Source organism: Brassica napus, chromosome C7, assembly GCF_020379485.1.
Source record: "Brassica napus cultivar Da-Ae chromosome C7, Da-Ae, whole genome shotgun sequence".
Classification (NCBI taxonomy): Eukaryota; Viridiplantae; Streptophyta; class Magnoliopsida; order Brassicales; family Brassicaceae; genus Brassica; species Brassica napus.
The window spans coordinates 18,955,372-19,026,532 of NC_063450.1; the positions used below are offsets into that span (position 1 = coordinate 18,955,372).

A 71,161-nucleotide genomic window follows, 5' to 3' on the forward strand; every position below is an offset into this window, starting at 1 on the left:
GGATATCCATCAAAACACTGGCCACATAGCGTACTTTTTCTTAGACATCAGCTGCCTTATCTGCATCGAATATATCAGCTTGTTCAAGATGAAACACTTTAGCGCTTCCAGTTAGAAAAGTTTACCAAAACAAGAGTCTTTAATTTTCTTGATCTCGACAGTGCCATCTAACGCGTCTTATACTGCCAAGGGCAAGCTGATTTTCAGTGAATGTTAAGTTGTTTTCAAGGGAATCGATCAGTATCAAACATACGTTATGGTAGTTCCTTGTCTCAACCTTCTTTACACGGACCACCTGCACATAGGAACAAGCCGACATAGGCATCGATAGGGTCAGAGATCAACATCTAAGACTACATAACCGAGTAAATTATGGTCGAAATCGACTTGCGATTAGCGCCAACAATTTTCGTAACCAATTCTTCAAAAATACAAATTGGTATTGGCAGATGGTGTCAACGTTGTCCATGACTCCATTTATTGAAAAGGGACCTCAATATATGTTAATAAACCCACACCGGCCAATTTAAACAATATAAACTAAAGTTTCAGATTTAGCAACTTGATCGGTACCTTGTCTTTTGTCTAAAATTAGATCGGTCCTACGCTGAAGCCCATAAAGCAATGCCCTTACGGATTATGATTTATTAATTTGTTAGGAGCACCATGTACAATGTGTTTTCTTTGGTGTATTGAATGAATAAAACACCCTTAAAATCATTGGATGAGTAAAACACAATTAAAATCATCCACACACTTTCAAATGGAGTATATCTTTAAATAAATCAACAAATGTTGTCAAGTAATCATAACTAAACTCTTTTCTGTGTCAAATGCATCTTATGGCTCAACATTTTTGATGAAGTTGTTCAACATACAATAACATAAGAAAAAAAAATTCAAACCAGTCAACTTCTTATGTTTCTCAAAAAGTGTTGAACAACAAAAATCTTTAATGACATCATTAGATCTCATCATTTTAAATGTGAAGTATAAGTTTTTATATCTCCTAATTAATTAAAACATTTTACCCACTTTTTATAGTTCTATGAAACCCGAATATGAAAACACACAAAACATAAACAAAAGTCTTCGCAATATTAAAAGTGAAGGCGTTAACAAACATTTCACTGAATGTTATAATTTTTAAGTACTAACTAGCGATAACCTAATGTGATGTTCATCAAACAATGACCACATAGCTTATTTTTCCATATACATTAGCTGCCTTATTTTCATCAAATGTATTAGTTTGCTTGATATCAAATATGAGACTCCCGTTATATCTATCACCAAATGCTATCACAATAATTACAACAATTCTATTTCTTGTTCCAAATGCATTTTCCTGCTTATAAAATTTAGTTGAAGTTGTTAAACACACAACATAAGAATTTTTTTTTACACCATTCAACTTCTCATGTTTCTCAACAAGTGTTGAAATAAAACAAAAACATTTAAAGACATCATTAGTTATCATTATTTTAAATGTGAAGTGTAAATTGTAATATCTATTAATTAACATTATTGTTTGGCCACATTTTATAGGTCTATAAAATTTAAAAGTGAAGAACAAATAAACTATAACAAAATATTTCTAATATTAAAAGCTAAAGGACTCAACAAACCTTTGACTAAGTTTTAAATTACTAATAATACACACAAAACTAGTAATACATAGAAAATAATTTGAAGGTAAGAGAATTACCCACATAATACATGTAAAATTTTTAAGTTAAGTTTTCGCAACCTTAAGAAGAAATTTTATGACAAAAATATTTCACATACGCATATGTTACACATTTAAAATTATAATTGTAAAAAGCGATAAAAAAAAATATGGTAGTTAACATTTGTTTTCAAACTTACTATTTAAAACAATAATGAAAGTAAACTATGATGAAATGCTTTTTTGTAATTTATATAACAACAAATGTTAATGTTATAAATACATTATATTATTTTCAATATGTTACTATACACATATACATATAAATATTTTCTTTTGGAACTCTAAGAGTTTAACATGTAAGTAATGTAAAATATCTTTTTCCATTTACAAAATATTTATTATATTTAGTTTGGTTTAAATTAATAATCTATTATTCCCTAAAAACTTTCTTATAACATTTTTCTATATAATCGTAATACCAAATTTGCATATACACATAAATAAAACACACCATTAAAATCATCCACACACTTTCAAACTTGAGTCTCTCTTTACATAAATCAACAAATGCTATCACAATAATCATAGTTTAAAATCTATCTTATCAGCTGGTTTCCACATACATTTTCTTTTAAAGTAATGTGAGACCTTTTATAAGTAATTTTTTATGGTTTTAAAACCATAAACATTAATCCAAACACTTTTAAATTTGAATCTCTCTTTGGATAAACCAAAAATATCATTGCAAAAATAAAACCTAGGTCATTTCCTAAACCAAATGCATCTTCTTCAACATAAAAGTTTACTAAAGTTGTTATACACAAAATAACATAAGAAAAACACAGATAAACTATTTAACTTTTCATGTTTCTCAACAAATGTTGGAAGGTCAACATAAAACAAATCTCAAGATTAATTTTGAAAATTGTAATATCTATTAATCCAAGCTATATGCATACATTTTATAAGCATATGAAACATAAAAGTGAAAAAGACATATAACATGAAAAATATCCGTAATATTAAAATTCAAAGAGTCAAATGATTTTTCAATTAGTATTTTTGAATATTATTAGCATATGCGACTGACCAATATATGCAAAGAATGTTTGTAAACAAAAAATTTCTAATGAAAATATGTAAAATTTTCAAATTTAGTTTCTACAACATTATACAGTATAAAAACATGAGAAAAAAAATCCTAGCATGCCTTGTGCTAAAAAATAAAAAATAAAATTTATTGTTGTAATATAAAAGATTCTTCTAAAGAAAGAAAATATTAAGTAAATAATTGTTGTCTGGAAAATCACTATTTTAGATGATAGCAAAGGGAGAGAATGTTGAATTTTTTGTTGTAAATTTTACGATAACACATTAATCAATGATGAAAATATATTTTCTTACTTGTTCCTATAAAAATATAAGTTATTCTGTTACGTTTGTGTTAACATTAATATTTTACACACAAACTCTATTTTGTATCTATTTCTCATTCAAAACTTTTATATATCATTTGGTAGAAAATGAAATATTTCTTTTGAACTAATATTTGAATAATTAATAATACACGAGTTAGAAAAAAATTCAAAACCTCATGAACTAAGCGATAATTTGGATCGAATGTTTTTTTATCCGCCAATCTTAAGAAACCATAAATGGGGTCAGTTTCATTTATCATTTGCTAACATGGATGAAAAATAGAACGTCTTTTTATCTTAGATTTAATACAATGTTGTTTCAAATATTTAGTTAAAAGGTAAATTATGTAGTTGAGATAGCTTGAACCATGGTGGTAAGAGATTCATGCATAGTCGTCAACCATTGGATAAATTAAGTGCTGGGTTAATACAATATATTTTAAATTATGTATAATATAATATAAAATATATTTGACTGTTTTCAATGAATTTTGTTTCTAACTCATTTCTTACTTTTAATTTTCTTAAGCATATCCAAATTAGACGGTAATCAAAACATGTGTCCCTTGAAATGGCAAGAGAGTAAATCTATTTTTTCTTCCATTAATATCATACCAATCAAACCTTTAAAATCTGTTTGTGATGATCTATTTAAGAAGATTTAACCAAACAAGATTTAAAATGATTGTAGTTGGAGTACTTAAACAACAATCATATAAAATAAAGTTTTGAACTCTAAATAATTGACTAAACTCTAATTACAAACAAAGGAAGTTCCATCTAATTACAAACAAACACATGATGAGTTGGCAAAAAATTCTGGATTCCAAGATCCAACATGAACCAAAAACTAGAATTTGTATTTGATTTGAAACATAAACGTACTTGAATAGATCATGTAGGGTCAAATCCGAACCCAAATGGACAACCAGAAAATCTAAAAATCGGAAAAACCTAATGCAAAAATCTGAATTAGTATTCAATATAATATTTTTAACTTAAATAAGTAATTCAAATACTCAATTTATGCTTATTTTGATATTATATCTAAACATAAGTATTTAAACTTAAATAAATACCCAAATTTCTTTTTCATTTTATTTGGACATGACATCTAAACATATACGAACACAAACCAAAATAACCTGTAATTAAAACAAGAATGGTTACAAAATGGTTTTAACATGTATTAAAAATTATATCTGAACCCAATGTGTTATTACTAACTCATCCCTATCCGTACTTAGAAAACACATGAATAAGACCTACAAGTCTTACCCTAACCCAACAATCCGTTCCAAACAGATACCCAAAGGCCCGTGTTAAACTTGTAACAATGCAAACATTGCACTATAATATGAAAAATTCTAGATATATTATATATGAAAATGATGATCATTAAACATTGTTGAAAAGTATAAAACAACTGGATATATGGGTAGATTATAAACATATTAAGCTGAGAAACAATGAGTAGAACAACAAAAAAAACATAAGAAAATTAGGGGAAAATTTTGATCTCACTAGTAAAAGTATCTTCATCAGACGACAGCCTAGGTCAAACAACATGCTAAAATAAACAAAAAGACCTCCATAGTACCTTGAAAATACAAGGCTGCATCTTATAAGATTGCATTTCATTTTTATCTTGAAAATACTCTTTTTAATTCATCACAAAAATTTGATTGATGTTACATGCATAATATTTAGTAAAATTTCATATAGTTTATACAAATATTCTCAGTTTCCAACCAATGAAATTCACAATGTTGGTGCATCTTACCTTTTTGTGAAAGAAAACCATTATGCTTAAATTGTATAAAATGTACAACTCATAAACTCACGGTGGTTTTGGTTTGATTTTTTTCTGTCTATATTCATTGTTTTTTTGGTTGTTTTGGTTAAATTGTATAAAATGTACAACTCATGGTTGTTTTGGTTTGATTTTTAAGTATGGGTGTTTAGTTTGCGTTTTGACATTTTTGGTTTTTTTTTCATTTTCTGAGATATATGATCCGTTTGGATACTTAAAAAATTTATTTCAGTTTTTGCTCGTGATTTTGCTTTTGGTAGAGTTAAATATCAATGTGAAAACTGGCTAATACTCGAAAAGAATTTGAATTCAATTCAATTATGGTTTCTAATAAGTTCAGATAATTCAGATAAAAGTACTTGATAATTTGAGTTTTTGAGATAAAATATCGAGTAAATCATGTTTTAGATAAAATATCAGGTAATTGAGATAGTTAAAATTCAAATAAGAAATATTCGGGCAATCATGATTTAAGGATAATTCGATTATAAATAGAATTTTAGAATATTCGGTTATTTCAAAACCAAATATAATTAATATTTTGGGTATATAAAAAATATTCTTAAATTTTAGGTATTTACACAGTTATAAGTTTGATTTCGATTCAGTTTTGGCTCTCAAGTTGGTTTTTATTCGGTTTTGGTTTTTAAGATATAGAAAGACATGAATCAATCATATACTTCATTCGTTTCATATTAAGTATCGTTGTAGTGAAATTTTTTTGTTACAAAATAAATGTCGTTTTCGACTTTCAATGCAAAATTTATTAATTTTATTTAACAATTTATTTTTCTATTAGTTGAAATATGATTATGTGTATAGGTAATTGTGTTTTTATATAGAAAATATACAAAATTAATTATTTTCTTAATATGTAAACCTACTAAAACTATAGTTAGATCGAAACATATGGAGTATTTGTGAATATTATTTAGGTTTTGACTTTTTTTTTTATTTTAGTTGGGTTTTCTATTTAAATGCCCATGACGTGGCTAGTTCCTTCAATTTATATTATCCATTAACCAAACCGGAAATTAACAGAACCGAAGTTTTTTTGTTGGATTTAGTTCGGCAACATTTTCCAAACCCCGGTTTTCTATCTGTAGCAAATGACGGAGAGATTCTTCCCGACGAAACCAAGCTCCGGCGGCGGCGGGAATCACCGGCGAGATAACCTCACCCTCCTCTCCGGCCCCACAACCTCGTAACTTTCTTCCCATCCTTTTTCCTCATGATTTGTATCTGTCTCTCTCTCTCTCTCTCCATGTTTCATCGTTCTCTCTCAACCACAGAGGCAAAACCTCTCTGCTGTTCCAATTCGCAATCAATTTAGCGACTGCTTCTCACGTCGTCTTCATCTGCCACCGCAAAAGAATCGAATCCAACCCTCCCTTTCTCTCTCAGGGACTCGACCCTTCCTCCGATGCATTCAATCGAATTCAAATGAAGTAAGAAACAACCCAATTTGAAAAAACTAAATTCACTTACTTAGCTTTGATTTGATTTTGGTAATGGAAAGGTATGTGGATGATGATGAAGGACTGAGGAACTACTTCGCTGCGTTTCATCTTCATCTTCATCTCCCTGCTGCTGTTGTAATCGATGACTTTGGTGACTACTTCACCCAATCGTAAAGCTCATCATCTCTCACTCTGTTTCAAGAAACACGCTTTACAATGAGTTAACTAAGCCACATTCTTCTTCTTCGAGCAGGAACTCGAGGACTTTAATGAACTCACGTGCTAGAGACATGGCCATGGTGCGGACTCTTGCTCTATGCCACAATGCTGTTGTTCATGCCAAGTGAGTCCAGCTTTTGCTTCCGAGACCAGTTCTTTTTTGTTCAAACTAATGTATGCGCTTTGAAACGGTATCTGTTTCAGCAAGAAAGCTACTTGCGAGCTTGTCTTATCCGAGACCAGTTCTGGAGACTCCCCAAGGTCTTTGTTCATCTACAAACGATGGATCCCATCCATCTTTACAATAAAAGGTTCTGTTTTGTTTTCTATCCTCGAAGCAACATTTAACTCCAGAGTTTGTTAACAACCCATTGAATGTGTGATGAAGGTCATGGTGATGGATCGTTTCTCTTGAGAAGTCATGGTTCATCCGAGAAAAGCGCCAAGTATTCCATCGCGCTGCAATATCTCATCTTGGAGGAGCTTGTTGATTGATGAAACAGTTAGTTTTTGTGTGTTTTGGATATGTCAAAAAAGGAAACAGTACAAGTTGTGTTAATAACATATTTGCCCTTCTTTTTTTTGTAGTTTAATAACTTTTTTATGAAAAATTTAGGATTATATAGTTAGGTTTTAGGTCTTTCTAACTTGTTGGTTGGTCTGGCTTGCTGAAGTAGTTATTGAAACACAGTCTCTCTATGGAGTGGGGAAACCTTCCAGGGGAGATGATAAGAGGAGATTTTCTCATGGGTTCCAGCTAAATCACTGTCACGATTTCAATCAACATCGAAACATTGGCAGGCTCTACTGAAATCTGAGAGCTTTGCTAAGAAACACTCTGCTAATAATGCGCCAGATGAAGATCCTCTTAGTATCATGTTGATTGATTACAGGGTATTCTTAGTGAGGATCAATCTCCATGATGATCCTCCATCTGTTAAGGTAGCATATCAATTCAACCTCAAAGACCCTGATCATAAATCTTCACAAGTCGCCGCTATACGCAAGGTGTTTCACTGTGACGGATTATTGCTATGCACCACAAAGGACAAGAGACTTGTGGTTTGGAATCCATGTTCAGGGGAAACCAAGTGGGTTAAACCCGGAGATAGGTACAAGAAACACGACTACTATGCTCTTGGTTCTTCTTGTAAGCAATACAAAATCTTGAGGGTGGATAGTCAAAAGATTCTACCAATCAAGAATAAGTATGAGATTTATGACTGAACCTCTGATTCCTGGAGAGTTCTTGGTGCAACTACTGATTGGTTTTTAGCAAAATATCGTCGTGGTGGCATATCTTTCAAGGGAAATACTTATTGGGTTGCTACATGGAGTCATACTGATTTCTTACTTAGTTTTGATTTTTCAACAGAGATGTTTCAAAGTCTATCCCTTCCTCATCCTTACTCGCATAGTATATCTGCTTTATCTGTGGTTGCAGAAAATAAACTTTGCCTGTTAGGCACTTCACGCATATATTATTCATCAAGAGATTTACATGTATCAGAGACAACTTGTTGGGTGGGAAATAGTCTCGGATCAATTATGTCGTGGAGCGAGTTGCTAACAGTGAAAGACCATAGCGAGGTTAATCTCAATGGGTTGAGTTTCGTAGCCGACGAGCAGAGCAAAACTTTAGTGTATTGCAACCAGTCCCCGAAGAACAACAAGATCGTGCACATTGTGAGAGGAGATACATACGTAAAGGTGGATCCTCTTGATCGAAGCTCTACAATCAGACCATCATCATCTTCCTCACTTCTTCTCAACTATGTTCCAAGTTTGGTCCAAATAAAACAAGGAAAGAGCGCATGTGATTTGTAACTTGTCTTTTCATTGTTGTAATTGTTTTTATTAGGGAACTTATTAGGAAGAAACCCTTCCTTATGATATAATAAGATGTTTTACTCCTTTTTAATACACAAAAGGGGGGGGGTATGGATTTTGGGTGAGCAATAAATTAAAAAAAAAAACATTTTCAAATGAAGGAGAGATCTGTCCCATACATGTTGTAGTTTAGACACGGTACACCTTCATAACCTGATGGATGTTGGCCCGACAGATCGGACATTCCGATGCATGGGATTTGATCTGGGTCAAGCAAGACATGCAACCTGCGACATGTCCACACGGGACACAAATCCCATCAGATGGAGCATCCATACATATCAAGCATTGTCCAGAGCTCCCTCCGTCTTCTGTATTTCCACCACCAACTGAAGCCGATGGAGTAGTTGAACCGCTTAATGGGTAATGCATTGGACCTTCCTCTACCGCTTCTGTATCATAATCTGCCAATGGAGGAGCAGATGGTAGTACTGTCTGGACAACGACCGGGGGACGCACTGGCTGTATATATTTTGATTTTCATGAGAGTTTCATTATATAAAGCAAAGAAGGAAGAAATGAAACAGTTCAATGGCTGTTTGTTGTTTTTGACATTTACCTGTGGGATTCCTTTGCATGCATCACAAAACCACTTCAGCTGTTGCCTGCCCTCTTCTATCGAAGGTGCGAGTTTAAGACTTTTTTCTGTTAAAAAAAAAAAGAGAAGAAAACACTCACATGTTTTGAATTCACAAAAACAGAGTTTTAATAATTCAAGAGCAGATAATAAAACAGAGACACTTTCTAAGCAAGCTGTAGATTTTTTTTTGATACAAACTAGGAATAGTTGTCAGCAACTTAACAGTATAATTTTTTAAAAAAACATAACAGCATATAATTTACTCCCAACTACTGAGGCCTACGCCTCCACGCAGACTCGGTATAAAATTCAATCAACATTGAACAAAATTTAGAGGTTTGCATGTAAAAAACATATAAATGTATAAGGGTTATTATTACTTTTGGTGTTATCATTATCAACAATGGTCACTGAAGTATTAGGGTGCATCTCCTCTGGTTCTTTTAAGTGTGGATTCCTCAAAGCCATCACCACCCGTGGCTGTGCATCCTGATGACATCATACCAGTTTCATTAACCAGATAAACCAAAATATGCATGAGTTAAGCACATTACATCTTGTTCTCTGAATTGTTATTATATAATGATCATCGTCGTACCTTCAGACTAGCATACACAACCAGCTCAAATTTGTAAGGCTTAGGGTAAATTGAGCTAGTTGGTATGATGACAACCCATCTGCAAATCAAAGAAGATTCATATATAGTCTTCTGGGTAAAGTCGAAATCTTTAGAAAAGGGTTAAGTTCAACGAGTGAGAGTACTCACACTCTTCTTGAAAGAAGCTGAGGAGCAAATACACCAAGAAGAGAAGGACCGTAAAATTCACGCATCCAACCAGAGAACACGCATATGTGATTCTTCAGAACAATCATATCCTTCAAAAGTTAGTTATAAGGAGTGAAAAAGAAGAATAAGGTATTACAAAACAATACCTCAATGGCACGTACGACCTTGGTGTACTTATAGTATCTAGCTTGTTGAAGTGGTGTCTGACAATCATAATTTACTGCCGGAAAAAAAGAAGAGATTATTACATACGAGATGAGATAAAGATCAGTATACCTAACGTAGACACCAAAGTCACATTCAGTTAAGTAGAGAGCATCCAATTTAGTAAGGATTTTTATAATTTTTTTTTTACAAATTTAGGACTATATAAATCATTTCTTAAATTCTGGGGTCTCTTAAATTCTGGGGTCCATACGCGAATGTCTCACTTGCCTATGTTTAGGACCGCCTTTGGTAGTAAGAGAGGAGAAACACTTACCACCATTTGAAAGAAGTAATTTAACAGTCTTCTCGAGACCTCTTCTTGCAGCATGGTACAGAGGAGTCGCGTCACGGGGAGCTGATACCGACAAGAAGAGTAAAAGACATGACCAAATTAGCTGAAATACATTACAGAACTCCAACTTGTCTCTCTGATCGTAAGCATCGATCTCTCTAATATTGAATTAGCTCAGTTACTTTCTCACTTGAAACAAGAAAGATGTAATAGTCAAATTTAAGAAAAGTCTTTCTTTAATAAAAAAGAATCTGAAAAATACCAGGAGGATGGGAATTAACATTGGCGCCCAGCTCGATCAAGGTTTGTGCAACATCATATAGCTTAGACTTCTTGCAAGCCAAGATCAAAGGCGTGTTTCCTTCTTTATCCATCCACTGCGATGATATCGAAACACATGTAAATCAAAACACGACTAGTGTCCTGTAAAACCCTTAAATTCAGAGAAATATAAAAGGAGAAACCTCGAGGTTTGCACCCTCTAGACAAAGAGCTCGAATCCCTTCTACGTTGCCGGACCTCACATGGTTAAACATTAATTTCTCTTTCGATTGCATTTGTCCCATCTTTCTCGTCGATCAGAGAAAATGTTTTGTTTATGTTTACTTCCTTAGCAAATAAGAGTTCTGAGATGGCCTGGTCAAATTCAGACCAAGAAGAAGACTTCACTCTGAAAAGTCAAAACAACTCCCTATATTTTAGAAACTTTCAAACCTATTTGTACGTTGATTATGTTTGTTATCACTGAACTCTGACAGAAGGTTCGATTTCGTGGCTAATTACGAATGTTAAACACATTTCATTTTCCGGGCTTACATCAGCTCTCGCTCTAATCTCTGAATCTAGGTCAATTTTTGAGATATGAATTTTAATTTTTCTAAAAGACGCGTAAAACACTAGAATTTTCGGCTCCCAACTGAATACATCCGGCCTCTTACGTTCGTTCTGTTGATTTTGAATCTTACTATAGTATTCTATCAGATATTTTATTTTAATCATTGACTTGGAGAAACTTGAATGAAATGCAACACATCATCACATTTGTGGTCTCTACCTTTAGTTTTTTTTTTCTTTTCTTATGTTGTTTTTTAAAAGCGTGGGCTTTTGTTATTACTCCATCATTATGAATCGATCTTCGATGATGTCGTGATTCCTCTTCCTGTAACGTCTTTCCGTTCCTATATATCAAGATCGTCTGCGGTTCTGAGAATCTAAGAGAGGTTTTCGAAATCTTAAAGGTAGGGGAGGTTTTCGAGTCTCTGGCGATCCCTCTGATGAAGCTGGTATGGTTGAAAACTTTGGAGATGGAGAGCGAAGGGAGACTCTCCAGTTTCATCTTCAATACTGTAAGTCATTCAAACACCTTCCCCGGTAGAATCATGCGTCTATTCTGATCGTACTGTATTTTTCACCAGTAAAAACATCATCATATGGATACTGCCACAAAATGGCGCCAGGTCTGGTGATCTGAACAATCAAATCCGCCGTTCAAAGGTAATACACATCACGATTCTTAGAACAATCTAATCCTTTGCTACTTTTGTTTGCTTTGTGCGTCATTGATATAGATTTGAACGAGCTAACCATGGTTCTCATGTTATAAAGACTCTTGCTTTCTAACTTAAGACTCATGTTCCTCTGTTATGGTTTCTTTTTGTGCAGTTCCTTGTCGGAAGACAAACACTTGATTTAGATTTTACAAGTTCAATTTTGTATATATAAAAACTTAGTTTTGTCTGAGAAAAATGATCTTCTACTGCTGATCAAATCTCTATGTATGTTTGGTTTTGTGTTTGGTCAACTTTCTCTTCTTGTCTCTGTTTTTTTTTTCCTGCAGCAATCTGCAATGTTTTGTAGTCTAACTAAAACGTTTCGCTTTGCAGAATAAAACCTGCCCCATGATTGATTGATTCTTTGATCTTTATATGTTTCTACCATACCAACAAGATGGCTATCTCTCTCCATCAAAACCTCAGACAAGCTCACGGAGTTTCACCAGAGCTTTGGCATTAGCATAAGAATTATGTTAGGTGACTTAATTCGAGTGGCTACTCATCCTCATGCTCTTCATCAACTCCATCTTCTCCTACGTGATCACAAGATTCGCAGATCACTCCGAGCTCCAATCTCCATCTCTGATGTGCTCTCAACAACAAATCCGCCAAGGAATAGGTTTACTTCCACTTTGGGTGAGAGTCTTGTGTATGATAAAGAAGAAGCTAGAGAGCTGTTTGTTTAGGATCTCCGTTTGTTATTGTTCTACTTCTACCATCGGCGTACTTGTCTAATATGTATTTGATGATTATCTAAACCCATTTCTGAGTACACTACCTTTTGGATAATCTCATATGATAACTTGATTATCTCATTGAGTGCTTCATCCCAAGCTTCTAAACATATAGAAGCCTGTAATAACCCACAAGAAAAGTATTAAGTTAAGGTAACTAACTCCTTTAGTCTCAATGGCATTATGTATGGTTATAAATGGAAGTAGATTTTACTTTGTAGAGCATTATCACACCATTCTACGATCAAGCTGCTGAGACAGTTCTCCCACTGCACGTCTTCAAGAGAAGACAACTCCTCCAAACCCATGGACTTGAACTACACCAGCACTCTCATTTCTCTTAAGATCATCACCAAGATTTATATGATTCATATCATCCTTATTGAACGAGCTAATGTGTAGCTGGATGACGCTAACAGAGGTTCATATGACAAGGATCCATGTGGCTGAATGGTGTAGCTTTGATGCAACTATTTTACACATGAAAAAAAAAAACATGAGAATGAGTTTATTTCCAAGCTCAAGAGATAAGCTATTAGGTTAAAGAAACAACGTAGCAAATATTTTACAGCTTCATGGTCAATTCTGTGGTACATGAGCTTCGTTCTTGGTCCACAAGTCTTTCGATAAGCTGCCACGATATGAGCTACACCGAAAACCGCTGTTGATTTGTTACCGTTTTATTCTTCCTTAATAGAAAAAATAAGTTTAGATATTATTTTAAACTATATACATATTTAGGAAAATTTTTGTTTTAAATGTTGAGTCAGTTACTAAATATTCTTGTGGCATAAAAACAATATTTTAAGGGAATATTCATTTTTTTAAATGTAATAAATCGACATGACTGCTCTAAATATTCTTGAATGTCGTTTAGTAATTTTAAACAATTTGTTGCTTAGTTTAACCAAATAATATTAATACTAATTCAAGGGAATGTGAAAAAAAAGTCTCTAAATTGATAGGTAAACTTGTATTTATTTGGGGTTTAAGGTCTGTTTTTTGCATGGTAAACGATATATTATATTGAGGCAACACTTATAGTTATGTTTTCAGGGTTTGGGGATTGTTTTGCAAGGTATATATATATATCAATTGTTATTCAAATAACTTGCGATGATATCATAAAATGTTTTCAACGACATCTTAAGCAATGGTTATATATACCCATTTTAAATAAATATATTTTCATTATATATACCCATTTTAAATAAATATATATTCAGGTTAATTAAGTGGTTGTATATGATTATTTAAGGAAATGGATGAAAATCGTTTGGCAGATATAAATAATTTCCATAAATTTTTATTTTAAGCTAAAAGCAGTGGTAGTGGCAGTGCTGTAAATGTTTTTTTTTTTAAATAATGGGACCTCCAAAAATGTCTTCTAGACCGTACGATTATATAATATGACCGAAAGCTAGATCCTCCAGTCAATTATCATTATCAGAGACAATTCAGAATTACATATCTTGCAAGTTGACCACGAACTCTTCACTATCGTTTCTTTAATTGACTAACAAACCCAACATTTTTACATGCCAAATATATTATTATTTGTCTGCAACAATATATTTCATTTTCAACCCGTTAGAATTCATAAAAACAGGTGTAAGTTTCCAGATTTCACACCAGTATAATTTTCAAAAAATAATTTATTTGAGAACAAAAATTAAACGAAATAAAAAAAAATAAAATTTGGAAGAATGACCATTGTTGCAAAAAAACAAATATCAAATAAACACCACCGAATATACCACTCTGCTTTAATAACGAAAATGGTTCACAAAACCAAAACAACAAACTCAAACACATACAAATCTTGAGAAATCAAAGACCAAACAAAAGTACATCAGCATTTCAACACATTTATATAAACGAAAAAACGTCAACGATCCCGCGCAAGCGCGGGTACAACGCATCTAGTAATATAAAACTAAACGGTCTCTCTATAATTTTTTTTTTTTTTTTTTTTTTTCTTTATCCATCTTTAACTTTTTTTTTTTTTAATTCACCCAATGGGAATTGGAAAGTACACGTCACTGCCGGAGAAAAACCGGAAACCCAAAGAAACGATACTCAAACAAGAACAGAGAGACAAAGCACAACACAAGACCTAGGAGCATAAAGCCCCACTCCGACGAACACGATTGGTTAGCAAATCCGATGTCACCGTAACTTCACGGCGGCCAGTGTGTTCAGAACCAGCCGATGATCCATCAACGGTTCCTCTTCAGAGCTAGAGCCAACCTCGGAGGGATCCCGCGGCCCCGAGCGCCGGAATCTACAGGAGAACCGACTCTTGAACTTTTCTCCGCCAAGCTCTGTCGCTGCCTCGCCGTCGCACACCTCTTCAAGCACCACGCACAAACCCTAATTCCACCGGCCAAGAGAAGCTTCTGCATCTAAGAGGGAAGGTTCCGGAGAACCGCCATCTCCAGAACAAGCTCGTCGACAACAAAAGCCCCCACAGCAACGGCGTTGAAAGAAAGACCCTAGCCTGGATGGTTAACTTGCGGAAATCCAGAGAGCCTCCACCGTCCTCTAGCAGAGATCTACCACCAGCTTCCGACGAAACACCAAGCCACAGCTTCAACGTAGAGGGCCACCGCGACAGTGACCTAAACACCGCGGAGGAGAGAAAGGTTGTGCCTCCTTCAGTTCGTCACTTTCCTTTTGTTAGGCGCAAGTTCCGACGAACGAAAAAGTAAAGGGGGGGGGGGGAGCATCCTTGGAAGACCGACGAGACGCCGGAAGGTCGGAGCTCCTCCCAGATCTGGATCTAGAATTTAGAAAACAGAGAGAGAGAAGCGCGTGTCTTTACTCGCCGCTTAAAGGCCGCGGACTGTAATACATATATTTCTATCTATAAATATTTGGTTTTCACTTACACAATATCCTATAACATAACTGTTTTATGTTTTTTCCTACTCATTTACAATCCAAATTAAAAGAAGTCACCAAAGACAATCAAGCAAGTTATAAAAACTATATGATCCTAGATATTACAATCCTATTTCCAAAACTTTTCATATCTTTGCATAAGGCAATACAAGTTACCAACATTCCGTTTCAGAATTTTTAAGAAACAAACCTCAGATATACTTCATTTTGTATCTATAACTGGTACATGTGAAAAAAAGAAACACAACCATAACTTACACACATGGTTAATCTGCTTCTGCCTCATTGTCCTTCTCAGAGACTGATGGATCAGACGGTGGTTCAGATGGTGGTGAAGGAGCGATAGATGAATCAGAAGCCACTGGACTTGATGATGAATTTGGACTATACCACTTGAGCAACCTATCTTTGTTTTTAGTCCACCAATCTTCTGCTTGATGTTCGTCAAATCTCTTTTTACTACAAAACAAAAAGTTTTCAGACATGATTTATAAAATCCATACATAACACAAGTAAATGTTACCTGAATCTAACTCGTCGGAAGATCTTGTTTCCATTCATATCTACCGCAAAAGTCACATAAACGCCAGGTTCAAACTGTTCTTTACTTTCCTTTCCACCTGTTCTTGATGACGATGAAGAAGAAGATTCTGTTGGTACTGGCTTTGATGAATTCGATGTCTCGGATATACTTTTCGATGATACTTGTTCATCAATCTTTTGATCTTGTGTGTTTCCAGTAGGAGATGTTTCTTGCTGATCAAGTATCGAAGTTGTAAGTAAAGATGTTTCTGTTACTTCGTTTGCATTTAGATAAACTTCAGCTTGAGAATTAATGGACTCAAAAGCTTCACTCTCTGATACTTCAGGTGGTAATTTCTCCTTCAAACCTTTCAACTAAAAATAGAAAAAAAAAACAGTTATAAGATATGTTGCAAGAAAAAAGTTTTTTTAGTACAAAAAATATGAACCAAACCTGTTCTGCAACAGATTTTAGGGCTTCTGTTGCTGATTTATGTTTAGAAGATTGCTTAGCAGCTAATTCAAAAGCTTCTTTAGCTGCTTTTTGGAATCTTTGTATCTCAGTTCCTTGATTATTGCATTTCTGTTTCAAATTCTTAACCTAAAAGTTGAAGGCATATGAGTTAGCTTCATTATAATATAATTGGTAACACGGAACAAGAAATAAAGATACCTGACTCTGTAGTTTTGTCATTTCTTGGTTCATAACTTCATTAGTCTTCTTTAAACTATCAATAACGCTCCTAGAAAATCCAGAAGTCCGTGGAGGGCTCGATCTTCTTGCGTAAGGAGAAGAGGATCTTGCAGGTAAAGGCGATGAGGATCTAGCAGGTGGAGGCGATGACATTGGTCCAACTAGTAGACGAGCTGGAACAGCAGCAGGAGCAACAGCAGGTTTTAAAGCATTCTGAATCGCGGTTAGTGATGCCGGGAATGCAATGTCTTTAAGTTGTTGGAGAGAAGGAACTTGCGAGGCACGGACACTAGAAGCATCAGGTCTAACTCCAAGCCTTGACGTCTTGCCTGATTCTGTATTATTTCCCGTCGAGAGGACTTTCGATGACCTAGTTGTTCCTTTATCTATTCTTACCGAACCATCCATTGATCGTCCAGGGGTTGCAACACTAGTCCTATTTCCATTAGATATATAACCAGATTCAGCGGCTTTAAGTTTGCTGTAACACGCATCGCACACGCGATGTGGTTTCCCTGGTGTTGGAGCCAATGCTGCTTTCAAAGCCTTCTTTGAACTACAAGCATGGCAATGGACTAAACCACAGTTATAGCAGTTATGTCTCTTGCGGGTAAACCCAAAAGCTTGGCGACATCCGGAGCAGATTGACTGATCTGCTCCGGATACCCATTTATGAATACATATACTTGATGTGAAGTTTGAGCCGCAAGATAAGCTCTTCACATGCCGGTCTCTCAAGGCTTCAACTAAAGTTGGTGTTCTTCTATCATCTGTATCACCATGTCCTAATCTTCCATTAGCACCTTTCCCCCATGTGAATACTTCACTTCTTGATGTTAAAACCGCCACATGGTGATCCCCACAAGCTATTTCTTCCACAAATTCTCCCACTAATCGGTCTTGCACCAAACAAGGTAACTTACCACCAGAGATTGAGTTACCTAGCTGACCATGTGAAGTCCCACCCATTGTGAAAACATGTCCTGAGGTTGTGAGTGCGACGGTAAATGTATGCCCACACGCGATCTGATGAAAGTTGTAGTCAATAAGTGAAGAGACACACGTGGGTAGCAAGTAAGTCTCTTTGTTCCCATGCCCTAACCTGTTTTTCTCACCATCACCCCAAGTAAACAACTTCCTTGATGACATACTTGTACCGGTCTGTCCCATAACCTCGACGATGGCCACGGTATGCCAAATGTTACAAGCAACTTTCACTGTTTTCAAACCGTTTAAAGACTGTACTTCCTTAGGACACGAAACGCTTTCTCTGTTTCCATGTCCTAAAACTCCAAACGCACCATCACCAAATGTGAATAGCTTCCCGTTTGCAGTGGCCAGAGCTGAATGCCAAGTGCCACACGCAACAGAAAGCACCTGAAGACCTTCTAAAGGACCAGAGACTCGTTTTGGTATCCAATGACTAATATCACTACCATGTCCTAAAAGCCCAACATTATGGATTCCATCTCCCCACGAAAACAAGTCTCCAGAGGTTGATACAACACAAGTGTGGTATTCTCCACAAGCAACAAAGTCTATGTTGGTTAGAGCAAGAAACTCAACTAGTTTCGGACGACTAATGTCTACTTGAATACCATGTCCAAGCCTACCTCCAGCTTCTTCTCCCCAAGTAAACACTTCTCCTTGTCTTGTCACAAGCGCAACGTGCCTCACACCGCAAACAATCTGGTGAACATCAAGAACAACGTTTGATTCCAAGGGTCTTGGAGTTAACACATCTGTTTTCACTGTCTCTTTGGTAATAGTCCCATCTGGTAGTATCCCATCGCTCCAAACCTCACCCCAAACGTAAACATCACCTAATGATTCGATATCATCTGGACCAGAACCTCCACTTGAACAGCTTGGCGTGCTTGAGACACTGATCCGGAAACCATCAGTACTTGGTCTTAACATGTTTCCACGTTCATATCCAACATCTGAGCCTAGATCAATTGATGTTCTACCTCGTGGTATGTTGTTTGGAAAAACGTCTATTGATTGACGACCAGTGGAGAAGTAGTCACTGTCGTTTATCTGAGAAATAATACAATTAACTCATATGGATTAAACTTTAGTTGTACGTAAGTATAAACCTGGTGCATATATATGGTCAAAACTTGAGGGAAAACATTTTAAAAGGCTTTTTTTTTCTACGTTAGGTAACAAAAAATACATGCACACTTAAAACAGGGTATCTAAAAACGTTTCACCATATTAAAAAAAAGTATAAAAGTTAAAGAACATATATATACCTCAGGTATCTCACTTCTTGCGCGTCTATTACGACTTCTTTCAATTAAATACTTAAGGCCAGCAAACCAAATCTCTGTCTCAGCTTTGTCTTTACAGATCTACCAAAAAAATACATATGTGACTTTCAATTTTATAATCCAAGTTGAAGAAAGCTAATTAAAGTGGTCTCTTTACTAACCAAATCAAGCGACCTTTCTCTGTTATTGAATAAAAGTGAAAACGATAAGTGGTCTTTCTCTGGACGTAAAAATCTCTTAAAAACGGGCTGCTCATAAAAACTTGTTAGTAACACACAAGAGGCTGCTTTTATTTATTAAAAGATTAAATAACTAGGTTAAACTCACAGTTCTTTGTCCAGGGACAATTCGAGAAACTTCAGATAACTTCAAACCTTTTTCTTCTCCATGCGAAAACCAAATCAACGATTTTTCATCCTATCATCAACATTAATATAGTTAGTATAATCCACTAGAAAACGAAAACATTGCATGTATTTGTTTGAAGTAGTATACCGGTGATAGCCTGAATGCACGGAATTTAGGTTTCCCTTTTCGACTGTACTTGACTAATTGAGTTCCCTTTTTCAAAACGATAAGTGCCTGTAACAATGTTAATGGAAACGTGAATTATAAAGAGAGTGATTAACTGGCCTAGAAGACAAAAAAAATGCAAACTTAATGGGAGGTCTCATTATCATAATTTGTCGGCTGAATCTACATATACCTGATAGAATTATTGGTTTTAGAATTGTCGATTTTATAATTCTCATAATTTGTAACAGAATTAAAAATCAATGTTAAAAATGGAGGTCCATTTTAGAAATTAACAACATGGAACCTTTATTACAGAAAAATAAATAAACAGATAACAAAACTCCTCCCTTTTCCAAATCAAGAAGGTTTTCTTCATAGTACACAAAAATGGCAAACATATATAACAATGTCTCTTATGTAACAGTAATGTTTAAACGTAACAATGTTTCCTTCAAAGAAAGGAAGAAAGTAAGAAACAAACTTGGTCGATGTCACGCTCGTGATAGACATAACTAGCAGGATCTGCCATTCCATCTGAGAAACCCGAAAGAACAACGTCGGATAAACTCAAGAAGCATCAAGTGTTGTAATTCACCTGTCTTCATAGATGCATCTGTCTTCAACTCTCATCCAAATTCTCTTTAGACTATCAAAAACTTATCAGAATATATTTGAACAATTTTAGTCTGAAATATTGGTATGAGGAAATGTGTGAATGGTATAATGGAAAGAAAATGTTCTTTTGGGGGACGATCGCCATTTTAGGAATGTTTGAAGCTACCATACAATTAGCCTTAGACTTTGGCGCTTTTCCCTTCTCTCTTACCACGTCTCTCTGCTTTTTATTTTAATTCTTTTACAAAAAATTATGATTTAAATTTATCTTAAAATAGGCATTTTAATAATCAAGGGTTGTTAACGTTACTTGACGCTGTGAGAAAGAAGTACGTGTTTAACTGTAAGAATTAGACTAATTGAATTTGACATCATAGAATGTAGTTTGCAAGTCGTACGATGCAACATGCACTTAAGCGTCTGGTTTAAAAAAAAAATGCACTTAAACGTAGGTAATATTTGAATTAAATAGTATAATGTTTTTTTGGGTGCACAGGGAGAGAAGTTGCTTTTAGAAAAGGAAGTTATTTATTTTTTCTCAAACTTTTATGAGCAATTTCTCAAAGTTGTTTCAGCTAAGAAACATGCCGAAAGTTGGTTTGCTTCATAAATAAATCGAGAAAGTTGTACTTTTTGGTCAGAATCCCAGCTTGGCCATCCAAAAGAAGCGAAGACAACTCCACTTTCTATTCCCTTCTTTGTCCCAAAGCAATGTCATCAAGAATTTTAGTTTCTCACAGAAATGTAGTATAACGGTTACATATCCAGTTCCCATTAGTACAAATCTTAGTTATAATATTAACCTATCTTTAATATGTTCTGCATCCTTCTATATAAAAGCCTAATATTTCCTCAATAGCCATTGGCGATTTCTCCCAACACATCTTTCTTAGCAAGAAAGGAAAAGTTAAGAAGATATTATTTTGTTTTATTTTATCAATGGCTCTTTTGTGTGTTAGCAAGAAGAAAATTGTGGTGAAGCGGGCATGGAAGAGGTTCACACACAAGCTCAGATCCAAATTTAGAGACATCAAGATTGCTGCATCGGTCAGAGATTCGACTTCTCGTCTCCTCCGTGTCATCAGTCACCATCTCATCGTGCCTTTCAGGACAAGGTACCTTCAAAACACTATCCCTCGAATTCATTTCAACAGAGGATATAGTCACAATCATAGCCACTTCCTAGAATTTTTCTCTCATCCTTTTGGCAAAAGAAAGTGTCGTAGAAGGCATAGTGAGAGCATTTACAAACAAATCTACCAATACGAAGGCCAACGATGGAGGCAGGGGGAGACCAAGAGTGATGAGAAAGTTGTGGGGCGAAAAAAGGAAAAAGAAGAAGAGGAGGGGCCGCAGGAGATTGTTGATTCGATGGAAGATGCTTGGATGAGAGTGGTGGCTGCATCGCCGCACCTTAGGGTGGATGAAAAAGCCGACCAATTCATCAATAAGTTTAGAGAGGCGATGAGACTGGATAAGGAGAGATCTTTACTTGAATTCCAAGAAAGGTTAATTCGAAGTGCTTGATTTTATTGATTCTTTATTCTTCTTCTTTTTTTTTTCCTTACTTGTGCTTTTTAAAGGTTGCTTCACGGATGGATTTGCATAAATTTTACGCTTTAGGATTGAAAAATATATTTGGAAAAAAAAATCCTTACTGGACTTTAGCTAAACTTGGAACATATATAATTAAGAAGAACTGAGTAAGATGATCTGCATATAAAATCTCCAACATGATCGATTTGCATGAGTTATTTTCTCACACAATGTGTAAGATTTTTTTTGTGTATTGAGTACCGATAGCAACACCCAACAACTATGTTCTGCTCGTTGGCCGAGAATCTCAACCCTTACTTATAATTCTTAAGATCGACTTTCTGTGTTAGGAACTTGCTCCATGATATGAACTAGTTTTCACCTATACACGTGAATCTACTAAGCATGTTTCAGAAGTTAACAGACAATGTTTCTCTTCCCGAACTACTTGTAACGAGGAAACCAACCATACAATGAAATGATGAGAAAAAGTCAGACTGTGAACTTGAAATCTCTGTTGACAAATAATAACTTATTAAGAAATCTTGATGAGTCGGTCGTAACGATCGACCAATCCAATAAATATTTCCCTTCACGGTTATAGGCCATGACAACTTGGTGGTAAGGACCAATTGCTGATAAGTACCAATGCCTAACTATTAAAAGTTTTAAATATACAAATAACACAAAATTATAATCTATATCCTTAATCTAACAAATTAAACAAACAAATTAAACCAACAAATTCTAAACTAACAAATTTATAAAATTATGTAAAAACATTTTTAAACATTTTTAAACATTTTAATTTTATTTTTTTAATAAAAATATATATAAATAGAAAAGGAACTTTTGGAATATGATACTATTTTTAAATTATAAAAGTTTGCAAAATTTTAAAAATAAAAATCTTTAGTAAACATTGTTCATAATAAAATATTTCTAAATATGAAATATGAAAACATTTTTATAAATTGAAAATGTTTATAAAACATTTATAAATATGTAAGAATATAATAAAAGTTTTGAATAATGTTTTAAAATAACATAATTACTTTAAAATTCAAAAATTAGTTTTATATATGAACTTTTTTTTTAATATTTCACAAACACAAAAATATTTAAATTAAGAAATCCTTAAGTTAACATCTATTCTATTAAAACATGAACATGACCTATTGATATAGGTGTGGTCCAACTATTTTAATACAATTATTAAAACTTCTTATTAATTATTTAAGAGAAACATTATACAAAGAAAAACATAAATATAACTGAAAAACATAAATATAAAAATTAAATTTCTAAAAAAATATAAAACAAAATATATACCCGCCTTTTAAAGGCAGGTAAAAATCTAGTTCAATCTTAAAACTAATTAATATCAAAATTCTAAAATCCTAAAACTAACATCAAGCGGTTGGTTCTTTTGCATATGCGGTTCTACAGGGGTGGAACCGTGGAAGTTTTTTCCTCATTTGGTTGTTTTTGATGAATTGACATCAGGATACAAAAGATATTCTGCAGTGTGTTCACGTATACACTACTTCTTCTTCTTCTTCAATGTGAAACAAGAACCAACTAGCCACTATTTATCAGCATTTCACACATTGTAGTGAACTCAGTCATCACCATACATAAAATTATGGCTCCAATCAACCTAGAAACTCTAGGATCTATTGCACGTCCGGGGAATTTCTTTCCGGCCCCCATCATGTCCCCCTATGTGATCACCTGCCCTGGTATGTTCGACATCCAATTCCAGATGCGGTCCGTCCATGCGGTGTCTTATGATCGTTTCTCACCAAGACTGGCGTGACTCGATCTTACCGGTGCCTGTAACATCAAACTCACCCGTACGCCGGTACGCGGTCAACGCCTGGCCCCGATCATGTGCCCCTATCTGATCATCTCTGATTACCACTATCATGTTCTTGTCATCTATATCTTCGAAATCATGGCATGATTTCAAACCGTGCAGTAATGGGTTATTTATTAAATGAGCAAGATAGGATCCAAGCTTCCAAATATGCTCATTACATGAGGAGAAATATATAATTTTAATCAATTCATTTTTTTATTTGCTCTTCCTTTTTCTTCTTCTCCATAGTTTTTATCTTCTTTGTCAATTTTTTTTACAGTTCGTCGGTGTGTACCAACAAAAATAATGTATATTTGTGACTTTTGTTTTCATGTTCGCTTTTCTGTTTTCTTCAAATAAATACGTACCCTATAGAAGATAAGTATACATCTTAGCAATAATGATAACTAATATCTTGTAATTATCTATATTCATATTACCCTTAGGGTTAGGAGTCTCTACGCTATGTATATATATGTGACCTTGTACATGAATAACGACAACAGTTTACGATCTAGTTTATACCCATTAATTCTATTAGTGTGATTTCAAACTAAAGATGTCACTGGAGTATACTGATGCTTCAGAACTTCATTCTTCAAAAAATGGAAAATCAGAGAAACGTTTGCAAATGAGGTAACAATAAGTACATTCGACTCTATTATACAAAAAATTAGATACTTACAGCTCAGTTTTTTACGGCTTATACTTAGAAAGCTAAGTACGTCAATAAACTATTTTTATAATTTTGGAACCTAATAGACTGTTTGCATGTTTCGGTGATGATTATATAGAAATGAGTAAACAGGTGACTGAGTGATGGAGCATCAATTCAAATCTTATGCAAATGGGAAGAGTCGATAAAAAACACTAAAGGCAGATAAGGTTAAATCTGAAGATTAACCATATGCAAAATGAGAAGGTGAATAGGAAAGTTCGACGACGTTTCCAATTTTTTTTTTGAGGCACTGTGTAACCAAAGAAATGCTGTCTGGATAAAGGTAATTGATTCTGTAAACTCGGTAGTTCTATCCTTGCTTCTTTTTCAAAACCGCGATTCAAATTTGTATTACGTAATATCTTTAAGTTGCATTGATCTTCATTGTAGGAAATTGTGGTATTATAATGTATTTAGTATTTATGGAGATGTTTACGATGACTTGGCGATTTATGATTACCAAGTTTATTTTTTCAACGTTGGTAATTTTCTTGACCAAAGGTTTAAAAAAATAAATTGGTGACTTCTTGAGTTTTAGTTACAAGTCATCAATAATTTTACTCTTTGAACCCTTTTGGTCAAAATGTCTATGAACCCAATACTTTTTATTATCAAAATTCTAATAAATAATTTTTTGAAACTAATTGGTTTATGTGGACCATGTTTATTGATTTGATGGATTAGTTTTTATTTCCACTATTAGTTTAAATTTCCCTATTTTTATATACTGTAGATTCAAAGATGAAGGTGGTGTTAATACATTTTTAACCCAAAACATGAAGTGTTATTACATGTTAAGAAATTAAAATTAGATGTTAGTTTTTATATAAGAAAATAAGGTACGGGACGAATACTAGTAAAAACTAAATTCTAAACCAAGTAAATAAATATTAGACCAAAGAAAACCCAAGTAAATAGAAAATATTACCATTAATCCTCTTAATTTAGAAATATAAATATTTGTTTTGATATTTTCAAATTATTCTATACTTTTGTAAACCAAATAGTTGTTTTAGACTCAGCAGAGTAGACGCAACGAACACAAACGATGTTCTACTCTGTTCTATACCTTTGTATAGACGCTGAAATTAGCGCTGTGACAATATTTAAAATGACTGCTGAAAATGATATTAATTGCATCTACTCTGCTGCGTCTAAAACAGCCCTGTTCTTTGCATAGACGCTGAAATTAGCGCCAGCGACGATATTTCAAACGTCCAACTGAAAATACATTAGCTGGAATTGGTCGCAGCGATCATTTAAAAAGTATGACATACTTTGGATCGCCGGATTTAATAGCGTCTTATCATTTTTGAAAATCCGGTGCCGTGTTAGACGCTAGCGATCATTTTCTCTCTCATCTGTGTTTTGTTTTTCCGTGGTCTGTATCGATTTTAGATTACCGGACGCTGACGCAGCGTCATCTTTCCGAACAGGGCTATTACATTTTTGCCACTAGATGTAACCATTTGGAAACTAAATATATTAATCAATATGAATATTTAAAATCTTTATATATCCAATTTATAAGCATGTTTCACTTTAATTTCTGCTTTTCTTTATTTTTCTTTTGTTTGTATATACACTTTCTGTTTCATGGGTTTCTTATATTAAGAATAATAAATGCATCTCACTAAAGCATTATTTTATCTGCTTTTTTAGCATTTGGATTATTATTAAAATGTTTATAATTTCTTAAGTTACTTTCTCTAATAATTTGCTAGCTAGTTAATTACAACTTCTTCTTTTCCGCCATAGGTTAACTTGAAAACTAAATTAGAATGCCGGGTATTGCTATATATTAGAGCACTTTAATAATACATTTTAATCGTTGTTTTTCGCATGACATTCAATATTTTCAGTTAATTATTTTATTACTCCAATTAGCTAACCACTCAATCAGAGTAATATTTTCAAAAAACGCAACCTCTAATTAATAAACTAACCAGATCACATGAAAAGTTAAAGACTTTTCTTAGCTTTAATTTTCACCATTTCACTTTGCTATTCAAATATGTCAGCTAATTAGAGCCCAGCTAATAGATCTTGTTCCCCTCCAGTTCTCGCCAAAACATCGAACCAAAAGTCCATCTCACTGTCGAAAACCATCTCATTCTCAACTGGGCCTAACTGCTGAAACTCTTGTTGTATCTCGTCAAAACCAGCCACGTCAAGATTCAGTGCGTAGTTGCTTTCATCCTGGCTATAAAGCGCCTCATTCCAGAAGCTCTCGTCGATATCTGCTCCAAAAATTTCGAAAGAAGAACAATCTTGATCCGCAATATTGATGTCTCCCGATTTATTATCCATCTTAGCCTCGTTGTTATGGCCTTCGTGGCTCATGAGTGTCACCGAAGAAACCGCATCACTCGTTGATGGTGATGCCGACAACAAGCTTTCAAAAGAAGGGTTTGATGAATTTAAGAACTCCAATTCGCGTCCAGTACTGTTCAATTTCGTCGGTACAGATTGAGATTTAGGTTTAGTAGCCTTCTTCGTATTGCTTGTCTTAGGTTTAGCGAGTTGATAATCTTCAAGTCTTTTCTTCAAGTGAGTGTGCCATACGTTCTTGATCTCATTATCCGTTCTTCCTGGCAATTTTGCTGCAATCGCTGACCATCTAGAGACAATACCAAAAGAGAAAAAGAATGTCAATACAAAATTACCAGAGAGCAGATTATCATATAGTTAACTTTATACAATAGTGGACCAAGACATGTTTCTTGTGATGATTATAGTACATGTTAGGTGTACGTAGAACGTATACAGGACATAGACATGCGTATAATTTATATGTAAAAGTAGAAGAGTGCAAAGTAATACCTATTGCCAAGGATTTGGTGCAAGCTAATGATAGCATCCTCCTCTTCTTTGGTGAAATTGCCTCTTTTAATATCAGGTTTTAAATAGTTCATCCACCTAAGTCTACAGCTTTTCCCACATCTCAAAAGACCTGTAATTAATAGTTACTATCAATGTTAAGAAATTTAATTTTCATATTTAGGAAATTGAACTATATGTAAAATATGTAAATTTTAGTTTGTTCATACCAGCTTGCTTAGGGAGGGCTCGCCAGTTACTGTGACCATGTTTGTGGATAAAAGAGATCAAGATTTGATCTTCTTCAGGCGTCCATGGGCCTCTGTTCAACCCCATCTTCTCACAGCATGGAACTCTTCCCATCTTCCGATGATGTTTTTGATTGCTGGTGAGTACGATCAAGATAGATTGTGCTGATCAAATTTTTTTGAGCTATGTGATCAAATGTTGTTGATGAGCCTGAGAATGAGTGACTTAAGGTTTTGAGTATTTATACTGAATTTGTCTAAAGGCATGTGTGAGAATTCAAAAGCATTTGGTAGGCTTCCCGGAAGGAGGAGATGAGAGAGGGGTTTTTGGGTTATTGGCACCATAGTCAAAAAGTATGTTGTACATATATATTATATTGCATGTTGGATTGAATGATATGATTTTAGAGACTACAAAGATACTAATAAACAAAAAATGGTATGCGTTAATATAAAATGTGCGTAGAGTGGTGATGGTGAGATATGTGGTGCAAGTGTTACTTCAGAGGTTTACCAAAAAAAAAGTGTTACTTGAGAGTAAAAAAGAGTCGTCGGGTAGACGCATGAAGTGCATTACAATAACCCCACACGTACATTTTTGTAGAAAATCAACGTTTGCGATTATTTTACGACAAAACAAAAATCAACGTTGTGTGGATTATATGTTGACCGAAAAACACTTGTATTTTGACTGCTTGTAAGTATTCTTCGTAGTTTCTTTAATTTTCTTATCAAAATTAAACTTCTTTAATCTGTAGTGAAAAACCATATTTATCTTGGTACTAATCTGGTTTAGGTTTACCACGTCCATTTTTAGTAATTATAATGTATATATTACATGGTTCAACAAATTGGTCCTCCTACGCAGCAGCTCATCAGTCCTAGCTGAAATTAATTTTTTTAAAATTTGATTTATAAAAATTAGTTTAAATCAATGTAAATTAATTTAAATCTGTTAAATTAAGAAATGATGTTAGTATATGTTCACAAGTTTTTTTTATTTTATTTTGTATACCTAAATTTTATAATTCATCAAAATTATTTTATAATTAAAATCAAACACTAAAATATTTTATATAAATATAAAATATTTGCATAATAATCAATAATCTGTTAACACATCTGGCTCCTAGTAATCTAACTAGTCATTATTCCTCTATAAAACGTCTAATTACTGTTTATGAATTTCTTGAACATTGATGTATTATGATATCATGTCCTTGTTTATAAAAGGCTATACTTGCATTTAGTTATTCGCTGGTTCTTTTAATTAATTGAAACGTCATGGCATGTTTTTTTCAATATTTACCATATGATACATCAACCACCTAAAATTTGTAATCGTACGTAAGGTATAAAAATTAGTTTGAAGTATTTTTATCTTTGATATTTAATTGGGAATATTAAAAAAAAAATATGAATACATATGCCTAAACTTGCCCGTTGTCGTGTATAAAAATTAAAAAGAGTTAAATTAATAGATGATGTTTATACATAATGCCTCGGTAAGTTCCGAGCCCATTTGTTTGGATTCTAACTATCTATATATATAAAGTTGATTTTTTTCTTTTTTATGACAAGTGACATGAGGTTTTTGCGACGCATGTCATCCATGTATTTTTTTTATATTTTAGATCCTTATTCTTTTAGATTATTGCAATTTGGCCAAATACTTTATAATTGTGCACTATCTAATCATTTTTGCACTAACTATTATCGTATGAAGTTAGATAATTTATTTTATTGTTTACTAAAATTCAATATGAATAAATAAATAAAATAATTGAAATAAAATTTACATATTTAATTTATTCATAACTAAAAATAACATAATTTTTGTTTCTTTATTATTTTTTACAATTTTCTATTATTTAATCTACAAATTATATATTTATTTAACTATTAAAAATATAAAATGAACAAACTAACAAAAAAAAATTAGAGTGCAATACATAATCAAAACATAAAACTTCCATAATCACAAAGAAAAAAAATACCATAGTAATACTAACTCAATAAAAGTTTGGAGCTGAAAAAGATTAACAAAAAAGACTAATCTTTCTCATCTTACCATGAAATGTCTTGGCTAGAACAAACAGATGTCAGAAAAAAGTAAAAAGATAAAATATGAGATAAAGCAATCTTCGGAACACAAAGGATCGCGATCAAGAACCAGCGCAAAAAACCAAAAAAGCGGGCCAGAGAAAAAATAATCATCGGAAGAACAAAGTCACCACAAAACAAAAAGACGTTTGTCTAAAGCACCAACAGCACAACCACCAGCTAATAGATAAGAAATACCTCACAAACTAAACAAATACATACAAGGCGCCCATGACAGCGAAGAACCACGAAACTCTGAATAGAAGAAACCAAAGCTTCAAAAGACTAGCCCCGCACACCTACACCAAGGGATGCATGAGAAGAATATAAACACCCTGAGTGTGGGAGAATGGAAGCCAACCACCGAGAAACCAAAGCTTAAGCTTGAGATTATAAACAACCTCCAAAGCGCACAAAGCATACACAGAGAAAAACACTATCCAAACTTGGAGTAGCAAATATGGCGAAAGGGAGAGCCACCAGATACGTGATCCGCGATGAAAGGTCCAACGAGACGAGAGAACAAAGATATTAAAAGAGACAAAATTAAATCAACGAACCGTGGAACCATCCTCGAGTTATGAAAAAAGAACATAGAAATCAGATCACCAAAAACAGATTTTGAAAACCAAGACGAGTAAAGACTATCGATGGCAAACCAGCGACGAGGAAAACAACATCAATGACAACCAAACTCTGACCCAATCCAATGAGATGTAGTTTCTAACCTTAGCCAAAATCGAAAAAAAAACCGACCAATATTGACTGAGATAACATACAACGCCGCAAGAAACAACCACACAACATGGAACTAATATTCCTGATCTATAACAAATATCAGATAATCTAACAGAAAAAGAAGGTGAGGAAAAAAAGAGCACGGAGATGAGTCTTTTCCCAGTGATGGTGAGAAGCACTTCACACCGGAGAGGTAAAGGAAATACATAAATGGTGACGACTCAAGGTCAAAATATGGGGGAAAGTGCTAAAAACATCTAAAAAGAGTAATGTTCAAAAATGTGAAAAACTAAAATACAATTTGACGCTGTTAATCTTAGAATCAAACAAATGCTTAAAAAAAAAGTTATTGAAATTCAATATGTTTTACATCAGAAACTCATTTCACCACTAACAAGTAGTATTATACATACAACAACACATTATTAAAAGACAAACACATAATATATTAACTTATTAGCTACTACTACGTAACATAATAAAACATCAAATAATGCTATTCACAATAAATACTGACCGCATAATCACATCATCTAAAAATCATATTTAAGAACAATAAATCAATATTCCGCGCGAAGCGCGCACACCCTCAGTTTTAATTGTTATTGTTGACAAAAAAAATTAATAGTAATTAGAAATTATCTTTAACATTATTTTTACTTTCAAATATGTTATTATAAATTTTGCCAACATCATACTGTTATTTGAAAACAATCATCTTTAAAAATATAAGTTTTCTTCGGTTAATACTATCTCCTTGAATGTAAACCATATATATAAATAAAACAAAATAAAATATCTGACCGGGAGAGGCTCATGTGATGCAAGCTGACTAACGCGCTTCCATACACTTTAATTTCCATCTTTCTATTGCTGTTTGTTTTTGTTCAAAGTTTATGGGTCAACGAAATAGGCTTACGACAGGTTTCAACATATATATCAATTGTCACTATGGAATTAAACTTTCTCTTTTCTTACCGAACTAAATAAAGTTTAGAAAAATACATACTGATGGATGGGTTAACAGTTATTTAGTTCTCTCTGGTCGTACTAACTGAATAAGTAAGAATAAGATTAACTACGGAGCAACGAAACATTTTAATAGACTTATTTAGCAAAACAGAAAACAAACAAACATTGAAACAGATTTACTTTAACTCATTACAAGCTGGAAAGAAAAAAAAAACAAAAAAAAATTCTCCATATTTAATCTTATGCATTAGTATTCATTAATTCTGCATGGCTAATCACATAATTAATTACATGCAATTATAGATCATATTATAAAACAAAGTAAATATAATCCCAGGATTTCATTTGTAAAAGTAAGAGCTGACTTTCAAATAATGATAAGTCAACTTCATAAATTTCATTAGTCAAAAAAAAAAAAAAAAACTTCATAAATTTCAGAGTGATCGGTGCTAAATTCCAAGATGTAAAATGATATTACATGCAGCATACAATATGTTTTAATAATCAAATCAAATATAAAATTCAACAGAAATATATTTATTGGGATCTGTAACGCGTTTAAAATAGAACCGTAATGAATAGTAAAGTCCTGTCCCCAAAATACTCGCGGATGTTATAAGCAGCAAGACCATTATTCCACTAGTTTCCCACTTTTATACTCATTCTTTTAATGATATATTTTGATCCCGGAACCACGCTAACCCCGGGCTACTGAGTAACCAAAAAATCGGAGAGTACTAAAAAATTACGCGGAGCCTAGTTTTAAATATAATTTAATATATTTATAATATATTTAGCTAATTTTAAATATGATGATACAAGTTCTTAGACATAATTATATAATTTTTTATATATAATTTTAAAAAATCTCTTTTTGATTCGTAAATGGTGGGTTTGATACGAAAAAAATCCCTAAATATAGTATGTATGTGTTTGTTTTGGGTTTGATAGCTAATTATAATTATTTAGTAATGAATAATTACACAAAATCTATCAATAATGAGTAAAAAATAATCAACCGTGTTTTAACTTACACGGACGAAAAAAAACTTAGGCGGTCAACGCGAGATTAGGCGGGAATTAGACTGTCAACGCGGAAATTTGGCGGTCTTATGCGGATTAACGCTTGGCTACACCGATTTGGGCATAATCGCCTCGGTTAACATCCGCACAGCGCCTAGACGGCCGCGTTTTCGAACATGGATTTTGACAGAACACTGATTGGATTCCTATTTGATACGGGTTTCTTTCTCTTACGAGTCAATAATGAATTTAGTGCGTAACAGACCTTGTTAAATTAAGCATATAAAATAAATATATGTTCACACACAGTAGAATAAGCCTAAGAATGGGAAGCATATAGTAGATGGTTCTCATGCTTAGTGGAGGAACCACATCAAAATTCTCCATTCAACAAAATTTTACAATTTAATTAAAAAGATGAATAAAACACAAGCAGTTTAATTTCTTTTTGGTCTTTTATAAAAAAAGTGGATGAACCACTAATGTTTCTACACACTTGCTAATGGAGTGTTTCATCCACTTTTGTATATATAACAGTTTTTTTTATATATCAATGAATTTTATTTCTTCCTCATATATAATAAAACTATATTTATGTGACATGTAAATTCTATTTATATTCGTTTTATGTTAAATATTATTTTATTTAAGTACATCATTGGATTTGTATAATGTACACCATAGTATATATATATATATATAATGTATTTTTATTTTACACCATACTTTATTTTTAAATAATGTGTTATTCTTTTTTTTGGAAAACTTTTGAATATTAAAAATTATTGAGTTAATTAATATGAAACTCAAAAATATGTACCAAAAATATAATTATATTTTTTCAATCATTCAAGTAGAAAATTATTTTTAATGTTCAAAAATAATTATATAATTATATATTTATTTGAATTAATTTTATTATATTCTAATAAAAATATTATTATATTTATATATGAAATTTTCTAAGAATATTATATTTTAGGAAAAGTAGATAGTTTGAACTAGTTATAACAATATATTGTATTTATTTATAATATTAAATAAATTCAAAACAACTATTTTAAAATAGTTAAATATAATTACAAAGTAAATAATAATTTAATTATTTTAAATTTGATTTTGAATTGATTTTACACCGCTTTTTATCAAAATATAATTATTTTAAAATATCTAAAATTAGATACATATTTAATTTTAAAACTAAAATAATAATATATGTTTAAATAATTTTATATTATATTTGATTTTTTTTTATTTCTCATCTATAAAGTATTTTTAGAATAACACCTTTAATTATGAAAATAAATAGTATTGATTTTTATATAAATTAATTTAAATTTGTACAGTACTTTAGACCACTTTTTATACATTTTCACCATTCAAACATATGTTTTGAACCGCTAGACCCGCTTGGTCCACACTTGAACCGCTCAATCCGCTTGATCCACTCTTATTCCACTCAATCCGCTTGATCCACTCTTGTTCCGCTCAATCCGCTAAATCCGCAACACTTGATCCGCTTTCTCCATTCGGGGCCTAAGACAAATCTTAGAGTTCAAAATGCATCAGATATTTTTATATTTTTTGGTCCCTTCCTAAGTTTTTTTTTTTTTTCAAAATTCAGACTGATTTGATGATATATTTTTTGGTGTTTGTTACATGTTTTTGCTTCCGATGATATATATAATATGAATTTGAATCTAAGTAGCAATTGAACGACGAATTAATGCAAAACACTATGCTATATGATTTTTTTTGTAACAATATGCTATATGATTTCGTATAGCTGTTATTCTTTGATTTTATTATATTAAAAATGATCATATTATTATTCAGACCAATCGAAGTTAATCTATTTTACTTTGACGTCAAATTTAATTTGACTTTTTTTTATATGTCCTATCTAATGGCAGTATGTGCTCCGAATGTACCGAATTACAAGATGAATCTACATCAATCAAAGAAAAGCTGAACCCAGTTACCCGGTCTCATTAAGTGTGGAGCTGGACATACGACAAGCATAGAAATAAGGGATATTCAGCATACGGATCACACAGCTCACATACTAGAGACGGCCAACAGATTTAGCTGTCTCAGGTTATACGCTGTCACATGCTGACGTAAGAGGAACACTAGATTAAACATTTGTATATAAACAGATTTAGTGTAAACGTTTTAGGTAGCCGAAATAATAAGAAAGTTGAAGTTTTTCACCATTGTTTTGAGCTCTTATTCTCTGTTCTTTATGGTATTAGAACCATGGAAAGACAAGAAATGCTTTCCACTCCATCTCTGAGTATATCTCAGTGTGTCACTCTATAACTCTCATCCACAAACTATCTTCTATGAAAAACTCAATTAGAGTCCTTTCTATCCATTCAGTCGCTCTCTCGATTCATTAATGGCAGCTCAACTCGTCCTTCTTCGAGTACTTCTGTTCAAAATGGAGATGAAGTTACTGAGCAAGCCAATCCGTAGTTTGTCAAGTGGATAAGGAAGGATCAGTTGGTAATGGCGTGGCTTTTTGGACCTGTTTCCGAAGAAGCTCTTCGTGCTGTCTATGGGCTTCACTATGCTTAAGAAGTTTGGTTCACTCTTGGGAAGAAGTACAACAGAGTATCAGCCACTCGGAAACTCAGTCTACAATGCAAGTTGCAAGGTATGTTTAAGGTCAAAAGTCTATGTCAGCGTACCTGAGTGATGTCAAGAGCTTGTGTGATCAGTTAGACTCTATATGATGTCCTTTATCTGAGAAAGAAGTTATCTATGGTACTTTATCTGGTATTGGAAAAAAATATTTATCTATGAGGATTTTGTATTCAAGTTAACTTTGACGATAAGCTCCAATAGTACAACAATCCGCCTGAGACTAGCCCACATCTAGCTTTCCATGCTGGATGCGGTTACTCAAACCGTGGTAGAGGAGGAAACAACAACAGAGGAGGTTACAGAGGTCGCGGTTCCTACCGTATTCGGGGAAGAGGCTTCACTCAACAGTTCTCAGGAGGATCCGGTTCTGGTGGAAACACAAGACCTACATGCCAGATTCGTGGTCGATATGGACACTCTGCAACGCGTTGTTACAACAGATTCGATCAAGACTATGACAGCTATGAGAATGTTCATAATACACTCACTACCATGAAGCTTTCAGATCAGGAACAACACTCTAGTCAAGACTAGTATCCTGACTCAGCCGTAACAGCTCACATCACGAACACTGAAACACAGTTGAAGTCAGCTATACCGTATGTAGGTAATGATCAGGTGATAGTCGAAAATGGAGATTACTTGCGTATCACTCATGTTAGTTCGATAGCCTTACATACACCACAAGGTATCTTACCTCTTGATGATGTATTAGTTTGTCCTGGAATAAAAAAGTCTTTGTTATCTGTTTCCAAGCTGACATCATATTATCCGTGTGAGATTTCATTTGATTCTGCTTCTATCTATGTTAAGGACAAGGGAACAAACAGAGTGATAGCTCAAGGAACAAGGCATAAGGAGCTCTACGTGTTGAAGGATACAAGATTTCAAGCTTACTACTCTTCAAGACAGCAAGCTACAAGTGATGGGATTTGGCATCAAAGACTAAGTCATCCCCACAAGGATATTCTTCACCTTTTAGTCAAAAATAATGCTATTGTTTTCAATAAAAGAGAAACTCAGATGTTTGTGATGCTTGTCAACTTGAGAAAAGTTGCAAATTCCCATTTTTATCTTCAGAAATTGTTGCTACTAGACCTTTAGAACGAGCTCACTGTGATTTGTGGGGTCCAAGCACGGTTGTAGCAGCTTAGGGTCTTAAACACTATGTGGTTTTCATCGAAAATTACTCATGGTTCACTTGGTTCAATCCACTTAAGCTGAAATCTGAGTTTTTCTGTGTCTTCAAACGGTTCATACACTGGTTGAGAATAAATTTCAACATCGTATTAAGCAGTTTCAGGCGGATGGAGGGAATGAATTTGTTAACAATCCGTTTCTCAGCCATCTCTCAGAATGTGGCATCAAACATTTTCTATCATGCCCTCATACACCGCAACAAAACAGTATCTCAGAGAGAAAGCATGTACATCTAGCGGAGCTAGGCATTACAATGATGTATCACCGAAAAATGCCTCAACATCTTTTGGTTGACGCCTTTTTTACAGCCAACTTTCTTGCCAACTTACTGTCGTCCTCTGTTCTTGATAATAACAAGAGTCCTTGTGAACAATATTTTGGCAAGGCTCTGCTGTATACCTCACTGAGGGTGTTTGGATGCAAATGTTTTCCATATCTCAGGCCATACATGAAAGATAAGCTTGGTCTTAAATCTCTACTTTGTGTCTTCCTCGATTATAATGAAAAATATACGGGATACATATGCTTTCATCCTCCAACTGGCAAGGTTTATATATAGCGTCATGTCTTGTTTGAAGAGAAAAGCTTTTCGTTTTCAATCATATACAACGGCTAGTCGAAGTTACCTCTACTTAATGTGTGGCGACTGACATCTATCCAACAAGATAGATTTGTCTGTATGAACGATAAAGAAACATATGTATACATGGAGGACTTTGAGACGATATCGGCAACCTCAAGAAGCTATAGCGCCTCACTCACCTCATCCACTGTCTCCACCGAATGGAGAATGAGAGAATGAACAATTGTCTCAGTCAACTTATAATGGAGAGAGTGATGAAGGTGATGCAGTTGATCAACAGCCTCAACAGGCAGTACTTCCTCTTGCTCCTCATACTATAATTACAAGAGCGAGATCATACATCATTAAACTCAATCCTAAGTATGCTCTCTTCACTGTCAAGTCTGGTTACCTTATGCCAAATTCAGTTAAATAAAAAAGGTGGAATGGAGCAACGAATGTTGAAATAAAAAAAATGGAAGAAACAAATATTTGTGAGCTGGTTCCACCAGCAGATGATCAGAATCCTCTTGGTTGTAGATAGATATACAAAGAGAATCTGAACGCAGATGCAAATCCATTGAAGCTTAAAGCTCGATTAGTAGCAAAAGGAAACGACAAGAAGAGGGAGTTGAATTCATTGGAAGCTTTAGTCCTGTTGATAGGACAACAACAATTCGGACAGTGCTACATGTAGCGGTGACAAAAGGTTGACAAATAAAACAACTAGAAGTTTACAATTCGGACAGTGCTACAAGAGCCAGTATATATGTTACAGCCTCCTGGTTTTCAAGACCCTACACGGCTAAACTATGTATGCAAGTTGAAGAAATTGATTTACGGCTTAAAGCAATCACCACGTGTTTGGTTTGACAAATTTAGTTCGTTCTGCCTGAATTTGGCTTTGAATGTAGCTTTCAGGATCCATCTCTGTTCATCTTTCATCAAGGCTCAGATGTGATTTACCTTCTTCTCTACATTGATGACATGATCCTGACTGGTAACAAAAATGATCTGATCCAGAAGCTGTTACATAGTCTGAACAATGTGTTTCGAATGAAAGTTATGGGTGATGTACACTACTTTTTTGGAATTCAGGTTCATCACACACATGATGGTCTCTTCCTCAACCAATCCAAGTACGCTCAGGATCTCCTAGTTGCTGCAGGCATGCAAGATTGTGCAATCATGCCAACTCCACTACCTATCAAGCTTGACAACTTGCATGGTCAAGATGAGTTCTTCTCGGAACCATCTTACTTTAGGAGTTTGGCTGGGAATTCAGTATTTGACATTCACGCATCCTGATCTATAGTTCTCTGTCAACTACATATGTTAAAGATGTATCAACCAAGTGTTTCAGACTTTAATGTTCTAAAACGCATATTGAGATATGTTAAAGGTACAAAAAAAAAGGGTAGCGGGATCAAGAAGAAGACAGATTCCATGTTGGTTTGTTATAGTGATAGTGATTGGGCTGGATGCAAAGCGACTTTAAATAAAAAGGGTGGAATGGAGCAACGAATGTTGAAATCGAAAATATGGAATAAACAAAAATTTGTGACCTGGTTCCACCAGCAGATGATCATAATCCTCTTGGTTGTAGATGGATATACAAAGAGAAGCTAAACGCAGATGGAACTCTTTAGAAGCTTAAAGCTCGATTAGTAGCAAAAGGAAACGAACAAGAAGAGGGAGTTGAATTCATTGGAACCTTCAGTCTCGTTGATAGGACAGCAACAATTCGGACAGTGCTACATGTACCGGTGACAAAAGGTTGGCAAATAAAACAACTAGACGTTTACAATTCGGAAAGTGCTATAAGAGCTAGTATATTTGTTACAGCCTCCTGGTTTGAAGACCCGACACGGCTAAACTATGTATGCAAGTTGAAGAAAGCGATTTACGTCTTAAATTAATCACCACGTGTTTTATTTGACAAATTCAGTTCATTCTGCTTGAACTTGGCTTTGACTGTAGCTTTCAAGATCCATCTCTGTTCATCTTTCATCAAGGCTCAGATGTGATTTAACTTCTTCTCTACATTGATGTCATGATCCTGACTAGTAACAAAAATGATCTGATCCAGAAGCTGTTACATAGTCTGAACAATGTGTTTCGAATGAAAGATATGGGTGATGTACACTACTTTTTGGGAATTCAGGTTCATCACACACATGTTGGTCTCTTCCTCAACCAATCTAAGTACGCTCAGGATCTCCTAGTTGCTGCAGGCATGCAAGATTGTGCAATCATGCCAACTCCACTACCTATCAAGCTTGACAACTTGCATGGTCAAGATGAGTTCTTCTCGGAACCATCTTACTTTAGGAATTTGGCTGGGAATTCAGTATTTGACACTCACGCGTCCTGATCTGTAGTTCTCTATCAACTACATATGTCAAAGATGCATCAACCAAGTGTTTCAGACTTTAATCTTCTGAAACGTATATTGAGATATGTGAAAGGTACAACAAAAATGGGTAGTGGAATCAAGAAGAAGACAGATTCCACGTAGGTTTGTTATAGTGATATTGATTAGGCTGGATGCAAAGATACAAGGAGGTCTATGGGTGGTTTCTGCACTTTTCTTGGCCAAACCATTAATTCTTGGTCGGCTAAACGTCATGTTACCGTCTCCAAATCGTCAACAGAGACATAGTATCGAATCATGTCTCTGGCCGCTTCGGAAGTTTCTTGGTTGCAGAATCTTTTGAAGACAATAGGACTGCAACAATGAAAGATGCCTCTTTTTTTATGCGACAATCTCTCAGCGGTGTGTCTGTCGGTAAACTCCATGTTTCATAAACAAACCAAACACTTTGAAATCGACTTTCACTATGTCAGGGAGAGAGTGCGATGAAGCTTTTGTATATAAACAAAGTTTGTGTAGACGTTGTAGGCAGCCGAAGTAATAGAAAAGTTGAAGCTTTTCACTATTGTTTTGAGCTCTTCTTCTCTGTTCTTGACTACCCGGTCGTATAACGCATTTAGTGCTACAAAGTAGATTAGCCTGAAATCGTACAAATCTAATTTGACTTTATTGCATCTACATGACGATATACAATTGAGCTTCACTATCGTTTATATTTTACACACCTACGCTAACGACTTCCAACTCCTATTTTTGCACAGCTGCAACATTATTATAAACTATTAGAATACGAGTTCGGGTGATATCTACAACTTACTTAAATTAACCGTGACTAAATTACATCTATAGAAAGTTAGTTCCCAATTATGATCAATGATATGAAATTATTAAACTGCAACTCTTTGAACTTATCTTAGTGATGGTATTGCTACTTGTATCATATTATGGACATCAAAAGTTTGGTAAATTAGCAGACGATCAATAGACTTATACTCCCAGAATTTAGCCCCAGATTATGTGAACTTAATTAGTTTTTGAAGACTTTGTATTAGTCTATTAGAAAATTAATACCTCATCCACGGGAGACTGGACAAAGACTAGAACTAGATTTGGTTGAATGCATGCATGTGTGTGTACAAAATGTCCAAGATTCTTTTCATCGTAATGACTATGAATTGAGCTACTATACTTCCGCGTTCTTGTTTACCGTAATTTCTGTCAATATTTTGATTTTTTGCAATACGTAAGGTTCACACTTGACAGTTCTTGAATTGACAAATTGGTTTGAAGTTTCAACCATCGTTTTAATTCGAGATAATCGTCTCAACTAGATTTTTTTTTTATTTATGCAAGTGCGAAGACATTTTATGACAATTTGACTATATCCATAGTACAAATGGATTATGGATAGAAATTGAATCATCCATATTGGATGTGTTCGAACGATTGTTACATCTTATTGTTTGTATGGATTTCAAAATATTTACATCTATAATTCGAGTGTAAACAGAAATATTTAAGGTCATAATACAACTGTTAAATAATATAATACATGATGAATTTTATTTTATGAATTATTTTCTTTAAAATATAAAGAGTAAAATAATTACTCGTGTTGGAGTTTTCGTACTACTGCTTATTTTTAATATTTTTTGTGAAACTTTTGAAAATGGGTGCAACATAAAGATTTTTCGGAAAATTATTCATCCTATTATTATTTTCGCCTAAGTACACTTAACTACAGTGACAACCACATACGTAGAGACCTGACGTAAAGATACTAATACTTTGAAATATTATACAGTCGAACCTCTATAAATTAATACCCAATAAATTAATAATCTCTATAAATTAATAAATTTTGCCGGTCACAATTTGGACTGGATCAAAATTTGACACAAATCAACAAAATAATAAAATAATAATATTTTAAAAAATTCTATGTAAATACATGGTTCAATTAAAATTATAAATTAATAATTTGTATGTATACATATTTTATATAAGTAAAAACTTATTATTATATTGTTTATTTTATATTCACATAAATTATCTTTATATTTTCTTAACACTTAATATATTTATGATGAGATTTAGTAATATTATATCTAAAACCATATTTAAGTTCTATGCAATATATATTATATACACCAAATAATATAATAAAATTAATATAAATGTCAAATTTCAAAAAATAACAATTAATGTCTATGCACTAAAATCAAATATTTTCTTATTTTAGAGTAAATATATCTTAAAATAATAAATCTATATAAGGAAACTTTTATAAATTAATAGCTATGTAAATTAATAAAATTTAAAAGTCCCAATATTATTAATTTAAAGAGGTTCTACTGTGAATGTTTGAAACTTTACCACTTGTCGACCACCCCCAAACTGGTTTTATTGAATTTCTTCTATTCCTCAACTAAAATTAAGAAAGAAAAAGGGGGCAATAATTGCTATCTAATGTCTTTCATTATTTGTATCCACTACAGCCATGTTTATTTCGTTTACTACTTAGAAATTTAAAATAATTATAACAAGTAGAAGTAGTGGTTACTGCATCTTATACATGATTAGTCTGAACTCTACTACATATAAAGAATTAAGAGATGATCATTTCTCTTAATTAAGCCAATATGTTTAACATCGTTTTCAATTTGCCTAAAAAAAGCGGTAGAAAATGGTACATCTTTTGTAAACAGTATACCCAAAACAAATATGATTCGTATAGGGGCTCATATGTTTGCCACAAAACCAAACTTTCTAATCATTATAGAACAAATGTAAACAAATGGTATATTTAGTACAATTGTAACAAATAACAGTATACCATATAACAGTACATCCCCTATATATTATTTTGGAGGATCATTTATAAAAATGTAACCTTTTATTTTGTATTAATTACATTTCAATTTTGCTGAATTGTGAACACCTTATGTATCTACATTGTTTACGTAGCAGTTTTACAATTAATTCGGATATATAAACTGTAGATCAACATTTTATTCTTTAATGATAATGACAGAGATCCCATGGATATTTTGCAATTGGCATAAACAGAGTCATGACCACAAGCTCAGGTTGCATCAGATAAAAATATAACACAAGGTTCCACTACAAAAGATGACGAAAATGAAATATTCGTCACACGAAAAGAAAAATGGTGTCTCACAGAAAAATCTTGGAAGGAAAATGCAGCTTTTTAGGACAGAATTGGTATACTATACTGGAGATTTTTTGAAAGATTGATGGGAATTCATAATACACGACCACCTCTCACAACTATGCATTCGGAACTGGAATCCCTTATTTGGGTAATGGAATGTATAATAAATTTCAGACAATATCAGATAACTTTTGTGACAAGTTGTTCTATAGTGGTGAAAATGGTTTCTGAACAAGAAGAATGTCTTCTTTCTCAACATACTTGGAAGAGTTTTGATGATTCAAGAAAGACCCAGCACAAAAAAAGTTTAAAAATTAATTAAAATTTTATTTAGTTACAAAAAAAAAAAAAAAAACTCAGCACTTTTGGGCTCATACATATACCTCAGACTCAATATACAACGACATATAGTCTTGCACGCAGTGTGCTAATTCAGCCAACTCCAATCATTCATATAGACACAAAGTCACTAGTCTGGTTAACAAAATCTTAATTGAGTACGTTTATTTTGATGACAAAAAACTGCATCACGTGCACGCTAAAATATTTATAAAGTATTAGTTAAATAAAGAAGTTGTTTAAATATTTATACCAATTCAATTAGAGAAATGTCCTATGATAACCTTAAAAAAATTATAACAAATATAGCACATTAGGGTTAAAATGACCAAAATAAGTTTCAAGAAAGTGGTTAAAAAAAAAAAATCAAACTTAATAAAGTTTTTTTCAAAAATAAATAAACCTTTTATCATTTATTTATATATATATTCATATTTATAATCTATAGAGTAAGTGTATATTTCTCATTTACTTTTTTAATGAAACATATTTTAGTCATTTTCCTCCTTGTATGTTTTTTTGGTCAAAAAATCTTCTTATGGTCTTTTGGAAAAAAATTCCATTTAACTATGATACATATTTTTAAAATTAAAATATTTATAAATTTAATATGGCATATAATTTAATTTAAATGATATTAAATAGATATATAATTTTCTTGTATATTATATAAAAAATAATAATCCGTTATTCACAAAATTTTGAATGTGGATTATAGTAATTTTTTTTTTTTAATATAACATATAGGAAAATTTGGAATTTTTATTATATAGTTAATGTAATTATTTAATTTATTTTAACAATAGGAATATACAAAACTGAGAAAGAACAAACAAACTATATTCAAATATTTATTATTTAACATCATTAACTATCATATATCAATTATATAACATTATGTAATTTCGTAGATTTTATTTAAAGAAGAAGAAATTGTTTTGGTAGATTATTAATTAGTTTTACGGTTAGTTTGATGAAAACTATAGTACAATAAAAACTCTATAAATTAATAAACATTATAAATAAAAAACTTATCTCATCTCAAGTTAGATCGATACAAAATATGACACAAACAGATAAAATAATAAGATATTAATTTAAAAAAACAAATGTAAATTTATGGTCTCATAAAATTATAAATTAATAATTTATATTTATATACATTTTATTTAAGTATAAATAAACTATTATATTTTTTATTTTATATTCACATTGGAATTATCTTTATATTTTCTTAACTCTACTATATTTTAATGATATTTAGTAAAATAATATTTATGAAACCTATTTAATATATACCAAATAATATAATAAAAATAATATGAATGTCGAATTTCAAAATTGTAATTAATGTATATACACTAAAATTAAATATTTTTCTTGTTTTATAAAAAAAATCTTTTTAAGTAAAAAATCTAAAATGAAATTTTTAATATCTTAATAAAATTTCATAATCCCAACATTATTAATTTATAGAGTTTTAACTGTGTATTTTATGTTTTAGATCAAAAGTTAATTATATTGATTATAGTTATTCTAGTGTTTAAAACTATTTTCATTAAAATTTTAAAAATTATTTTATTGATGACACATCGTCATAAAATATGTTACAATATTTCTGAACTACTAATTTAGGCTCAGTTTGACTATTTATTCGAGACAAACATTGGTAACGTAACTATTGGTTGGTTGCAGGTTCCCCCTAGGTGGTGAAGCGAAGAAAAACTCTGGTTATCACTCTCTTTATAATTCACGTTCTTTTGCAAAAAAAAAAAAAAAACGTTGGTAACATAATAAATTTTACTTCATGACCGGATAAGAGTTTTATAATAATACATTCCGCTAAGACTTATTTTATCTTACATAACTATAATTTACTATTCTAAAATGTATTATTTTATGTAAAGACACGATGATTGAGGTAGTAGTAGCCCCCAGGAGTTTTACTTTTTTCAAACCAATCCATTTGTTATCAGGAAACAGCAAATGATTTCTCAGAATTTGGTACGAATTTTCCACTGCTTTAAATAACTTGAGATGTACATTTTCGCAAGACTCCTTACTTTTGTTTATAACAAACTTTTGATATAATAAGCGTTTCATCTTGAACATGTACGGTGGCGGCTATACGATCTTAGTGACAGATTACTGGTGTCAATCTACGCAAAAACAAAGAAAATTAATTACTTTTTTCAGACTTTAATTAATTACTTGTTTGCTTCACAAACAAAGAATTTTGATTGTGCTCTATCATTTTAAAAGGTTTTATTCAGTAGTACTGCTTTTTCACAATTCAATAGTACTGCTTAATAGTATCATTTAATCATAGATAATAAAATTTAGTGTGGTTTTAATGTTTAGTGTCTAAACAGTAAAAATGTGAATAGTCGGGATGAGTTGTGTACCTGTTCTATGAACTCAAGTTGTTGTTTGTTTTCTTTTTATAATTGAACCTACTGATGTGAAATCTTGTTTATTTGAATATTCAAAAATAGTTCATGCAATGTAAAATGATGATTTTTAAATTACATATTATTTTCATTATGTAATATTTTGTCAAAGAGGAAAAATGTAAATATTATTTTTGTAAAACATCTAAGCGTAATTTTAAAATTCAGATCTATCCAAAATAGTATATTAAAAATATAAACGAATATACAAAGTCTATAGTCAATAAAAGTTCACGACTTAGCATTTCGACCACAAGAAAAAATTGGGTGCAAACGTGGGGAGGGGGGGGGAGTCTCCACATTCATCATTACGTAGTAATATTCATCTCTTGAAAATCAACAAGCTTCGGAAAAGTTTCAGAAGAAGTACAAACAGATAACATTAGAACTTACGAGAAAATAATGGAAATCTCGAGGAAACTACAAGAACGAGGAATTGTACTAGCAACAGAAGAGTCAGAATATATGGCATACATCAGGGGGTCTTAATACCAAATTTTATCATATTTCAATGAAATAACACCGTGCTCACAATAGGATAGTGGGTTATTTGATGAAGATGGTCACTGGATAAGATAGAAAAAAGAGTAGAAAAAGTTGCACTGAATTATTTGATGAACTATTTAGTGCCACTTTTCCCTCGGGATTTGAAAGTTTTCTGGATGAGATCAAACCAACCATCACTTATCAAATGAATTAGAGGTTGATCAGGACTGCGACGGAGGATAGTTAGACAAGATTTGTTTATGATACACCCAGAGAAAGCTCATGGGCCGGATGGAATGACAAAACTGTTCTTCCAACACTATTGTATTATAAAGAAGGACATGCTTGATATGGTCAATAATTTCTTGATCTCAAGGGAAGATGGATACAAGGTTAAACATTACAAACATTTGTTTGATTCCTAAAACAGAGAGACTTGCAAGGATGATGGAGCTAAGGCCGATAAATTTCTGTAATGTATGATACAAGATCATTTCTAAGGTGTTATGCCATAGGTTGAATGCATGACTTCCCACACTTATATCGAAATCGGCCTTTATGGCTGGAAAATTGATCTCATACAATATCTTCAAAGCTCAGGAGATGTTTCATGTGTTAAGGACTAATAAATCATACCAAAACAAGTTTATGGCCATAAAAACCATAAAAATGGATAAGAATGAAGCGTATGATTGGGCTGAATGAACCTTTATTTAGGCTTTACTTCACAAAATGGGGTTGGATCTTCAATGGATCCAACCAGGGGCGGACCCACGTACAAATGGGGTGTGGCACGTGCCACATGCTCCAGAATATAATTTTTTTTAAGTAAACAAGTACACATTGAACGCCTTGGCTCTTTCGGCTAGTTCATGCCTTCGGTGCCCCACCCCTCCGCGTTCGAGTGTCCCCTTATCACCTTCTATACTCCTTTTTTTTTAATTTTTTAAAACACTTTTAATCACTCACAAATATTTTTCTTTTTTACCTTTGGTTTTGTGGTACCTAATATATTTTTTCTTTTTATAATTGTTTTTCTTTTCTTTTTTTTTTAGTATTAGTTTCTTCAAAAAAATATAATCTATTTACAATTTAGTCAAACAATTATTTTTATCAAGTTTTTTAAACAATTACACCAAAATAAAACAATTTTAATTCATCACAAAATATTCTTCCCTTTGTTTTTATGTCACCTAAACTGTTTTTCCTTCTTTACCTTTGTTTTATTCTTTCAAATTTTTAAAACATTTTAATCACTTTGTCACGAAATAATTTGGGGAAATTACATGTTTACCACTTTCATGCTACCACTTTTCATTTTTACCACCGCTAAAGGAACATTTTCAAAAATACATTCTTCATTATGTAATCATAAGGATGAAGGAGGCCGGGGTCTACAGACCTCACGGATTTCAGTATGGCAATGCTTGGAAAGCAATTTTTGGCGTTTGATTGAGAAACCGAATGCCTTTTCTCAAGTTTTTAAAGGACGATACTTCAGGAATGCATCACACCTTGAACCGGTTAGATCATACTCACTGTCATATGGCTGGTGCAGTATTGTCTCTACTAGATCTCTGGTTAGCAAAAAACTAATCAAAAGGGTGGGATCAGGATTATCTATTTCAGTATAAAATGATCTTTGGTTCCCAACCACTCGGCCGAGACCAGCAAACAGAAATCAACACAACATTTACATTGATCTTATAGTGGATTCTCTCATCAATGCAAATTCGCGAACATGGAATTTACAAGCAATTCGGTCTTTGGTGGATATCCAGGATGTGAAGATTATAGAAAGTATACCATTGAACCAGACTCAGGTAGTTTACAGAGATGGATGGAATTTCACCAATAATGGGAAATACACGTGAAATCTGAATATCAAGTGGAACGAGTTTATCCCGACAAAAAGAAAAAAACGCTGCCAATGTATGGACCTACGGTCTTTCCCCTAAAGACTTTTTGTTGGAAGGTACGACGCCCACCAAAAATAAGCACTTTTATGGCAAATAGTGTCTGGATGTATAGCGGTTAAGAAAAACTTACGAGCAAGAGGGATTCAAGGTGATATACATTTTCCCAGATGTGAAGCAACCGAAGAATTAATAAACCATGTGTTTTTGAATGTCCACCAACGATTCAAGTTTGGGCACTCTCAGGGATCACATCAAATCCATATATTTTCCCTACCCAATCAGTTTTCGAAAATATGGATTATATGCACATGAGAGTTTCCCCGCATGTGGAAGATCATCAATTTGCATAGATTTTATGGTACTTTTGGAAAGGACGAAACAACAAAGCTTGTAGTAACATGGATGTTGATCCCAAAGATACTCTCAAAATGGCAGAAACATAATCATTAATTTGGGCTGAGGCACAAGCGTCACTCACACAAAGGGCCGCCCAAAATAGGGCGGTAGAGGTGAAAGGAAGTTTTCACAGCTCAAAACTCATTCATATACCCCGAACGCAGACAGCCTCACATACAATGCCAGGAAAAAGCCATCGTTTATCGTTCGTAGGGATGCAAAGTTACCAGTTTGGTTTGCAGAATCGTCATAAATCTGTTCATGTTGATGATGACACAAAAAACACTATAGTATAATAATTTCATTTTAAAGATAAGCATATTATATCTGGTCTCTGATGTTATTGTTTGAATGTGTATAAGTAGTTCAAACTTCGTTAGTTTTAAGGAAAGAAACTTGGATATGGATAGCTCTTTTGTTGTTATGTAACATGTTGTACAATTTGGATGTTTTTGGTTTGTTGCACTGCATGTCTGTGCTTTTGTTTTTAAGTAAACAAACTACATTTTGATCCGTGCAACCGTGTGGGTATTTGTTTCAGTTTTATATACATAAATATTTTTTTACATTGTTAATATTATATATATTTTTAATGTTAATTATATATTTAAATGTTATATGGCTATTTCAAATAAAATAATTTTATAGTTTCAATGTTGTGATCTAATTAATTGTTTCAAATCGTCACATGTATTTTTCACTTCTTGTTATATATTTATCCTACTAAATTTGTGATTGATTATTAAACAAATTAAAATATGGATCCAAAAAATATATCTAAAAATATTTTATATTTAATATTTGCTAGATTATGACCTGTAATTCAAAGTGATGGATTACCTTTAGCAATTTTTTTTATGTTTGTTCATTTTAGATAATAAATTATATAGAGATATATATAAGTTTAAGATAATTAAAATTTTATACATATATTATATAGTTTACTAATGTTAACCCATTCTACCAACATATTATATTTTGTAGCACAAAATTTTATATTTTTAAAAATAAAATACATCAACTTATCAATTTAATTTAATTTGATATATTATAACTGTAAAATAGATAAAACAGGATAATATTTTTATTTTATTAAATTTATAAACGGTAACTTAATATATATATCTATGTGTGTGTGTGTGTGTGTGTGTGTGTGTGTGTGTGTTTGTATGTATAATACTATTTCATTACTAATTACAAAATTATTGAAAATATTAATATAACTTTTTTGAAAATTAAGATCTTGTTATAATCTGTTACAGAAGATTTATAGATTTTTTAAATAATTATATTTAAAATGAAAATATATTAAAACATAATTAAGGTAGTTAAAAAGATTATATATTATTAGCATTAAAGAAATACATTTAATAAAATGTCTAAATGATGGTCCAAATAAAAAATTCACATATGAAAGAAATCATGACTTCTATTTTAATAGAATATATATTAGATTTTAATCCATGCTTCAAAAGCGCGAAATTTTCCGGTTAATAAAAATACGATATGAATTAGTGTTTTAATTATGATGTCCATTATCAAGTCATAAAACTGTATTATATCAAAGAATAAATTTTTTTGTTTGTTTAAATTATATAATTTTATCAATTATTTTATTTGAGATCTTGTGTGTACAGTTTTATGCTACACTATCATCTTTATATTTTGTGTGCATTTTATAAAAGTTACATGCGTTAGGTTTGTGAAACATCAGATTTACTTTGTATATTTAATATTAATTTAATAGTATATATTTGTTGATTTTTAATAGTTTTATCCGTCTTCTCATATTTGTCACAGACCAGCGGTCGAATCTGTAAATTTGATAAACCCGGTAAAAATCCTAAAGTCTGTCATTAATCAGCGATCCAACACTTATGAATTCAATAAACTCCACATAAATCTGATGCTATTTTTTAAAAAATTTATTCAACTTTTAATATAACATAAATTTTAATAAACTATATGATTTATGATTCTTAAATTTTGATAATACTCTTACTATATTATTAAAATAAAATGAAAAAAATGGTGAGAGAAAAAACAAATTTATTGTTAAAGTTTAATTTATTTTTATTATTGATAATTGTATATAGTTTAAGTATATTATATATTATAAGATTTTATTCCCATTTTATTTAAAGAAAATAATTATTTTATAATTTAAAAATGCAATTTTATATTTACATTTTAAAGTATAGATAATTAAATTAAAATTTACATGAATAGAAGTTTATGAAAATAAGATAAATCATTTACATAACCCGCCACATATTAATTTTATTTGTATTTTAAAGCTGTAAATTATAGTAAAATTTTATTTTTAATTTTTATATTGGTGAAATTTTATTTTATTATTATATAAGTTAACTATATGTCATGCAACCCGTCTCATACTTGATTAATATATTAAAGCTTAAAATTATAGTATATTAAAGCTTTAAATTATAGTAAATTTTTATTTTTAATTTTTTATAATGGTGAAATTTTATTTTATTATTATATAAGTTAACTATATGTCATTCAACCCGTCTCATACTTCATTAATGTATTAAATTATTTTAATATTATAATTTAAATATGTAAATTAAAATATAAAATTATTTATCAGTTTATATATCTTACTTTAATTTTTTGTTAAATAAGTTGAAGTATGTTGTAAAATAATGAATCTATTTTATTATTTAATTTTATAATTTATAAAATAGTTAATAAATAGATAAAGTTACTTTATATTTATTAATTGGTGTAGTAATTTAATTATGAAAACAAAATATGTATCTATAAATATTATTGAAATGTTATTTCTTATTTTATAAATAAAAATGAACTAATATTTGTTAGTTAATATTAGTTACGAAATTAATTATTTAAAAGTAAATATTAAAAAGAAATTTTTATTTACATTTTAAATAAAAAGATATTATCAAAATGCAATCTTAGACAAACGAGCAGAATGGCCTTATCGTCTCTCCATCTTGTTTTAATGTACTGTCGGTGTCAGATGATGAAGAAGAGGCGGAAGACTTAGAGGAGGGTGAATTGGTCTCAGAGGAGGTGAAAGTCAACCAGCCTATTCAAACTAAGAAAGGCAGGAAATCTCAGCAGTCCACTAGTAATAAGAATGCCAGGAGGAACATAGCAAGTACGAGAGATCTGAAGTTGATGAAGGTCCAAACAGGAGCAAAAAAAACCAGAGCAAAAAAAACTTCCTTTCGGAAGTTATGAAGTCATTTTTCTCATGGAACATGCGTGGCTTCAACATGTCACGCAAACATCTGGCTGTACATAGATGGATTCAGAAGGAGAAGCCGCTTTTTGGCTGTTTGGTTGAAACAAAAGTAAGGTGATATTACGTGTATACGCACACCAATTAACCTAATGTGCACACTACCACAATCCAATGGTATGTCAATGTAGCACTTTAGTATCAAATCCACAGAGACCAACGATTACACATTATTTCTATAGGATCAATATCAAGCTAAAACAATACGGGGGTTTTAAGAATTGAGGGTTTCGTGACAAGCAAGTAACAAGATTAATTAAACGTTTTCAGATAATTAAGAGAGCTAGGTTCAAGGTGATTCATCGGGATACTTAGGATCATAAGCCACACAACTATTCAGGAAGACAATACAAGCCAATCTAGAACTTGAACAACAAGATTAGATAAACCCACTGTCGTGGTGTCTACCAATTTATCAAGCAATCCTAATGCCTAAACTGTCGTTTGGATTAGAGAATGATGACAATCATTAAGTTTGGATTCAATTGGTTCATGATTTGCCTTAACATTAGCTTTCGTTGGCTAAGGACAAATCGCCTATCTATGCTTTTTCTAGCAACCTAAAACACTTTTGATGATTAGATTAAACCTATGATCAGATGATAAATGGCCAGTTTAACACAAGCATTAAGATTAGCAATAGATAGAGATATCAAAGAATAAAAATCCTATTTGTGTTTAACTCATTGATCCATGATCCCTAACATCCTAAACCTAAGAAGCGACTACTCAGCCATGAACAGAGAAATCACAGAGACAATATATGAAAAAAACATGCTGAATCAATATATAAATAAGATAGGGTTCATGAATCTTCTCAAGGTGAGAGAGATGAAGCCTTCTCCCTTTCAAGGTAGCAAATCTTCAAGTACAAAAGTCTCCAATGGTTTGTTGTGTAAAAACTAGCGTCCAATGATAATAAAAAATAAGAAAAGATATATATGCAGGTCTATGACGGCGTGTGAGTAAAAGGGGGAACCCCTAGGTAAAATCCTGAAATATTTGGAAACTTCCTTAAAAATCTCTGCCGCTGGAACAGGCACTCGGGTTGCTCCGCTCGACTGTTCTGCGTGAAAATCACCAAATTGCACTGTTTTCTGCGTCTTTGCTCCAAGTGGCCTATCTTCCCTCAAAGCCAACTCCAAACCTGTAATGACTCGAAAAGGACTAGGAAGACTTGATAAGGACTTGCAAACCAATTAGAAAACATATATACAGTGATGTCAAAAACACCATATATCATAAGGCAAGAAAATCATGGTAAGTGTATAAAAGCAGCTATGCCGGGTTTGCAATCCATCACTAACTATATCATCATCGTCTGGGTAAAATTTGGTTTTGCTGGTCTGATAGGGTCGAAGTTAACTTGTTGCACATGAGCTCTCAAGTCATAACATGCGCTATCCAGATACCCGAAACTAAGGAGAAGTTTATTTGCTCAGCGATATATGAGTCGAATTTGGAAGGTGAAAGGAGGCATTTGTGGGATGATTTGCGTAGTACTCACTCAGCCTACAATCACCTAAACCTCCCTTGGATCTTAATTGGAGATTATAATGTCACACTCTCCTCTGGTGAACAGTCCAGAGCACGTGATTATTTACCGGATCAGGCAGGGATGAGGCGGTTTCAAGAGATGGTTAGTGATTGCGCTCTCTCTGATTTGGCTTATGTAGGGGCTCTCTTTACATGGTGGAACAAGCAAGAGGAAGATCCTATATGGAAAAAACTTGATAGGGCTCTCATCAATAATGACTGGTTGCGTTGCTTTCCTGATTCATATGCTCAGTTTGAAGCAGGGGGAATATCTGATCATGCACGCTGCTTGATTCGGTTGTCTGCTACCACGGAGGCAGTGAGGAAACCTTTCAGATTCTTTAACTTTTTGACAGAAAGTGAAGAATTTTTGCCTACAGTAGCAAAGTTGTGGGAAAGCACTGAGACTCTTTTCCATTCCCGTGCCTCCTTGGGTCTTTTTCATAAGAAGCTCAACGCGTTAAAATTTGAGATGAGGGCTCTGAACAGAAATCACTACGAAGACTTGGCTAGTCGTACCAAGCAAGCGTATGAAGTAATGTGTGAATGTCAGAATCAGGTGCTGATAGACCCGAATCCTCTCACTTTTGCTGCTGCTGCGGTGGCTTCAGATAGGTGGAATAAACTAGCTAGAATTGAGAAAAAAAATTTCCGTCAAAAGTCTTGCATAAGGTGGTTGCAGGCAAGAGATTTAAATACCACTTTTTTCCATCGCTCTGTTCAAGTTCGAGCTTCATGGAATGCGATTAGAGTGCTTCAAACTTCTAATGGAGAAATTCTTACAACTACTACATACATCACTAGAGAGGTAGTACATCATTTTGAGCAGTTTCTATAGTCCCAACATCAAGATGTTACAGATGTTCCTCTCTCTATACTACAGGAATTGCTCACTTAACGGTGCCCCTCTTCAGTTGCAAGTTCTCTGGTGGCTCATGTGTTGGCTGAAGAGATCCAAGGAGCTATTCATTCTCTGCCAGTAGACAAGGTATCTGGACCAGATGGATATACCAAAGAGTTTTATGTAGCTGCTTGGCCGATCATAGGCAAGGATTGTATTGTGGCAGTTCAATCATTCTTTATGTATGGTTTCCTACCTACTGGTGTCAATGCTACCATTCTTTCCCTGATACCTAAGATTGAGAATGCGCAGACAATGAAGGAATATCGGTCCATTGCCTGCAGTAACTTTCTTTACAAGGTTATATCGAAAATTCTAGCAACAAGACTTCAGGCTATCTTCCCCGATGCAGTTGAATCAAATCAATGCGCCTTTATCAAAGGAAGATTGTTATTGGAAAATGTCTTGCTGGCTTCAGAGCTTGTTAATGGTTATCCCAAGAAGACGAATTCCGACAGATGCACCATCAAGTTTGACATATCAAAGGCATTTGACACAGTTTGATGGTCCTTCATCACTTCAGTTTTGAAGGCAATGGGGCTACCTGATTTATTCATTCACTGGATTAGAATCTGCATATCCATAGCTTCCTTCTCTGTCTCAGTTAATGGTAGCTTGGAGGGTTTCTTCTCAAGTGCGAGAGGTATTCGACAAGGATGTTCTTTATCTCCCTATTTATATGCCATTCTGAATAATTTCATAACGAAGTTGTTAAATCAATCTGCTGCAGAGGGGTTGTTTGGATATCATCCGCAATGTCAAGCCGTTCATCTCACACATTTGAGCTTTGCAGACGACATCTTAGTGTTTACCGATGGAACTGTTGAATCTTTTCGTGGGGTTATATGACTACTATGGATCGGTTTGCTTCAATGTCGGGATTGCATATCAACGCAGCTAAATCCTCTCTTTATGCGTCTGGAAAGGGAACAGTGGGAGTTTGTTAAGAAGCTATCCGACAAGGAGTGGCAGTTGGACAGTTGCCAATACGTTACTTGGGTCTGCCATTAACCACTAAAGCGCTTACAAAGCAAGATTATGAGCCGTTGATAGATAAAATCAGGGTTCATACGCTCTCATGGACCAACAAGAGTCTCTCATATGCAGGCCGACTATAGTTGATCAAGTTAGTTGTGTCTAGCATTGTCAATTTTTGGAGCTCTGCATTTATTCTGTCTAAGACTTGTCTGGACAAAATAGAAAGCTTATGCAGTGCTTTCTTGTGGTCTGGATCACCGAATCAGACACATAAGGCCAAAGTAAAGTGGGAGGACTTATGTTACCCAAAGGCTGAAGGAGGGTTAGGCGTTTGAGGGATTCTGTCCGTGTGTTTACTCTTAGTTTGATATGGCGTCTTTTCACTATGTCAGGCTCCTTATGGGTATCTTCGGTTCACCATTATCTCCTGCGTCATAGCTCTTTTTGGGATGTTCGAGATGACACTATGGAATCATGGATATGGAGAAAACTCTTAAAGATGAGAACATTGGCATATCAGTTCATCAAGGTTGATATTGGAAATGGTAAGAAATCTTTCTTCTGGCATGAAAACTGGCTGCGCATTGGTAGACTCATTGATCTCACAGGAGCAACTAGTACACGATATCTTGGAGTTACTCGAAATGCTCGGGTTCATGATGCAGTGTCTTCAGGCCAATGGAGTGTAAGGGGGCAAAGAAGCCGGAATTTTAAAGAGCTACATCAGATGATTCAAGCAGAACCTATACCTAGTATTGAGTTGGGCGAAGACACTTATCTATGGAAACATGAGCATGGTGTTTATGAGGAGAAGTTCTCAGCGGTCAGGACATGGGATCTAATAAGATGTAAGAAGAATGAAGTGGTTTGGAGTCGCAGTGTCTGAATCACCCAAGGTATTCCACGCTGTGCTCTTATTGTTTGGTTGGCGGTTCAAAACAGACTCTCAACAGGTGACAGGATGAGAGCATGAGGCGTTCAACAAGGTTGTATTCTGTGTGGCGAAAGAGACGAAACACGAGATCATCTCTTCTTTGCGTGTCCATATTCATATACTGTTTGGGATAGATTGGCTAGTAGACTGGCGGGGAGACGAATTAATCCGGACTGGCTGGACATGTTCCAGTTCATTCAAACAAGGTCATCTAATCAGCTGGATCAGGTGCTCATACGCCTAGTCTTTCAGACTGTGGTGTATTATGTTTGGAGAGAGAGGAACAATCGCATTCACCAAAACGGGCTGTTGGGGACAGAGCAGCTGATTACTCAAATTATCAAAGTGGTTAAGAATAGGATAACATCCCTTGGCTACAAGTTTGATCATTGTCTAAATGGTCTAATGAAAAGATGGTTTGAAGTTATTGAATGAGCAAAGATGGAAGACTTAGGGCCTGACTGGTTCAAACGCAGCGGTTGCGGTTGCGGCTGCGGACATTTGCGGATGCGGGTGGTTTCGGTTTCTAGCGGTTTTAAGAAATTTGTACGACTGGTTCTGCGGTTAGAAATTGATGCGTTTGCGGGATACTTATGACTGGTTAACTACCAAATACAGTAGCAGTTAAATAATAAATTAACAATATTTACATTCTATATAATTATAAAAATATCAAAAATCTTAATATTATAATAAATATGAAAATTATATTTAGAAAGTTGGAGTTTTAAAATTTTAAAATTATAGAAAATATTTTTATTTTAAAATTTTATAATATTAATTAAAATATAATAGATATATTTTAGTATTTTTATAATTCCATTTTTAAAAATTTATTGAATATTTTTATTTTTGTATTTATATGGTTTTTTTTAAAAAAGAAAAAAAATTATCCTCCCGCAACCGCAAACGCTAGCTGAAACCAGCTTTTGATTTTAAGAGGTTCGGAGCGGTTTGAAGCGATTTGTAGCGGTTTGTATGATTGTTTCGAAACGCTGTCAACCGCTACCAACCGCAAAAACTGCGTTTGTGGGGGGGTAGTGGGGAAACCAATCAAGCTCTTAGAGAATAGTTTCATAACTGAATTTTTAATTCTTTTTTTTAGATATACAAACTTCATAAAGTATCATAGTCTTTTGTAAATGCCTCTTTTGATTGATCAATAAATTGAAAATTTCATCAAAAAAAAAAAAATCTTAGAAAAAGATACTTAAGAATATCTTTTTAGATGTCTTATTTTGAAAATATTAAAATAATATGTTAGAAATGGTATATCCCTTATATATTAAAAGAGAAGCACTTTTAAAACTTACCTTAAAAATTTATTGGCAAGGAATGTGATGTGGTGACGTGGCTTCACGAGAAACTTTTATTTAGTAAAACACTTACGTGTCACGCATAGAACGTTTCTCACCAAAACTGTGAATTTAATGCGTTCACACTAACATTCATTTAAAAGAATTTTATACTATCTATACTTTTCTCGACAAACACTTTTACGTGATAAACCTTCAGCTTCAAGTTCGATTAGTTGATTATCAATCTTCTCAATATAATCATAGCATCAATAAAGATTCCTTATTCCTCTATACGTTTCTGTTAAAAATGGTAACCCATATGATCTATCGCCATTAAATCGACAGATCCGTAGAGACGACAAAACGATGAAACTTTAGTATGATCCCAAGTGTTAATGAAAGAACCCTTTTCTCCGTTCATGCTTTCATGCATTTAGCAGAGCACTCTTGAGAACCGCCTATCATTGCTGAAAGAGGACGTTAAAAATCTATTTCTAGATAAATGTGTCATACTCGGTTTTGTTACTGCTCGATGAGGTGATCTCTGCTAGATAAATGTGTCACTGTAAATCGTCTCGGCTTAGTGTATTAGTCTTCTCGAGCAAGCAATATAAGCATGTGAGTGTCACCACATTCGCCGCCATGAGAGCTCTATATTAGATGACCTTGAAGATGAGAAGAAACTTCCAGGAACGAACCACCAGCAAGTCTCACGTGCTGGTCGCATCTGGAACAACCTTTACAATTTAGAGGGTCAAATAACCTTCAATTTATTTTATTATGCAACTATGTTTTCTGAATTTAAAAAATTTGTAATTTTTTGTTATTTCACACAGTTATTGTTTTGCTTATAATATGTTATTTATCCACTTTTTTCGATTTTATATGTTAATCCCTTAAGTCCATAACTACTACAACGTGATAGGCAAAATATAAAAAAAATATTTTCCAAAACTTTTTCTCAGACTTGCAAACACCATGTTTTAAATTTTAATATTAGTGAACCCATTATAAAAAAGTTTTTGGCTTCGCCCCTAATAACAATCATACTTTTAGTTCTATCAAACTATCGCTTAAAATATACCTTATGTTATACATAATCATAATATATAATTTCAACATTAATATAGACATTTTATCCCGCGCAAAATGCGGATTACTATCTAGTATTTAATAATAACTAAGTTAGTTGTAGAATAAATAATAGAAAGTTAAAAAATGTAATATGAACGCACCCTCATCATCTATTATAGAAAGTCAGAATAAATAATAACTAAGTTAGTTATAGAATAAATAATAGAAAGTCTTCTAATCAAAGTAGAAATATGTGGCCCATAATCGAGTTAGGTATCTGGTATCCTTGTTAATTTTAAAATTTAAACGTCCCTACTTTGACGGTGAAAGTGAAACATCAGACCAGTTGCCTTCATCAGTATCATGATTCATGAACCTTCATCTGAGTTTCATTTACAATAGCCACATCTAACAGTTGTTGTTGGGTCTCTATTTCCTTTTCGGCCTCTTTTCCACCTTCACTACCTCCCTCCCTCACCTCTTCTCCACCGTTTGCGTCCTCACCACCATTCAACGCACCCTCATCACCTTCTGGTATTACAGCAAGCACTGCATCAACCTCCCTTTGCTGTGAATTAGTTTCTACATCCGCAGCTACCGTTTTTTATATCTCAACATCTTTCTTCCTTTAGGATTCTTATTTTTTTTCCCCTTCCCTCCACACGTTTGACCAGTATGTCCCCAGCTAGAACATATAGAGAATTTTGATGGCAACCAAGGGTACTGGAAGTGAACATCTGCTTCAACTCCTAGTTTTGATTTAAAGTGATGAGATTTTGGTAATTCTTGTGTTAAATCTGCTTCAACAAAAACCTTTGCTTCTTCAAAACTCTTGCAGAGAATTGTGTCGGGGTAAAATCGTTTAGGTTTACCCGCTGTAATAACGATAAACCCTAGCCCTTCCCAAGAGAACATTCTTCTCGGAACATTCTTTAACGTTAACGTTACCCACATAGGCATCATTGTGATCTCCGTTTCTTCTTCCTTCTCTTCTTCCGGTGACCACTTCGACACCACCATTGGAATATTCACAATATTCCACATTCCTCGACGTAAGATTCGTGCACGAGTATTGGCATCTTTGATTCTAAACTTGACCGTAGTCTTGTCGACTTCAAAGACATCAATTCTTATTAACTGGTTTCTCAGCGGCCAAATTCGGTTAAAATGGCATGGATCTTCGCTACACGTGGAGCAGTGTCCATGAACTTTCCTTCAACTAGATCATCCCATAGCGGAACTGTGTTCTGGATTACAGTATCTAGAACCTGCACATAACTCTTCCCCTCTTCTGATCCGTATGTTAGCACATGTTCTGTGAGAACTGAGCCAGTTTGAGCCATTGTAACCCAAGACATTTTCTTCTCTTCCTTTACCATACTACTCCCCGTACTCTTCTCCACCACCAACGGCGGAAACTCGGTCAGATCCGGCGCCGACTGCAGCCTGGACATCGCTTACGTGATGAGAAAACTAAAAAACCCTAGTCACCGAATTTTTGCCCTTGCCACGTCAGCATAAAAAAAAACTCTCTCTTCAACTTCTTCTCTCTTTCATTGTCTATGTTATATGCGTGTACATGTGTACAATTGTTGTTGTATACACAACTTTGTTGGTGTACACATATAGAAAATTATATATTTTTGGTTTCCAGTTATAAAAAGGTATTTTCAAACAAGATTGAAGAGTAAATTCATGATTTAAGTGGTCCATCTGCGAAGTGTACGATAATATTGTACAAGCATAATAACTTAGAAACAACAATTCTAGATGCAAAAAAAAAAATTATTCTCCACAAAAAGACGTCACATGATCCCTACAATGTGTCATCTAAATATTGTGGCTGAGAAGTCCTGACATGCTCATATCTACATGGACTTTAACTGCATACTAGATTAAGACCCGCGGAATGAAACATCCTAATAAATTATTTTTACGTATTAAATATTCATTTACATATTATGAAATAATAAATATATATTGAATAATTAGACATTCAGTAACTATTATATATATTATTAAATTAACGTGAAAAAATAAACTTTTTTTTTCCTAATCCAAAAAAACCCTTTTAATATTTTATATGGTATATAATTAGATTTAAATAATATTAACATAAATATATAGTATATTTTTAATATTGATATTTATTAAATATTTTTTTCACTCATATTGTTTTTTGGATCATTTGTATATTTTTATAACTTAAAATTTAAATCACTGATAGCAAAGTTTTCATTGTGAAATGTTTAATAGTTTTATTAATTTTTAATTGTTTTAAAAATTCAGTTCAAAGTTTGAAATTTAAATATTAAGTTGCCGATATTTTTCAAAGCTTTTATCAAAAATAAAAATTTTAAAGCAAATAGTGAAATCAATATATTTATGTATTTTTTATATGGTACACAATTTAATTTAAACGATATTAATATATATATATATCAATCTTAATATTTATTAAATGAGACTTTCTACTTATATGATTTTGTAATCATTTGTATCTTGTCATGAAAAAAAATTTAAATTATGGATCACAAAATATTCAGTGTGAAACTTTTAACTGCTTTAGTAATTTATAGTCGTTTTATAAAATCTATACTATTATTTGAGAAGTGAATTTGCTTACTTGTCGTTTTTCCATGATTTTGGTGAATTTGCTTACGTGTCATCTTTTCCATTATTTTAGAATAAGTATTTAGTTTAATTAATATTATTATTTAAAACTTTATTTTATTATATATATATATTATGATATTTAAGAGAAATAATAAACATTAAACTATTCTACTGATATATAACTATTATTTTAAAAATATATTTTAATATAAAATTATCATGATATTTAAGACATTTAATTAATCAATAGATATTAACAATATCTACTGATATATCATAATTACATTAATCTTATTTATTGTTTTGGAACAGGTTTTTGTTATATTTATTTTATGATTTGAATGACTAATATTATATACAATTTCTCTGATTCGTATTAGAAATATTGATCCAAATATAAATTATTATAAATTTTTCATATAAGTATACAATATTTTTTAATTAATCGATTTCTTTGGTTTATTCGGTTGATCGGTTAATATATACTAAACCATATCCATATACTGCGGTTTTTAAAAATAACATTCATTCGATTTATTCAGTACTACAAAATCTAAACTATTTTCTCGATTTTGGTTCGGTTCAGTTTTAACGGATTGAACACTCCTAGGCTATTATTATTTTGTTAATTTTTTTATGGGTTGTGATATCTTATAATCCTTTCATTGTCACTGGATTTCTTTTCAGTCCAAATACAATAAATCTAATTTTTAATTTGATTATTACTGCAGAAAATATTTTGATCCAAAATCTGCATGCATAAATAAAACTATGAAACAATATAACATAATTTAGTATATTGTATCTAATTAAATAATTTTTAAAATAAAATAAACATTAGAATTGAAAATTGTTATATATAATTATATATTAGTCCGCACAAGGTGCAGGACATCAACTAGTTCAAAATATAACATATACGGAAAATCTAAGTTATTATTATATTGTTAATGTGGTTGTTTAATTTATTTTAATAAGTTGAAATAAAAAAGAATGATAGAGGAAACACAAATTTTTATTATTCAAATCATTAATTGTCGTATATACTTTAGTCACATTAAGCAATTCTGTAATTGTTATTTAAAGAAAAAATGAAGAATATTAATAATTAATTTATGGTTAGTTTAATAAAAAACTTATTATATATTTAGATGAACCAACATATTTCTCTAAGGATTATAAGAATCATTGTGGTGATGACGCATAGCTACCTCAAATATTGTAATGTTTCTCTTTTAATATATATGAGATATCCCAAATGCTCTTAAAAAATTCTAATAAGTCCCTCTTATAAAAAAATATTTTATTTTTGATTTTCTTTTTAATCGAAAACACATCTAAATACAATAACCCCTTGTTGAATCTTGAGAAGTACCAAGCCAACGACAGTACTACTAGGTTACCCACCCAAACCCGATACAAATGGATCTTATCCTATAATTTAATTTAGAAAAAAAAAATTTCCTCCTCTTTCATCTCGTCTGTCTTGTCGTCTTCTTCATTTTCATATTTTCTTTTCTTGTTTTGAATTCTTTCTCTGAAACAAGAAGCCTCAAGATCCAACGAAATTAAACCTTAATATACGACTTGGAACCAGTCCATCAACCTCGCTTCAGGTACGAAATCTGATGAACCTTACCGATTTCAGTATGGGTTTTGGTAGCGTCTTCTCATTGGTCAGCGACAGATTGGTGTTGGTTTGTCTAGGGATTGGTTCGGGTTGATTTGGGTTGAAACTAGATCGGAAACTACATGGGAAAATGTAGTTTGGGATACATCAGGTTGAATTGTTCAAGCATCCTCATGTATTGCTTCTTCAGTATAGAAACTCCATCTTCAAGCTTCCTGGTGGTCGTTTGAGACCTGGTGAATCAGGTTTTACTTTTACTCTTCTGTAACCTCTTTATCTGTGCTCAAATCTCAATTGCTGAAATCTGGTTTCTTCTTAGATATTGAAGGTCTGAAACGCAAACTCGCGTCAAAGCTTTCGGTTAACGAGAATGTTCTTGTTTCGGGTTTGGAGGTAAGAACCATGGATTCTTGTCTTCAGTATTGGTCTGATTGTTTTTGGTCTCTCTATAATACCAAAAAAACTGTAATAAAATGAAGGTAGGAGAATGCATTGGGATGTGGTTGAGACCAAACTTTGAGACACTGATGTATCCATTCTTGCCTCCCAATGTGAAACACCCAAAGGTTAGTTTAGAGCATCATTATAGGAGGGACCCAAATTAAGTCCTTAGCATTATTATTGATTACTTTAGGCTTTAAAGACAAAGTTAAGGACTTTTGAATTTTTGTTGATTATTGGTAAGGACTTTTATGAGTCCTTAGAAAATTTTGATTGTTTATTTTAATAACTAAAATAAATGTAAAAGATAAGTTTTATATAAAACATATAACATTAAACATTGAAAACATAAAAGAAAATTACAAAGATGAAAAAGAAAATTACAAAGTTGAAAAAAAAAAATTCAGAAACATGATAAACATTTTATTACATTAATAGAAACTTAAAAATTACATATTATTTTGAAGATGTCTAAATTTAGCTCATATATGTTCAATCAAATCATTTTTAATTGTTGATGGACTTGTCTATCCCGGACTCTTGTTCGTCGTTGAAGCGTATTACCGAGATTTGTAGGCATTTCGACAGAATATGTGAGGTCCTCATTTTGTCCCTGTTGAAATTCTAAAAAGTCATACTCAGTGTATGAATCTCTTTCATCTTCGACAATCATATTATGGAGTATGATACATGCTCTCATAATATTTGCTATTTTGCGTTTATCCCATAAACCGGATGGATTTTTAACCACGGCGAATCTAGCTTGCAAGACTCCAAAAGCACGTTCGACATCTTTTCGGACTGATTCTTGGGTTGTAGCAAATAACGATTTTTTTGGTCCTTGTGGTAGTGAGATAGATTGAATAAAAGTCACCCATTTCGGATATACCATCTGTGAGATAGTAACCGAAATGGTAGTCTGTTCCGTTGACAGAGGAGTTGACTTCCGGGGCAACACCGTTAATAATGTCATCAAAAACATTGGATCGATCAAGAATATTTAGATCATTCATAGTACCTGGAGCTCCAAAAAACGCGTGTCATATCCAGAGGTCATATGAAGCTACCGCCTCCAAGACAATTGTTGGTTTGTCGGTTCCTCGTGAATACATTCCTTTCCAAGAGGTAGGACAATTCTTCCACTCCCAATGCATGCAATCGATGCTTCCAACCATTCCGGGAAATCCACGGTGTTCTCCAATATTGAGTAGTCTTTCAAGATCAGCTGCCGTGGGGTGCCTAAGGTATTCATCGCCAAACAAGTTGATTATTGCAGCGGAAAACTCATGCAAACATTTTCGAGCTGTTGTTTCACCAAGTCTTACATATTCGTCGACAGTATCAGCCCCACCACCATATGCCAATTGACGAATTGTTGCGGTGCATTTTTTGAGCGGTGAAAAACCGGACCGTCCGGTAGCGTCTTGTGTTGGTTGAAAATACGCTACTTCCGTAGAGAGACGATGCACAATACTCAAGAACAAAGCCTTGTTCATTCAAAACCGGCGGCGGAATAAATTGTGAGGATATGTAGGATTATCACAAAAATAATCATTCCAGAGTTGATCTACCTTCTTCTCGGTTTCGCTCGATAAAAATACGTGGTTTCCGCTGTTTTGGTTCTGGAATGAAATTTTCGAATAAATCATCAAATATGTCATCATCATCATCATCATCTCTGTGGTAATGATAATGGGAAGATGATGCCATTGAAAATTTAAAAAAGAGAGAAAAGTATTCGAAAGAGAAGAGAAGAGGGGTGATTCGCATATTTTAAAGAGGAGACCATATCATATTTATACACAAGGAGTGCATCTTGTTGTTCTTCTGACCCCATGACAAGCAAACCTCTCGTGAACACTAAAATATTTGAACATTACAAAATCTTGTGACTTTGTAGTACATCATGTGAAAGAAACAACCAAAAAATGCTTGTTACTTTACATAACCATACAACACAAGTCCATGGTAATTGAAACAAATACAAAGACATAACCATAAATATGTTTGTAGCTTGGTTCACAAGTTTTACGGTTTACATATAACACAAATACTCTCACCTCACGTTTACATAACCATAACCAACACTCCTACTAATAAGACTAAAACCAGAACCATTTATTTACTCAAACAACAACCATTCAATCACAAACAACAACCATTCAGTCAATTAACAATACAATCGAATCTAACAACGAGGTACAGAGGAGTTAGCTTACCTTGTTAACAATCGATTCTATTGAGAGAAGGAGATCGCGATTCGGCGGATAGATCAGAGAAGTGAGGGAGAAGAGATGCGATACGCAGAGAGGTGGCGATTGTAACCGAGATCGGAGAACGCGGTGTCGAGGTCGGTGTCGTCTCCTGTAATCGCCGTCGCCAGAGAATGAGAGAAGATAGGCGAAGAAAATGAAGTCGATACTTCAAGTGTTGTAACTCTCCCGATTCGGTCTTCCTCTCGGGTTGCGACGCGTGTCCTTAAGGACAGGCATTAAACGTATACTAATTAACAAACGAAAGCTTCGTCTCTAACTCCCTTTTGTTTAAAAAAATAATAATTAGAGGTTAAGGACAGTGTTAAGGACACTGATAATGATGCTCTCAGTTCCCCACTTCCATGTTAGTAAAAGTTGACACTTTTTGAAGATTCTTATGTTTCACATAAAGCTCTATCTTCTTCTTTTCTGTTCAGGAATGCTTAAAGCTTTTTCTTGGGAGACTAGCGCTACATCAGCAGTTTTTCGTGCCTAAAAACTTCAAACTCCTCGCTGTTCCCTTGTCCCAAATCCATGAGAATGAAAAGGTAAAAAAATACTAAGGGGGGCTTATTGAATTAGGGATTTCATAAAATTTCAGTTTTTTTGAAAAAACCGATGACGACGTCTTTGGTAGTTTTAACTTTTTTTCTCTAGTACCTCAAAAAGTCATAACAATGGCTACTATCATTCAGGTAAGCTTGTTTCACAACCCATTTCTGCCACTCTTATCATCTGATCTTTCCTCACGCTTCGCCAACGCCATCATCATCTCAAATCTCCTCTTCGATCAATCAATCAAATCAAATCAAATCAAAACCGCCTTTTACCTTCACTACTGTAGGGGCTGGATTCGACCATCCCCCAAGGCCCGACGAATAGACGGCCCGGCCCGTATAAGGTACAGCAATAGCTCGGCTCATCGGCTCGAAGCGCCGACTCCTCGACGCGACACGAGAGTACTTTTAGTCCATCATACGCCGAATAAACGCGAGCGGTTTAGCGATCTCACGGCCTCTCGAAGGAGCATGTACTCCTCGGCCCAACGAGTTAAAAGCCCACAAAGACGATGCGAGTTAGGTCACGGGAGGGCATTAGGTCAACTATATAAGGAGAGAAAGGGTGCAACGTAAAGAGGATCCGAAATCACTCATACATACTTGGCGGCTAGATTAGGGTTTTGACATGGGTTATCTCGCTTTGTTGTATCTCTCCGGTAAAGCTCTTTGAGCTCCGGTTCTTTTCCTTTTACGCATTCCCTTTCCTTGTAACCGACGAAACGCTTTTCCGACCATCAATAAGACGTCTTTGCTTAACCCACATCTAAAAACCGAACGTTCTGTCGTTCAGTACCGTTTCCTGATCAAACAGTTGGCGCCCACCGTGGGGCTCGAACCCACGACCACAGGGTTAAGAGCTATCATGGCGCGCCTTGCACAGCAAAACGCAGCCCAGAAGGCGGCGACCGACCAAATCGCGGCGCTCGCAAAGATCTTAGCCCCTCTCGCTGCGAACATGGAAGCCTCGACGGCGCAGTACCGAAGACATCTGTTTAGCACAGAAAGAGTGACCGACGCAGCACCGGCGCGCGCAGAAGACCAAGACGTCAACGACGACGACATGGCTCAAACCCCTGGGGGTCTCGACGCGCAAACCATAAACGAGCTCGACGCGTTAAAAAAATCAGTGCTTGATATAAACTCCAAGATTCATAACGTGACTATGTCCGCTCCCCAGATCGAGCGCGTCCTCGCAGAGTCTCTCCGGACACCGTTCACTGAAAAAATAACGAATGTCCGACTCCGAAGGATGGAAAAGCTCCGTCTTCCGACCTTCGACGGTGTTTCCGACCCTTTTGCTCACGTCACATCCTTCAACATCGCGATGCGACGTGCAAACCTCTCTGGCGAAGAAAAGGACGCCGGCTTTTGTCAACTGTTCGTCGAAACCCTAGAAGGCATCGCTCTCAACTGGTTCACCGGCCTCCAGGAGAACTCCGTCAGTAGTTTTCACGACCTTTCGACGGCTTTCCTAAAAAATTATATCATGTTTACTCGACAGGAAGCCACCGCTACGTATCTCTAGAATCTCAACCATGCCAATGGGCAAAGCCTGAGGGACTTTATGGAAAAGTTTAAGTCCATCGTCTCGAAAGTCGACGTACCAGACCACATAGCCGTAGAGTCGTTGATGAACACCCTCCATATTAAATCACCATTCCGAGCTGACCTCTATCGGCATCCGACAAGATCAGTGCCGGACGCTATCGCTTAATCCAACAACTTCATTCGAATGGAGGAAGATACCAGAGCTAAGGCGGCAAAATAAGCGGCGGGAACACAAACGCCCGCCCGAACGAACGACACCCGTCAAGAACCGCGCCAACATTCTACGAGCGGCAAACCCAACCCGAAGAGGGGTTACATGAACGCAGTGGACGAAGGGGAACCCTCAGGCTCTGCGGTTGTCGTGCTAGAAAAGGGATGGAATCATTGGGACCGAGACACCGCGCAGCAGAAATCCAGTTCTCCCGAACCAGCGAGCTCGAATGCTGCGGAACCAAGCAAGTGGTGTTCGTATCATGAAGTCAAGTCGCACGACACGAAGGATTGCAAATACCTTTTCGGACATTTCCTCAAGTCGATCAAAACTGGCAAAATCGAGATAGAGCCTCCTCCGCATAAGCCAATAAACAATAAGAGTTGGAGCAAAAACAAAGAGAAGAAAACTCAGAAATCACAAGCAAGGGCTCCTCAGAAAGAAGACCAAGCCAGTCTCGAGAGAGCCCCAGTGAACAATCTCAACCTCGAGGGTGAATCAACTAATGAAGAACCACACAAAAATCGGCTACGAGTGGAAGTGAATCTCTCTCAACAGGCCGACTCCTCAGATGACGAAATCCCGCCGATAGCATAAGATTTGCGTGAAAAGTTGGGGAGACAAATGGACTCCAAAGACCTACGCGCCTTGCTAGAGCAGAAGCCCGCAAAGGTATCAGTAAATGAGACGGATCTCAGGACGACCCTCAATGAATCTAAAGCGAGAAAGACCGCCCACACCGTAGCTACTCCGAGCCTCGAACCTCAACCCACTGACTTACGCGAGCATATCAATTCCAAAGCTGAAGACCTGCATGTCAAGCTTAGTCAGCCCAAAAGATGCGATTCACGACCATGCCTCGAAGCGAAGCGACAGGCGCAACTGGAGTTGATGAAGGCTACGAGCGTCCCGCACCTCAATGTGATAATGGGTGGTTTACCTCCTTGCGGGGACTCGGTAAGAGCAGTTAAAGATTACAGACGGCAAGCTGTCACCGCTAAGAAGTGGCCCTCAAGAGTCAAAGATGACCATCAAATCTCTTTCTCAGCGGCCGATACTCACGGCATCAGCATGCCGCATAATGACCCGCTCCTCATTGATATTGGAATTGGCGAGTGCCAGGCCACGAAGGTTCTCGTCGACACGGGCAGCTCGGTCGACCTTATATTTCGAGATACGCTCGATAAGATGGGGATCGACCTACGCGACATAAAGCCCTCTTCACGCACTCTCACGGGGTTCAACGGCTCCTTGGAACAGATGATCGGAACAATACATCTCCCGGTTTACGCAGGGGACATAACCCGAACCGTTAAGTTCTCTGTTATCCGAGCTAAGGCGCCTACGCTATCCTCGGCACCCCTTGGTTACACTCCATGAAGGTCATTCCCTCTACTTATCACCAGTGTGTTAAGTTTCTTGGGAAAGATGGAACAACACAGACGATCCGCGGGGACCAACGGGCTGCGAGAGAGCTGCTTATCGTCGCAGTCAAATTACAACAGTCAGTTTCTCTCGTCAACACAGTTACCAAACCGATCCATAAGATCTACCCTCAGAAGGAAGAAATTTGTGAGGTCCCCATTGATGAAGCCGACCCATCAAGGATCGTACGTATCAGCGTCGCAGATCATTTCCTTCCTCAAAGCGAACTCTGCTACTTTTGCATGGGCGACTTCTGATATGAAAGGAATAGACCCCGCAGTCACGTCCCACGAGTTGAACGTTGATCCGACGTTCAAGCCAATCCGACAGAAGAGACGGGAGTTCGGACCCGAACGATCCAAAGCAGTAAACGAGGAAGTCGACAGGCTACTCGACGCAGATTTCATTGCCGAGGTATGATATCCAGAGTGGCTAGCCAATCCTGTCGTAGTAAAGAAAAAGAATGGGAAGTGGCGCATTTGTGTCGATTTCACTGATTTGAACAAGGCTTGCCCGAAAGACAGCTACCCTTTCCCACACATCGATCGTTAGTAGAATCGACAGCCGGCAATGAACTCTTAACCTCCATGGACGGCTTCTCGGGGTACAACCAAATCATGATGCACGTCGATGCCTTTCAGCCTAAAGAACGCGGGAGCGACCTACCAGCGTCTGGTCAACATGATGTTCGCCGAAAAACTTGGCAACACTATGGAGGTTTACATCGACGACATGCTGGTCAAATCACTTCGTGCCGAGGACCATCTCAGCCCTTTGCGAGACTGTTTCAAGACGCTGAACGAGTACGGGATGAAGCTCAACCCGGCGAAATACACCTTCGACGTCACAATAGGAGAATTCCTGGGTTATATCGTCACTCAGCGAGCCATCGAAGCAAACCCAAAACAGATAACGGCGATCCTTGACCAACCTAGTCCGAGGAACACTCGTGAAGTACAGCGATTAACCGGAAGGATTGCGGCACTCAACAGGTTCATCTCAAGATCTACGGATAAATGTCTCCCTTTTTACGAAATCTTGCGGGGAAATAAAAGATTCGTCTGGGATGAAAAATGCGAAGAAGCGTTCAATCAGCCTTATCCTTATACATCGCCGTCACTTCCTCGGCAGCAGTAGCGTACTCATACGAGAGGATCAGGGCAAACAAAAACATATTTTCTACATCAGCAAGCACATGACAGAACCAGAGACGAGATACCCAACCTTGGAGAATATGGCTCTCGCCATCATCACCTCGGCGAGAAAACTTTACTTCCAGTCGCATACCATCAAGGTGCTCTCCAACCAACCCCTTAGGACGGTGATGCAAAACACCAACCAATCAGGAAGACTAACTAAATGGGCAGTGGAACTAAGCGAGCACGACATCGTGTACAAGAATCGCTCAGCAGCTAAGTCACAAGTCCTTGCTGATTTCTTGATCGAGTTAACGCCGGAGCTAGAACAAGATCTTGTACTACAAAGCCTAAACTGGATACTGCACGTAGATGGGTCATCTACGAACAAAGGTTCGGGGGTAGGCGTACAGTTACGGTCACCTACAGGCGAGCTAATCCAACAGTCGTTCAGTTTTGGTTTCGCGGCATCCAACAATGAAGCCGAATACGAGTCTCTCATCGCAGGCCTCCGTCTCGCTAAAGCAGTCAAGGCCAAACGAATCAGCGCGTACTGTGATTCCCAGCTCGTGATGAGTCAGTTTCTCGGAGACTACGACGTCATGAAAGATAGGATGGACGCCTATCTGAAGCTCGTCAAAGACATCACACAAGATTTCAAGTTCTTTGAACTCACGAAGGTTCCTCGCGGAGAGAACGTATGCGCTGACGCCCTCGCAGCCCTCAGAAGCAAGCTACACGACCAAGTGAAGAGGACGATCAAGAAGCCAAGCATCAGTCCAACAACAGAGCAGCTAACCATCACAGCGTCCGTCACTGATGCAATGCACATTGACGAGGCAGAACCTCGCACAACAGAAGATCAACTCGATGATTGACGAACGGAGTTCATCGCTTACTTAGCCGATGGCATACTACCTACCAAGAAGTGGGAAGCAAGACGACTCAAACGACGCAGTGCGCACTTCGTCGTCATGGACGGAGAACTCCATCGATGGACCGCAACAAAAGTACTCCTCAAGTGCATTTCCGGGGATGAAACAAGGCTCGTTATGGCCGAAACGCATGAAGGAGCGGCATGCAATCACTCAGGAGGGCGAGCTATCGCACTGAAGGTGAAGAACCTCGGTTTCTATTGGCCAACTATGAACGCAGATTGCGAGTTCTACGTCAAGAAATGTGACAAGTGCCAGAGACACGCTTCGACCATCCACAGCCCGACGGAGTTGCTCCATACCTTGACGGCGCCGTATCCTCTCGACAGAAGAGATTCATCCTAGTCCTAACGGATTACTTCACTAAGTGGGTAGAAGCAGAAGCCTACGCCAGCATCACCGATAAGGAGGTGCAAAAGTTCGTTTGGAAAAACATCATCTGCAGGCACGGACTCCCCTACGAGATAATCACACACAACGGATCCCAGTTTATCTCACACAAATTCAAAGAGTTCTGCGACAGGTGGAGAATTCGACTCAACATGTCCACGCCGAGGAACCCGCAGAGTAACGGTCAAGCCGAGTCCACCAACAAGACAATCTTTGACGGACTCAAAAAGCGACTCGGCTTGAAGAAGGATTGTTGGGCCGACGAACTAGATGGAATCCTATG

The 71,161-nt window shown here is 34.5% G+C and overlaps 8 protein-coding genes, 1 long non-coding RNA gene and 1 pseudogene across 13 annotated transcripts in view; 7 read left to right on the forward strand and 3 right to left on the reverse strand.

Annotated features, from left to right (window-relative positions):
- The first annotated feature begins 5,910 nt into the window (after positions 1–5,910).
- Positions 5,911–7,211, forward strand: LOC106421410. Its single transcript, XM_013862259.3, has 6 exons — positions 5,911–6,107; positions 6,196–6,351; positions 6,423–6,533; positions 6,617–6,706; positions 6,787–6,893; positions 6,971–7,211. The coding sequence occupies exons 1-6, from the start codon at positions 6,013–6,015 to the stop codon at positions 7,075–7,077; spliced, it is 666 nt and encodes a 221-aa protein (XP_013717713.1). The 5' UTR covers positions 5,911–6,012; the 3' UTR covers positions 7,078–7,211.
- Positions 7,212–7,280: 69 nt separating this feature from the next.
- Positions 7,281–8,503, forward strand: LOC106421408 (annotated as a pseudogene).
- On the reverse strand, positions 8,415–11,088 carry LOC106421409 (putative E3 ubiquitin-protein ligase XBAT35). Its single transcript, XM_013862258.3, has 9 exons — positions 10,803–11,088; positions 10,601–10,715; positions 10,321–10,401; positions 9,986–10,059; positions 9,819–9,910; positions 9,651–9,729; positions 9,433–9,541; positions 9,032–9,117; positions 8,415–8,934 (listed from the first exon to the last, which is right to left on the reverse strand). The coding sequence occupies exons 1-9, from the start codon at positions 10,902–10,904 to the stop codon at positions 8,602–8,604; spliced, it is 1,071 nt and encodes a 356-aa protein (XP_013717712.1). The 5' UTR covers positions 10,905–11,088; the 3' UTR covers positions 8,415–8,601.
- A 304-nt stretch (positions 11,089–11,392) lies between these two features.
- LOC106426097 lies at positions 11,393–12,678 on the forward strand. Its single transcript, XR_001285251.3, has 3 exons — positions 11,393–11,684; positions 11,754–11,832; positions 12,222–12,678. It is a non-coding gene; the product is annotated as an uncharacterized LOC106426097 (long non-coding RNA).
- Positions 12,679–14,363: 1,685 nt separating this feature from the next.
- Positions 14,364–20,327, reverse strand: LOC106421426 (PH, RCC1 and FYVE domains-containing protein 1-like). Its single transcript, XM_022706147.2, has 9 exons — positions 20,019–20,327; positions 19,517–19,603; positions 19,349–19,438; positions 19,183–19,269; positions 19,004–19,102; positions 16,725–18,785; positions 16,506–16,652; positions 16,053–16,426; positions 14,364–15,988 (listed from the first exon to the last, which is right to left on the reverse strand). Exons 1-9 carry the CDS (start codon positions 20,064–20,066, stop codon positions 15,796–15,798), a joined length of 3,186 nt encoding a protein of 1,061 aa, XP_022561868.1. The 5' UTR covers positions 20,067–20,327; the 3' UTR covers positions 14,364–15,795.
- A 381-nt stretch (positions 20,328–20,708) lies between these two features.
- Positions 20,709–21,960, forward strand: LOC106421467. Of its 2 annotated transcripts, none has more exons than XR_001284191.3 (2): positions 20,709–21,267; positions 21,371–21,960. XR_001284191.3 is itself a non-coding variant. In XM_022705400.2 (2 exons), the coding sequence occupies exons 1-2, from the start codon at positions 21,092–21,094 to the stop codon at positions 21,677–21,679; spliced, it is 489 nt and encodes a 162-aa protein (XP_022561121.1). In that variant the 5' UTR covers positions 20,751–21,091; the 3' UTR covers positions 21,680–21,960. The 2 variants fall into 2 exon arrangements, 1 of the variants encoding a protein (XP_022561121.1); XM_022705400.2 differs by having other exon boundaries at positions 20,751–21,267; positions 21,367–21,960.
- Positions 21,961–26,039: 4,079 nt separating this feature from the next.
- On the reverse strand, positions 26,040–27,569 carry LOC106421463 (transcription factor MYB15). The gene is made up of 3 exons (XM_013862304.3): positions 27,318–27,569; positions 27,091–27,220; positions 26,040–26,887 (listed from the first exon to the last, which is right to left on the reverse strand). Exons 1-3 carry the CDS (start codon positions 27,448–27,450, stop codon positions 26,293–26,295), a joined length of 858 nt encoding a protein of 285 aa, XP_013717758.1. The 5' UTR covers positions 27,451–27,569; the 3' UTR covers positions 26,040–26,292.
- Positions 27,570–52,385: 24,816 nt separating this feature from the next.
- LOC106421427 lies at positions 52,386–53,951 on the forward strand. Its single transcript, XM_013862274.1, has 2 exons — positions 52,386–53,094; positions 53,461–53,951. Exons 1-2 carry the CDS (start codon positions 52,386–52,388, stop codon positions 53,949–53,951), a joined length of 1,200 nt encoding a protein of 399 aa, XP_013717728.1.
- Positions 53,952–53,981: 30 nt separating this feature from the next.
- LOC106421428 lies at positions 53,982–55,311 on the forward strand. The gene is made up of 2 exons (XM_013862275.1): positions 53,982–54,090; positions 54,818–55,311. The coding sequence occupies exons 1-2, from the start codon at positions 53,982–53,984 to the stop codon at positions 55,309–55,311; spliced, it is 603 nt and encodes a 200-aa protein (XP_013717729.1).
- Positions 55,312–61,707: 6,396 nt separating this feature from the next.
- The window catches only part of LOC106421411, a 13,916-nt gene continuing 4,462 nt past the window's right edge, over positions 61,708–71,161 (forward strand). The window contains exons 1-5 of one of the 4 annotated variants that reach the window (XM_048763530.1): positions 61,708–61,963; positions 62,035–62,222; positions 62,297–62,370; positions 62,457–62,543; positions 65,111–71,161. The exon at positions 65,111–71,161 is cut by the window's right edge and continues 4,057 nt beyond it. In XM_048763530.1, coding sequence (XP_048619487.1) covers positions 69,484–70,431 — 948 coding nt within the window. In that variant the 5' untranslated portion in view covers positions 61,708–61,963; positions 62,035–62,222; positions 62,297–62,370; positions 62,457–62,543; positions 65,111–69,483 and the 3' untranslated portion in view covers positions 70,432–71,161. The remainder of the gene's footprint in view (positions 61,964–62,034; positions 62,223–62,296; positions 62,371–62,456; positions 62,544–65,110) is intronic. The other 3 variants (XM_048763531.1, XR_002659663.2, XR_001284184.3) reach the window with 3 other exon arrangements.

Excerpts from the sequence above, each read along its gene's own strand:
- LOC106421426 (XM_022706147.2), bottom strand. The coding sequence starts at position 20,066 with ATGGCAGATCCTGCTAGTTATGTCTATCACGAGCGTGACATCGACCAA. Across the intron at positions 19,103-19,182 it reads GAGAAAGGTCGCTTGATTTG|ATCTGTAAAGACAAAGCTGA; the intron begins GTTAGTAAAGAG and ends TTTTTTTGGTAG. Across the intron at positions 16,653-16,724 it reads TGACAAAACTACAGAGTCAG|GTTAAGAATTTGAAACAGAA; the intron begins GTATCTTTATTT and ends TTCAACTTTTAG.
- LOC106421409 (XM_013862258.3), bottom strand. The coding sequence starts at position 10,904 with ATGGGACAAATGCAATCGAAAGAGAAATTAATGTTTAACCATGTGAGG. Across the intron at positions 10,402-10,600 it reads TGTTAATTCCCATCCTCCTG|CTCCCCGTGACGCGACTCCT; the intron begins GTATTTTTCAGA and ends TGTCGGTATCAG. Across the intron at positions 9,730-9,818 it reads CAGCTTCTTTCAAGAAGAGT|ATGGGTTGTCATCATACCAA; the intron begins GTGAGTACTCTC and ends TTTGATTTGCAG.
- LOC106421410 (XM_013862259.3), top strand. The coding sequence starts at position 6,013 with ATGACGGAGAGATTCTTCCCGACGAAACCAAGCTCCGGCGGCGGCGGG. Across the intron at positions 6,534-6,616 it reads GGTGACTACTTCACCCAATC|GAACTCGAGGACTTTAATGA; the intron begins GTAAAGCTCATC and ends TTCTTCGAGCAG. Across the intron at positions 6,894-6,970 it reads ATCCATCTTTACAATAAAAG|GTCATGGTGATGGATCGTTT; the intron begins GTTCTGTTTTGT and ends TGTGTGATGAAG.
- LOC106421427 (XM_013862274.1), top strand. The coding sequence starts at position 52,386 with ATGAGCTCTCAAGTCATAACATGCGCTATCCAGATACCCGAAACTAAG. Across the intron at positions 53,095-53,460 it reads GTATGAAGTAATGTGTGAAT|TTGCAAGTTCTCTGGTGGCT; the intron begins GTCAGAATCAGG and ends GCCCCTCTTCAG.
- LOC106421463 (XM_013862304.3), bottom strand. The coding sequence starts at position 27,450 with ATGGGAAGAGTTCCATGCTGTGAGAAGATGGGGTTGAACAGAGGCCCA. Across the intron at positions 27,221-27,317 it reads AGCCCTCCCTAAGCAAGCTG|GTCTTTTGAGATGTGGGAAA; the intron begins GTATGAACAAAC and ends TATTAATTACAG. Across the intron at positions 26,888-27,090 it reads CACCAAATCCTTGGCAATAG|ATGGTCAGCGATTGCAGCAA; the intron begins GTATTACTTTGC and ends TATTGTCTCTAG.
- LOC106421428 (XM_013862275.1), top strand. The coding sequence starts at position 53,982 with ATGGGGCTACCTGATTTATTCATTCACTGGATTAGAATCTGCATATCC. Across the intron at positions 54,091-54,817 it reads TTTCTTCTCAAGTGCGAGAG|GCTCCTTATGGGTATCTTCG; the intron begins GTATTCGACAAG and ends TCACTATGTCAG.
- LOC106421467 (XM_022705400.2), top strand. The coding sequence starts at position 21,092 with ATGGCTCTTTTGTGTGTTAGCAAGAAGAAAATTGTGGTGAAGCGGGCA. Across the intron at positions 21,268-21,366 it reads ATCGTGCCTTTCAGGACAAG|AAAGTGTCGTAGAAGGCATA; the intron begins GTACCTTCAAAA and ends TTTTGGCAAAAG.